General features: G+C 57.9%; 1 protein-coding gene across 1 annotated transcript; it reads right to left on the reverse strand.

Moving 5' to 3' along the window:
• Nucleotides 1-1,367: 1,367 nt before the first annotated feature.
• On the reverse strand, nucleotides 1,368-36,323 carry HTRA3 (HtrA serine peptidase 3). Its single transcript, XM_037829319.1, has 9 exons — nucleotides 35,817-36,323; nucleotides 23,684-23,783; nucleotides 20,885-21,107; nucleotides 17,726-17,920; nucleotides 17,068-17,100; nucleotides 15,405-15,519; nucleotides 6,111-6,159; nucleotides 4,168-4,263; nucleotides 1,368-2,447 (listed from the first exon to the last, which is right to left on the reverse strand). Exons 1-9 carry the CDS (start codon nucleotides 36,286-36,288, stop codon nucleotides 2,282-2,284), a joined length of 1,449 nt encoding a protein of 482 aa, XP_037685247.1. The 5' UTR covers nucleotides 36,289-36,323; the 3' UTR covers nucleotides 1,368-2,281.
• Nucleotides 36,324-66,779: the final 30,456 nt, after the last annotated feature.

Below are 66,779 nucleotides of genomic sequence, written 5' to 3' on the forward strand. Positions count from 1 at the left end.
GAGAGGCCTGGGAGGGGGACTAGGACTTCAGGGTTCTAGATTGGGGGGTGGACAGAGAAGAGGAGGGGTCAGGATGGTGCCAGGCCCCCTCAGGATGGGACTGGGCTGTGTGAGGCAGGCTGGGAGGAGGGTCGGGCCTGAGCCTGAGGCACGGACAAGCCAGCAGGCCCTGGGCCTGGCTCTTCTTTATCCGGAAGGTGAGGGCAGCCAGTTGGGGCTCTAGGCTGGAGGTGACACTGTTGGCGGACAGATGAGGGTGGATGGGGGGCAGCAGTGTGGATGCCAGGACCGTGCCTGGGACAGGACGCACCATGAAGGGGCACCACTGGGCCCCGGCCCACCCCGCCCCAGCAGGAGGCAGGTGCAGCCTGGTTTCGGGGAGCTGCTCAATGCACATGGGGACTTGAGCCTCCAGATTGCAAAACTCAGAATGGGGAATCAGCTCCTAGAATTCTTGTGAAAAAGCTGGCAACTGTTTTGCATCCTTTCCTGGGTGCAGGCACTGGGTGTGCTTCCGTTTGATTCTACCCACCCAGCCGGCTGCAGCACACCCAGCAGCCACCTCCCAGCACCACCACGCTCCTGTGCCCTTTCCTCCCAGCCCCAGTCTGTCCGCTGCTGCAGCCTGTGTGGCCATCTCCTAAAATTAACCCCACTGCAGGGTCGTTTTAAATCTGGCCCTGTGGAGCCGTGGGCTCTCAGAGCTGGGAAGGACTAGAAGCCCTGCAGGCCCCCTCTCCTGTGGGGGGAGCAGGAGGCCTGTGCCACACAGCTTCCCCGTGGGGCGTGGGGGCAGACCCTGCCCCTCTGGGAGGGATGGGCTGGACAGAGGCTGGGAGATTCTGCACAGACTTGGGTCAACAGCCCTGAGCTCCTGCCTCGCCCTGGGCCCCTGGGCAACCTGCTCTACCTCTTTCTGCCTCAGTTTCCCCATCGCTGGGCAGGGGGCAGTGAGGGCAGACAGGACTGATGGAGGGGAGCTTTCTAGCTGGGACTTAGTGGGAGTGCACTAGCCAGGCCCCCCAAGTGCAGGACAAGTGAGAACCCAGCATCTGCTATAACACCGGGTACGGGTGGGTCGGGGGGCACCTCACTGATCCTCTGGGACAAAGATGCCAAGGCAGCAACGGGGTGCGCCTCTGGCCCAAGACCGCTCAGCTGGGGTGCAGGTATGGGCCCGGGACTCCCCGGTGGCCTGGGGACAGGGCCTGTGCTCCCCGCCACCCCCACCATCCTCAGCTGTCTGGGGGAAGGCACATGAAAAGGCCGTTCTTAGCTCGTGAGTAAAGTGTAGGGTGTGGACCCCCAGGAAAAGCTGCCCCGTCAGCGGCTGCCCACAAGGCCCCTGCTGGCCCAGGGGATCAGAATCATTTGCTTCAAAACTTTAATTTCCATACAGTAGAGAAACATACAGTACAAGCAACACGGTGAATGGACTTTACAGCAAAGCTCACAAACAGACCTCCAGACACCCACGTCCCCCCACCGGAGAGAGCAGGTGCCTCCCCAGGAACCTCCCGAGGCTCCTGGGGGCCGCTGAGAGAATGGGGTGCTCCATCCCAGACCTGTGCAGGGTGTGGGTGGGGGTGAAGCCGGCTCAGTCCTTGCAGCCCCTGCAGGTCCAGCTTCCTTGGCGCTGGCCCCAGGCTCGTGTCTAGGAGGGACCTGCTCCCCTCTCTTCAGCCTCGTTCCCTCGGGGAGGGGGGGGACCGGCAGAACTCGGGGGTCCCTGGGGCCATTCACTGGCACCAAAGAGGAGTCGGGAAGGGCTCCCCTGTCTGGAGACTCCAGTTGGGTAGGGCGGACAGCCCTGGTCACACAACGGGGTCATGGGGACCAGGACAGCTATTCAGGGGTTCAGGGGGCTCCCAGAGGGCGAAACTTGGGACCTGAGGCCCAGGTGGTGAGGCGGGCTGTGGGGAGGGTGGGGCACGGGCAGGGGCATCTCTGAGGGACATATCAACAGGGGCAAAGGCAGGAAGATGGGGGAGGATGGCTTTCCGGGAGCCCCAGAAGGAGTTTCCAGGCATCCGTGCCCTGACAGGCAACCCTTGGGATGGGTTATACAAGGGGACATCGTGCCCCGCGGGGGCCCCGATCTCGGGACTCGCCACCAGCCCAGGCTAGGGTCGGGCCCCCTGGGCCGCCCCGGAGGGCGCTGCCGGGTCTGCTGAGGACCGACGCGGTCCCGCGTCCTGGCCCCGGCCCGGAGGGAGACGCGCGGCTGCGCCCGGAGGCCCCGGGGTGCTCCCTGCGCGCTCCGGCTGGGCGCGGCCCCGCGTCACACGACCACCTCAGGCGCGATGCTGAAGAGCAGGTCGTCGTTGCCGCGCCGCACCTCCAGCAGCAGAGGGGACTCGGTGAGCACCGCCTCCTGCAGCTCGCTCGAGTCGGCCAGGGCGCGCCCGTTGACCTTGACGATGACGTCGCCGTCCTGGATGCCGCCTCTGCCGGGGGAGACCGGGTCACCGCGCGCGTCCGGGGACGCTCGGCCCAGCAGTTGACAAAAAAAAAAGCCACAACAAGAAGTGCCCCTACTGCAAAGGTGTCACTCCGGACGCGCGCCCACAGCAAATGACGGGCACGCGCCTCTGCCACCCACTTCCTCCAGGCCTCGGGAGGGCCGAGCATGCATTCCGGCTGCAGCCTTCCTAACTGGGGGCATCTGCCCCGTGGGCCCCCATTTCCGCCTCTGCAATCCTATCTGGGAAAGCACTTTGCAGATTTCAGCGCACTCCTGAGTGCTGGTTTTGATGCTTCTACATCTTCCAAAAACTTTGGGGACCAAGGGGGTGCTTGCTGGGCCCCCACATTTCTGCCTGAGACCCTGCTGTGGCCTCCCCTCCCCGGGGCCTCTGCTCACCTGAAGGCAGGCAGCAGAGTGGTGTTTAAATATGTGGGTGCTTGCCTCAGGCCACCTGGGCTCTAAGTCCTCGCCCCGCCAGTGCCAGCGGTGAGACCTCAGAGAAGTCACCTCGCTGAGCCTCAGTCTCCCCCTCTGTACAACTGGGTGAGAGCTGCAGCCGGCACTGCCCTGGGCTACAGTGGGGACTTGCTGAGACGATGCTGCCTGGCTCATAATGGAGACTCTGGCAGGGCCAGCCACCATCCCCCTGCACCCCATCTGTCCCAGTGCTTGGGGAGGCACCTGCTCAGCAACTATGGCCCACTCAAACCAGCCGTGCTCAGCAGCCCAGCCTAAAAACAGGCCTGAGTTTGGGTGGTGCTCCTTTGGCTTCATGGACCCAGCTTGCAGCTCTGTTTGCTGGAGATCCGCTGCGTGCTGGGCACCCGTGCTACCCACGTTCACCCCGAAGGCCCTGGGGCTCGGGTTGAGGTCCCCATCACCGAACACAGCCTCTCAAAGCTGCACCGAATATTAAACAGAAAAACAGGGCCCTGGGCTGGTTGGAGAGGCTGTGGGGGGGCTGCAGTCTGGCCTGCCTTGCTCATCTCCAGCTCACATCCTGCCGTTGCCCCCATAGCAGCCTCCAGGCCCTCTGTGCATAAGCCCAGCTCGTGGAAGCTCAGTTTAAAACCACAGATGTGATCCATCCCACCCACTGCACATATGGGTAGAACGAGGCCAGAGCAGGGGGAGGGATTTGTTCAAAGTTTTTCTTAAGGAACGGCCCAGCCCCAGCAGTGTGTGTAACCCTGCCAGTGTGTGTAACGGCCCAGCCCTGTCTCCCTTGGCTTACGAGGCTGCAAAGTTAGCATTTCTTTAGTGCTGGAAGGGTTAAGGCAAACAATGCCTCATCTCGCTGGATCTTGACAAAGTCTCCCAGGGGTAGGAAAACTAGCCATTTCACAGATGAAGAAACTGAGGCCCAGAAAGGCCCAGGCTGGCTGCTGGGTGGGTGAAAGAGTCAGGTTAGGAGCCAGGGTTCTTGGAGAGGATGGGCATGGCCAACGCTTTAAGGGACAGCTCATCTCCACAGCCTACCCCGGCTGAGAAGGCAGGTCAGGGCCCCACCTGCCCTTCCCCTCGCGCCACTCCACCGGGAAGCTCAAGGCCAGCTACAGAGACAGCCACAGGCACAGGAGATCAGGGAGGCAGGCCCGGCCAGGCCCCAGCCCAGCCCACCCCCTCCCCACCACCCCCTCCCCACCAGGGGGTCTGACCACCCCCCATCTGGCCTCCTACCTCCTCTGAGTGGAGCCTACCTCTCAGAAGGGGAATTTGGAACAACGTCTTGCACATAAATTCCACTGCTGACAGCCGGGAAGTCTGGGTTGCTGGCCTTTAGCTCTTCCACCAAACTGGAAAGAGGTCAGCTGTGAAGGCTTTCATCCGAGCCTTTAAACCGCCTCCTTGCTGCGGAGCTGCTCCCTCCCTCCCTCTGCCCAGCAGACAGGGAGAATCCGCTGAGCCCCACCCCCACCCTGTCCTGCTGCCGACCACTCTGTTTCCCCACTAGACAAGGGCTCCTCAAAAACCTTAGTGAGTGAGTAAAATGGAAGGATCTTCCCTGACTACTACCACCTCTGCCTCCACAGAGTGGGGTGCCTGCTGCCTGCCGGGTTCTCTCAGCTCTGTCCCAATGTGATTACAGGCCACTGTCAAGGGATGTTTGTCTGTGTCCCCCACTACACTGTGAGCCCACGGAGTCACTTACCAGCACTTAATCCAGCCCGAGGCTGGATGGGTGGATGGAAGGGGGTGAGGGGAGTAGGAAGGATGAAAGATTACAAAATAGGGAGGAAAGGTGGATGGATGGATGATGAAATGGATGGATGGGTGGAAGGAAGGATGGATCAATGGACAGATGCAAGGACAGATACACAATGGGTGAATGATGGAATGGATACATAGAAGGCTGGACAGATGGTGTCATGGATGGATGGATGGATGGATGGATGGATGGATGGATGGATGGGTGGATGGGTGGTGGGTGGATGGGTTTGTGGACGGATGGATGGACGGATGGAAGGACGGGTGGATGGGTGGGTGGGTGGACAGATTGGTGGATGGGTAGATGGATGGATGGGTGGATGGGTAGATGGATGGATGGATTGGTGGATGGGTGGATGGGTAGATGGGTGGATGGGTGGGTGGATGGATTGGTGGACAGATGGATGGACAGATGGATGGGTGGGTGGATGGGTGGGTGGGTGGATGAGTGGGTGGGTGGATGGATTGGTGGATGGGTAGACGGGTGGATGGGTGGATGGGTGGATGGGTGGATGGGTGGATGGGTGGATGGATGGATTGGTGGACAGATGGATGGACGGATGGATGGGTGGGTGGATGGGTGGGTGGATGGATGGGTGGTTGGGTGGATGGATTGGTGGATGGGTAGACGGATGGATGGGTGGATGCATGGATGGATTGGCGGATGGATGGATGGGTGGGTCAGTGGATGGATGGATGACGGATGGGTGGATGGGTGATGGATGAAAGAAGGAAGAACACTGCTATGTTAAAAAGATAAATCGGTCTATTGGTCTTGCATATAAATAGCTTTCTAATTTAATCCCTAGATTAAAAGTTGCTGAAATAGGAAGAATGATCATTTTCAGGACAGTGTGAGTTTGAGGTTCAGTCAATTGACTGTGCCTTCGTTCCTCCCCCTGCTCCCGAGTGAGGTCACTACATGTGACCAAGGATTCAAATCCTTGGATTGACTTTGCATTTTCCTCCTGTCTCCCTCCCTCTCCTTCCTCCTCCATGCCTCTTCCTTCCTTCCTTCCCTCCTTCCTTTTCCTTCCTTCCCTCCTTCCTTTCTTCAGCACTTCCTAGCACCCGTTCTGTTGCAGACCAGGTATTAGGGGTAAAACAGAGAGGGGCAGGGCACGGTCCTCGCTCCCAAGGAGCTCTCAGGTGGCACAAAGGGGAATCCCAGTGCTGTGGGACCAGGACAGAGACTGGGAGGGAAGCCAGGGCTGCAGGAGCGCAGAGGAGGCACCTCCTCCCGCCTGGGGGGACAGGGAGGCTTCCTGGAGGAGAGGGTACCTGCAAGGAGTCCTGAAGGCACAAAGGAATCCCTCAGGCAAAGCAGGGGGAGAGGCGTTCCCAGCCGAGGGAAGGGCCCGGGTGAGTCAGGCCCGTGGGGGGCCCTGGGGAAGTCGGGCAGCTGGGCCAGGGTCTGGGAGGAGGCGACACTAACCTCGGGGTGATGGTCCGCATCCGGATGCCGATGAAGCGCTTCTTCCAGTCTGGAAATGAAACACGACGGGGCTGGGTTAGAGCCGTGAAAAGCCGGGAATCCCCCTGCAGCACCAGGGAGCGCAGGCGCCATCTTGTTTGGCCCAGCCCACCCGAGGGGTCACCCCCCCTAGGGTTGGGAGAGACCCCAGCTCTAGTCTGGCTTTCCCCTGGGGTGGCCTCATGCCACCCCCATAAGCACATGAACCCCAACACCTGCTTTCCCAGCTGAGCACCAGGCCCAGCCCCAGCGGCCAGCTGGACTCCCACCTCGAGCCCCCGCCACGGGCTCCCCAGACTTGCCCTGCTCAGAAGTGAGCTGGTCTCCTCCCCGCCTTCCCATAAATGCTCTTAGTGGCTGCTAATGTCCACTGAGCTGTCCCCACATCTAGGCCCCGCAGGAGCTTCACACATGCAACTTGCAGAGGTGGCTCCTGCATCACCAGCTGCCCCTGCCCACAACTAGCAGGAGCCTTAGACCCTTCTTCCCCTTTCCCTCCAAAGCAAGCACCAGGCCAGGGGCAGCTCCTCTTCAATTATTCCCAAATCCACCCTGCTGTCCCTGTCAGCCCTCATCTCCCAAGTGGACAATGGCTCTGGCCTCCTGCCCAGCCCCCTGAGTGGGGGATCCTTCCTCTAAAGGCCAAGCTGACCGACTCCTCCCCCTAAGCCCCAGCCCCCTTACTCTGTGCCGAGCCTTGGAGGCCCAGAAAAGAATCAGAAGGTGAAGCAGGAACCTGTCCGGCCCCAGCATGAGGTCCTGGGTGGGGCACGAAGACGGTGGTGAGGGTGCCGGGAGGGAGAGGGAACCAGCCAGCACCTCGCAGGGTCTGAGCTGGGTGTTGAAGGATGAGTAGGAGTTTGCCTGGGGACAGGGCTAGAGGAACGGCTCTCCCAGCAGAGGAAACAGTGAGGTGTAAAGGCCTGGAGGGGTGAGAGATCTGGGAAGTGGAGAGAGTTCAGGGGGGCTGGAGCAGGAGGTAGAGGGCTGTGACTCGATTGTAGAGTGTGCACGGGGCAGGAAGGGGGCCAGTGCTTACCGACCACCTCTACTTAGATTTTCCTGCTTCCGCTCCACAGAACTTGTGAGGCAGGTTCTCACTCTGTCCCTTTTAGAGATGAAGAAGATGAGGCTGGGAGTGCCCTATCCCTGTCCCCCAGTAAACTCCTATTCAGCCTTCAAAACCCAGCTCAGACCCTGGGAGGTGTTATCTGATTTCCTCTGCCTCTGAGCATTATCAAGAGCTGCTTAAATCAGAGTATTCAATGATAAATAGGTGTAACAACTCTGGGTGAAATAAGTTTCTCTAATTAGCCTGTTCAAGGCCCCTCCCTAGTAGGAGGCGCACTGTCTTGGGGTCAGGCACTTTGACCCCACAGCCAGCTTTGGGGTTTCTCTCTGGCCTGCCCATGCAGGCCAAGCCCCTGGCTTTCCCAGGAATGTCCCACAAAGCCTTGCTCTCTGGAAAGTTGCCCAAATCCTGACCCCCGTCCAGGGAGGTACATGGGGGCCCTTATCCTCCCAGAGAGCAGAGGCTGCACCTGAGACCTTTCCAAGAGCCTGACTTCTGTTTCTGACCAAGAGGGGTAACAGGGACCGAATTTATCCTCCTGCCCCAAACAGAAAAACCTGATAAAATATATGAAATCACAATTCCCAAGACACTGGGCAGCAGGCAGCACTGGCAGATGGACCTGAGAGATGGGAAACAAACCAGGTGAGCTCTCTGAGTGCCCCAGCTCGAGGCCTGGAGGAAGTTTCCAGGCTGCGGCTCAGGGAGGGGAAACCCTGCCAGGCAGAGCCCAGGGACTCCCTGAACTGAAGAGAGGTCCGGGGAGGCTGAGGCACCTGAGACGGCTAGGGATTGGTGGCCGAGGGCCAGGGAAGAGGGGGCTGCACAGAGAACCCCAGAGCTCCTCAGCGGGGCCCCTGCAAGGACCCAGCTCAGTACCGACTGCTCAACACAGGCCCGGAAAGAGACCAGCCAAGGCCAAGGAAAGAACCCCCCGGACATCAGAGGGAGCACTCCCTGGGCCAGGACTGGTGCCCTTTACTACCAGCCAGGGTGGGAAACCTCACAATTCCCGGAGCAAGTCAAGTTCCCAGAAGAGTTTTGCCTGAATTGAGGCCAAAATTGGCCCTGCATTAAGCGCTACTCCGGTCCACTGACCAAGGCTTACAAGCAAGATACAAAAGGCTCAGATTGTTTCCAAGTAACTCAACCAGGTTCCAGAACAGAGCACAAGGAAGTTTATGGAGATACAAAATATCCCACACTCACAAGGTACAATTTCTAATGTATGGCATCCAACTGAAAACCCTAAGCGTATAAAAAGAGGCAGGAAAACTTGGCCCTTTTAAAGAAGAAAACTCAATTAAAACTGACCCAGAAATGACATTTACATATTCCAGACACAATATATTTTTAAATTTTCATGTCATACAAGATATATTCTCTGATTAAAATAGAAATGAGCTAAAAATAACTCATTAGTAGAAAGGCGTCTAGACAATTCCAAAATATTTGGAAACTACATAACACGTTTGAATAACCCATCCTCAGAGAAGAATTCAAAAGGGAAATTAGAAAGTATTTTGAATCAAATAGAATGAAAATGCAGCATATTGAAATGCAGAGGACACATAAAGCAGTACTTAAAGGTAAAGTAATAGCAGTAAAGCACTGAAATGCCTGTTAGAAAAGAAGAAAGTTCTCAAAGCAGCCAACTTCACTATCACCTTCAGCACTGGAAGGTCAGATGAAATTCAAAGTCAGCAGGAGAAGGTAACAATAATCCAGTGAAACAGGAAACAGAAACATGACAGAGAACATAAAAGAAGCCAAAACCTGATTCTTTGAAACCAATAAAATTGAAAGATCTTTAGCCAGAGTTATCAGGACAAAAAATAGAGATGACATACTTCTCTATAGCAGCAATGAGAGGCCACACCACTACAGATCCTAGAGATGTTAAAAAAGAAAATAAGAGCATATCAGGGACAACTTTATGCCAATAAATTTGACAATTTAGATAAAATGGACAAATCTCTTGAAATATGCAAACCACCAAAGCCCACTCAAGAAGAAGTAGGTAATCTGAGTAGCCCTATATACACCAAAGAAATTGAATTTGTAGTTAAAAATCTTCCCACAAAGAAAACTCCAAGTTCTGATGGCCAAGCAGAAAAGGAAGAGGTAATACCAAATTTACACAAACTCCTCCAGAAAAGTGAGTCACTATCCTGATACCCAAACCAAACAAAGACATTATAAGAAAAGAAAACGATAGACCAATATCCCTTGTGAAGATAGCCACAAAGGCACATTAAAATTTTTCAGCATATCACATCTGACAATATTTAAAAAGGATAATACATCATGACTAATCAGGGTTTAACATTCAAAAATCAATCTGTGCAGTTTCCCATATTAGCAGACCAGAAAGGGAAACCATATGATCATCTCAAAAGATGCAGAGAGAGTATTTGATAAATCCAAAATCCATTCCTGATAAAATCTAGAAAAACGAAGGAATTTCTTTAACCTGATATACGGCATCTATAAAGAAATGTATACTTAATAGTAAGTGACTGAACAAAATGTTTTCTCTCTAAGATCAGGGACAAGGCAAGGATGTCTGCTCTCATCAATTCTATTCAAGACTGAACTGAAGGTTCTAGCCCAGCAAGAAATAAAAGGCATTCTGATTGAAAAGGAAGAGGTAAAATTATCTTTATTCACAGAATGTATAATAGTCTATGTAGAAAATCTGATGGAATCTACAAAAAAACTACTAGAACTAATAAGGGAGTTTAGCAAGGTTGTAGGATGCAAAATCAATACACAATAATATTTTTCATTTGCATATTCTAGTAATGGAAAGCTGGAAATTGAAATTAAGGGAAGATACCATTTGCTATGGTATAAAATTATGAAATAGGAATAAACCTAACAAAAGACGTATAAGACCTGTACACTGAAAACTATAAAACACTGACAAACCCACGAAGCCCTAAATAAATGGAGAGCTATTATATGTTCATGAGCTGGAAGATCCAATACTGTTAAAATGCCAATTCTCCCCAAATCAATCTATAGAGTCAATGCAATCCCAAACAAAATATCAGCAGGTTTTTGTAAAAATTGACAAACTGACTCCGAAATTCACACGGAAATGCCAAGCTCCTATCTGAGCCAAAATAACATAAGAAGGAACAAAGCTGGAGAGCTTATCCTACCCCACTTCAGGACTTAGGATAAAGGTACAGTAATCAAGTTAGACAAGTGGTACAGCATATGGTCATTTCATTTTCCAACAAAGCTGTACAGGCAATTCAGTGGAGAAAAGAGATTTTTCAACAAACGGTGTTAGAACAATTGAATATCCAGATGCAAAACAAACTAAAAACTTTCAATCCATACCTTGCACCGTATAGAAAAATGAATCCAAAGTGCCTCATAGGCCTAAATAGAAAACCTAAAAATGAAAACCTTCCAGAAGAATACAGAAGAAATCTTTATGATCTCGGTTTAGCAAAGATTTCTTAGACATGACACCAATATCGTGATCCATAAAAGAAGACACTGATAGGTTCATCAAAATTGAGAACTTTTGTTCTTTAAAAGGCACTGTTAGGAGAATGAAAAGACAAGTCAGAGACGGGGGGAGAAAATATTTGCAAGTCTCATTTCTGATAAAGGGCTTATATTCAGAATATATGAAGAACTCTTAAAACTCAGTGATAAAAACAAAAAATGTTATTTTTTTTAAAAAGTGGACACAATCTTTAAGCAGACATGTCACCAGAGAAGACACATGGATGGCAAATAAGCACATGAAAGACGCTCAACATCATTAGTCGTTAGGGAAATGTAAGTGAAAGCCTCCGCGAGATCCCTACGCAGCTAACAGAGCAGCCAAGGTCAAGAGCAGCCCAAGTGTTGGCGAGGTTGGTGGAGACGTACAGGGCACAGCCACTCTGGAAGGCAGAGCAACGGTTTCTTAAAAAGTTAAACACCTACTCTACATTTCAGCCACCCCGTTCCCCGGTGTTTATTGTACACTCAAGGCTGTACAAACAACTTTATTTATAACAGGAAAAAGGCAGGGAAGAACAGATGCCTGGATAAACAAGCTGAGCCGCCCCCACACTGTTCCACGGTCAAAGGAATGAACTGTGGACACACACGCAACACGGACAAATCTGAAAGTGTCGATGCTGAGGGAAAGAGGCCAGTCAGAAGGGAACACACAGTGTGATCCCACTTATATAAAACACTAGAAAATGCGAACTGACTTACAGCGACAGAAAGCAGACCGGTGGGTGTCTGGAGGGAGGGGTGGGCAGGGAAGGGCAGCGGGGAGGGATTTGCAAGGGGCGTGGAGACGCTGGGACATCGTGGATATGTTCACCTCTAACCCATGGGGACGGTTTCGCAGGTGTACGCATATGTCAGAAGTTATCGAATGAATGCTAAGCTTTGAAGATGAACAGGTTATTGTATGTCAATGATACCTCAATAAAGCTCCTAAATAGATATAGATATAGAGAGAATAGACAAAGATACAGATACAGACAGTCATGGATCTCTCTTTCCAAGGGGAGAAAGCCCCCAGTGAGGGAATTCGGGGCACTATGACCCGACCCCTGCAGACTATGGAAGCCAGGATCCCGGACCTAAGCCGACACCCGTGAGAGCAGAATTTGGGAACCTGCTGGAAGGAACGTTGTTCACCCTTAACATCGACATAGCTCCTGGGAATTAACCCTGACCGTGGCCCGAGTGGCGACGGTGCCCTGGGAGGAGGCCCAGAGGGGAGGATGCAGCACCTAGAGGGTGGACAGACCCGGGCCACGGCCGCATTTGACCCGCCTCTGCTGTGTGACTCTGGACAAATGACTTAACCTCTCTGGGCCTGGGTTCCCTCTTCTGAGAGAGGCAGCTCATGAGGCCCGCGGCAGGCAGGGCTGAGCTTTCATGAGCTCTGGGCTCGTGCAGCTGCTCGAGAAACATTCAGTATCCTCGCTGTATGGCCAAGGGCACACGGTTCTTGTCTCTCAGGGTAGAAATGGGGCAGAGGAGAAGAGGCTCAATAGCTTGATGTGTTCTAGGGAATGCCACAGCCAGTGTGGGCCAAGGGCCGGGGGAGGGGGGTGGGAGGGGGAAGGTCAGAGATGGGGCTGAGGCCCGGCCCGCGGGGGGTTGGTCGCTGGGAGGCTTTGGTTTATGCCCCGAGCGAGTGTCTCACACAGATGTGAGGGGACCTGCCTTAGGACTGGGAAGGACCCCTCCAGCCCCCCTGCTGGGGATGGCAGGCGGGGGCAGGGAGAGCAGTGAGGCGGGGCTACAGCCCCCAGGCGAGCGACATGGGGGCCTGTGCAGGGCGGTGGCGGTGCCAGGAGGGCCAGTTTTGGGGTCTACACCACAGGGAGAGCAGAGGGCTCTGCAGATGGGGAGGCTGGGAGTGGGGGAGCCGCCCTTAACTGCTATGGGGAGTGGGGAGGGGGAGGGCAACGGGGCCTGCAGGAGCAGGGGTCTGGCCGTGCCCACAGGAGTGGGGGCTGACGATACGACACCCCCAGAGATGTCATGCAAGCAGTTCTACAACCGAGTCTAATGTTCAGTTCAGAGGGCCAGGCAGGAGATGACAATCTGGGGACACTCTCTGGATGACATTTGCATCCATGAGACTCGACAGGCCCCCCTATCTGCTCCTCATGGGGAGCCACAAGAGGGAGAAGGGTGCTGGGCCTGCTCGGTGCCCCTGCAGCTCCCTGCCCCTCCCTCCTCTCCTGCCCTGGGACCCCGCAGCCACTGGGAAGCTTCCTCCTCCTGCCCCCTCACTTATCTGGGAGGAGACCAGGACCCCGCAGCCTGCCTGCTCTCCCCCGCCCCGGCCCCCCCCGCCTCCCTGCAGCTGCCCCTCGGCTGTGGCCCACAGAGGCCCCTGGACATGGGGTGGATGAGGCTGCCCACCCTCAGGCCAGAAGTGGCTGCAGGAGCCGTCTCCCATGGTTCACAGAGGGGCTGACACCCACAAACCTCCCGGGCCAACTGACCCCAGTATCCCCCTGCTGGGCACACTCTGGCCCTAGGGCTGGCCGAACCCCAATCCCCCGGGGGGCTCTAGGCCAAGGTGATGTGTCAGCTCCCCCAGGCCAGCATGGTGGCTACTGCTGCCCCTGAAGGTACCCCCAGGCTTCTGTACCCCAACCCTGAGAGCTGAGAATAAGAAGGGCCCCTTAATGTCTCCTTGATTTAATAAATAGATGGTTTTTCAAAGAACTTTAGATTTGGGGGTTTGGATTGTTTGAGATTTTTATTAAAGGAAAAAAAAAAAGGTAGAAACAAACACCAGTCAACCTTGGGAGGATTTTTACCTCACAGATCGGGTCCTTCAACTAAGATTGATCGAGCTGTTCTGCTACCTGCCATGTCCCTTGTGGAGGTAACAGGGTCCCTGTGACACAGGGGTGAGCCCGGACCAAGATGGGCTCTTGTCTGAGAGAGGAGAGGAAGCAAGATGGGAGAGGGTGCTGCCTGACCCACTGCCAAGGACGTGCAACCCTCCAGACTCCACCTGGGCAAAGCACAGCTCCACCGATTTCCAGGAAGGTGGCTGGAGACCGAGACACCCACAGAGCAGAGGAAAACGAAATGCAGACGGCTCCGTCGCCAGGAGAGGAAGGTGCAGGAGAGCTCACCGGCACCCAGCCGTGGCGGTTTGAAGGTGTAGCCCCGAGTCTGGGTCTGAGCTTCCTAGCGGCCAAGGCAAAAAGAGCTCAAAAGGCTCTACAGTCACCCCCATCCAAGGAAGGAAGCCTCTGGCTTTTCAGGGAAGAAAAGCCCCGGCTCCAGCTCGCTTCCACATAAGAGACACCGGTGCCCAGAATGGAGGGTCCTCAGTCACTCTCCACATGCCCGGTTCTCAGGGCCTGGGCCTGTGACACTGGGGTCCGGGGGCAGGACTGGCAGGGTCGTGGAGGAGGGGGAGAGTTGGAGGAAGCCCCTCTCTCAATGAACTGCTGGGGAGGGGGCTCATGGGGACAGGGAGGTGATCTGAAGGTGGGAGTAGCAGGGCAGGAGAGAGAGACTGTGCTGGAAGTGAGATGCCCATTTGGGTAAAAGGGCTGGAAAGAGAAGGCAGAGGGCAGCACTGCCGGGACAGGCCCTGGGGTCACAAGCCGCTTGACCCTCCTCTGGAAATTGCCAGAGGAGGCAGTGGCGCTGGCAGAAGAGTGATTGCCAGTGCCCTCCCTCGGGGTCACCTCTGCCTCGCCAAGGCCTCTGCCAGACCTTCCCCTGGGAGCTCACCACGCCCAGGAGCGGACGGGACAGGTGGGCATTCCTGTTTGGATGGAGGTGAGAAGAAGGGGACTGAGAAGAGGGCGATTCAGGCTCTCACATGGGCCCATTTGCATAAACCATAGAGTGAGCACTGAGGGGTGGGCTACGGGTGGGTGAGGGTGTGGATGGACAGATGGATGGAAAGAACAATGGAAGGAAGGGTGGGTGGATGGGGGATGGATGGATGGACAGAAGGATGGGTAAATGGGTGGATGGGTAGATAGAAGGATGGATGATGGATGGGCAGAGATGGGTGGGTAGATGGATGAACAGACTGGCAGAGAGACAGATGGGTGGATGGATGGATGGGTGGGCGAGTGGGAAGAAGGATGGATAGATGGATGAATGGATGGATAGACGGACAGATGGATGGAAGGATGGATGTATGTATGCATGTATGGGTGGATGGGTGATGGGATGGGTGACTGGGATGGATAATGGATGGTTACATGGGTGAGTGGGTGGACAGATGGATGGGTGATGGATGGGCGGGTGGATGGATGGATGGATGGATGGAAGGATGGATGGGTGGACAGAAGGATGGTTGGATGGATGGTAGGTGGATAGGGGGAGGAAGGAAGCACAAGGTTCTGATCACTGAGAGGCAGCCGAGGGAGGGGCCCGGAGGAGCCTGTGCCCGAGCAGCTGACGGAGCCAGTTGTGGCTGGAGAGTCCCAGCCACGGGCGGGCAGCCTGGAGGGGCAGGGGGTGCACGTGGCCATGAAGTGAGCAAGGGTGTGGGGGGAAGGGCCCCGTCTGGGATTGAGGCCCACAGGGCACCCGAGGGTGACAGGTGACCAGGCCCAGCTGCGCCTCCACCCTCTGCTCCCACGGCAGCCCCGGAGCGGCCATGGAGGAGCCCCCAGCCCAGGAGAGTCCCCCAGACCCTGTGGGGTGCTCTTTACCTTTGACCTGCTTGTCCTGGAACTCGGTGAGGAAGCGGGCGATGCGGTCGGCGGGGATGGCGAAGGAGATGCCCGCCGCCACCTTGAGCGTGTTGATGCCGATGACCTCTCCATCCTGGGCAGGGCGGCCGGAGGGGCGGTCACTCGGGGCCAGTGAGCCGCCACCCTGGACCCCGAAACCCTGCCTCTGCCCCGTTTCCCCGGAGCCGACCCTCGCCGCCAGCTCCCCTGCTCTTGGGGCTGCATCGGGGTCCCTACCCCTGCCTCGGGGCTCCGCCAGGCTCCGGCTGCTCTGGCCTGAGAAGCAGTGCCCACTACCCAGGGCCACCTCCTGGCATGCTCTGGGCGAAGAGCGTGGGGACCAGGGCCCCACTTGTCCCTTTCTTCCGGAAGCTGGAGGAGCGAGTGGGGACGGGCCATCCCCGCGGCATCCCCGTCTCCCTCTGTCCCTTTGGGGGCTCTCCTCGCTCTGCAGCCTCATCCTGCACCCACACACGAGGCTGGTTCAGCCAAAGGGGCTGAGATCATGGGGGCCTCACACCCGGCCGTGGGGGTGAGCTTAGCCAGGTCCACCCACAGACCACCTTCCGGTAAGATCTGTCCGCACCTCCAGGCTGGACTAAGAAGGCGCTGGCAGGGCTGGCCAGCTCACCAGGGACCCCTTTGGGGTCCAGGACAGAGCTTTGGATCGAGTGACCCCTGGTCCCCTGAGCGCATGTCCCCACCTGGTCCCTGGAAGCTCATGAGTGGGAGGAAGGAGGCAGCCAAGTGAGCATCTGGGGGCGCAGGCCCCGTGTCCACCTTGTCCTCTGATTTGCCCAGCCCCACCACCTGGACGCCCCCAGCTGAAACCCCACCCGCACGAGCTTGCCCTCCTGCCATGGAGCTCCTGGGGAATGTGGGGGGCCCTGAGGCCCGCAGGATGTGGCCCACCAGCCTCCTCTCCCATCTGCTCCCTCCACCCAGGTCTCCCAGCACCGGGGCCTGGACCAGCTTCTCCAATCACACAGGAGCCTCCACCCTGCGTCCTGCTGTGCCTCCTTCCAGAGTGTGTCCTCCGTGTCCCTTCCACCCCAACTCTCCCATCCCTACAGCCCGGGGAAATGCTCCCTCCTCCAGGAAGTCCTCCCTGATGCATGTCGGCTGGCAATCCTCCCTGCACCAGGCCATCTCAGCTCTCCTGACACTGCCCTTGGGTCTGTGCCCATCTGAGCCCCTGACGGAGGGGAGCTTGCTGAGGCAGTGACCGCGTCCCCCTGTTTCTGGTGCTCAGGGCCCAGGACCTGTGAAAGGAGCTCCCTGACTTATCCTGGGCACAGCTGGGAGCCCTCCTGTGGTGCCCAGAGCAGGGCAGGAGGGTGAACTGAGGGGCGATGACACATGAGGGTGGGGTGGCCGGGTGAGGGGCCCTGCCCCAGCTCCCCCAGCAAGGGGCTGTTCCCTGCGTCTCCCTCCCTGGCTCTGCTCTTGGGGACCCCTCATTCCTCTGATGGACACCAATGTCCCCCAGGGGGCCCAGGCAGCACTGCCTCGGGGTTGAGCCTTTCTTCCCTGCTGTCAGGCAAGAAGGTGTGAGCACTGCACCCTGGGGCCCCCCAACTCCTCAAGGCTGTGCCACCCCAGAGCCCCAGAAGAGCAGAGACCCCCCTCCTGCTGCACTTACCAGGTTCACCAGGGGTCCCCCGGAGTTCCCGTACTGCAAGGGGGAAGGGAACACGGTGTGAGCTGAGCCTGAGCTCTTGTCTCTCCCCCACGTTCCACCCAGTGCAGACACTCGGGTCAGGTTTAAACCCTGGCAGCCTCAAAAGGCCTCACAACTGCCCCATTTCACCCCATTTCACGGATGGGAAAGCTGAGGCCCTAGGACCAAGTGGGTCTGTCCCGGGCCCACTGTCCCTGCACTCGCCGTGGCCGGGACCCTGGTGGACGCAGGAGGGGACCTACATCTTGTCCTGCCTCACGGAGCCTCTGCAGGGGCCACCGTTTCCAGCGGACCACATCCAGCCAGAGGCGTGTGCTAGGGCATGGGGGCAAAGGGCTCCATGAGGACCTAGGCTGCCCAGATGTATGCCTTTGATGGTGAGGAGGGGAAGGTGACTGGAAATGGTGCCCGGGGTATGTTTTTTGTAAAGTGACATCTCTGAAAGGCTGTCCTGGGTCCAGTGACAGCCTGTGACCCCCAGGGCAGACCTGGGACCCCTGAGGGGAACCCCAGGGAGCAAGAGCTCCACGTGACATAAAGCAAGGCCTTTCTAACAGGCGACGCACAGGCCCCGGGGAGGCCGCCGGAAAGACCCTGGCACAGCGGGTGGTGGACTCACGTTGATGATGGCGTCCGTTTGGATGAAGTCCATGTCCGAGTCGCGCAGGCCCAGCTCCTTGCCGTCCCGCTGGGCCGTGCTGACGATGCCGGTGGTGACCGTGTTCTGCAGGGCGAAGGGGCTGCCGATGGCCACCACGAACTCCCCGGGCCTCAGGTCAGCCGAGTGGCCCAGCAGCAGTGCGGGGAGCTTCCTCTGGGGGAGGGAGGGAGGGCAGGGGCAGGCTCAGCGGCAGCCTTAGTCGGGCCCGGAGCGAGATCACGGCCTGGCCCCTGGGGGCGACGTCCCAGGGAAGGCAGGGGCAGCTTTACAAAGCACCAAGAGAGACCTGGCCCAGGGCTGGGGTCCACGGAGAGGAGGCTCAGCACTACTGGGGACTGAAGGCCTGGTTTCAGGGCATGGAGGACACACACCAAGCCCAGCAGTTTTTAACAGCTTTGGCCACAGGCTCCTCTGAGAATCTGATAAAAGCTATGAGGCCTTCCCTGCAAAAATGCACCTGCACGCAAGCTGATCTGTACAAGTGAGAGATTCATGGGTGCTTGGAACCCAACTAAGAATACTGGGAGCCCCAGTTTTGCAGCCCTTGATCCAGCTCAACCTGATCTTCCAGCATAGACACACGGGAGGCCCAGAGGTGTAAAGTGACATAGCCAGGCTTTGCCGTTTGTGCCCTGCAGACTGATACACACACACATGCCACTCCTAATAGTGCAGGGTGCCACTGGGGCCTGTCTGTCTGTCTGACTCACTCTGCAGCCACACTGGGAGCTCTGGAGCACATTCAGAGGAGTGCTCACGAGTGTTTGCTGGAAGGTGCTGGAACATACACCCGTGTGCATGTAAAAACAGTGAAATCTGAAAAAGCTCTGCGAATTGCACCATCGATTTCTTGATTTTGTGCCATTGTCTTGGAAGAAGCTCCCGCTGGGGAGGCTGGGGAAGGGTATGGGGCCTCTCTGGGCTACTTTTACATTTCAAAATTTCTGAAATTGTCAAAGACTCTGCAGGCACCAAACAAGAACCCTTTCTGGGAACCTGTGATCTTTCTAGGCTCTCTGAACTACATTTGCAACTTCCCGTGCATCTCTAATTATTTCAACATAACAAGTTTCTTCAAAAGGCCCTGGAGAGAGCCCACGACCAGACCCCACGGACCTGGATTGGACCTGAGGGTCTGCAGGGCCCCTGTGGGGGCCCAGTTCAGTCCTGCCTGAGGCTGCTTCTTACCAGTTCAGTTTCTTTCCTTTTATTTCATGCCACCATGTCAATTAAGCGGGTATTTCTCATAACAGTGATCGATACAGGAAGAGAGATGAAAGGTCGGTGAAGGGTTGGAACGTGGAGCCCCCATGTGAGACTGAAGGATGGGGCGCAGGCGGGCAGTGGGGTGGGGAGCAGTCATGGGGGGACAGTCATGAGTGTCTCTGCACCATCTCCTGGGAGGCCCAGGACCCAGAGGGACGGATGTTTGGATTCTCTGCTGATTGACTGGAACATGAGAAATAAAAACACGGGGATCCCCTCCTCGAGCCCCCAGGACGCACTGGGCTGAGCAGGGTTTGGGCGACCTGTCTGGGTTTGGTTCAGCCCCTCTACACCGTGTCTGTACGGGCCGTGTGTCGGGAACTTCTTCCCACAACTCAATTCAAAGCCCCAGAAGGTTGAGGGGCTCAGAGCGAGCTTCCCCCGCCCTCAGCAAGGAGCAGCAGGTGCTGTCCCAGGTATGGCAGGTGCATTGCAGCCCCCGCACACCTGGGGCGCCCAGCCTGCCGATGACTGGCCTCCGCTGGCGGCAGGAGCCACAGCTGGCCCCCCGATTCCACCCCAGTGGCCGGAAGTGGGGAGACCAGAGGCAGCCCCCCAGGAGCTGGTCGGCCCCGGCCTCTCCCTATGGGCCTAGAGAAGGGGTCAGCAAATGGGGGCCCACAGGTCAGGTCTTACCCCCACCCCTGCACATTTCTGTAACTAAAGTTCTATCAGGACACGGCCACCCTGTCTGTGTTATCTGGGGCGGCTCTGATGCCACGGCAGAGAGGGGGTGGCGACGGAGACAGAGGCCCATCAAGCCGAAAACATTTAGTCCCTGGTCCTGCTCTGGAAAAGTGGCCCTCGCTGGTTCTTGAGCTCGCCCTTGGGCTCCGCAGCCTCGGGCTCCTCCTCTTTAAAATGGAGGGGCACCCCAGACTTGAAAGGGACTGTGAAGGGGCTCAAAAGTGTGTGGTGGCCCACGGTGGGTAATTCCTTCAAATCATCAAATCTCTCCCTCGGCCCGGCAAGAGGAAGCTCCTTGGAAAGATTCGCCGTCGCACGTGCTGTGAGCTCTCACTCAGAATGAGTGGCAGCCAGATTCAAGTGCACCCCAGTGGGCCGTGCCAGAACCCAGGGGAAACTCCAGGCCCAGACACCAGAGAGGGCAGAGGGGCGCAGACCGCGGCCTCGCCACACTCACCTCCTAACGGGGTGGGCCGCGGTTCCCCCTCAGCGGCCCTCGTGGAGAAATGCAGATAAAACACCGGGCACAACCAGGAACAAGATCGGGGAGGGCTGGGGACTCTGCCCAGCGGGCCTGGGGCCGTCTGGCAGACCTGGCCCTGCTCCCGTCAGACAGGCTGCTGGGCACATCACCCAACCTCCCCCAGAGCCTCAGTTTCCCCAGGTGAAATACCAGGATAACGATGGCCCTTTCCTGCCAGGGCCATGGGGACACTCAGAAGTGCATGCAAGGCTGGGCCCAGAGGAGCCCTTCTAGAAATGGCTGATGGAGGTGGGGGGATGGGGGAGAGGGCACATGTCCCAAACACACCCATCGGCCTCCATCGCCTCCATGGGGAGCGGCATCAGGAGTGGGGAAGGGGGTGGCCATGCCTGGAAGCACCTCCGTGGGGAGTGGCATGGGCCAAGGTCCTGCCCACGGTGGGCTGCACAGGTCCTGGATGACAGATGGCAGCCGGGCTCTGCCCTGCTCTGGCAGCTGGGGAACCGCAGGGCGGGGGTGAGCCCAGACAGCTGGGTCTGTCTTACTCGGTCCGTGCCTGGTCCCCTCCTGGCTTCAGTTTCTCCAGTGTCCCATGGGAAGGCTGGATGGCTGGCTCCCCTCTGAGGCTGGGGTCTGGGTCGCCCCGAGGTTCCCTGCCTGCACCCCACCAGGCGTCTCACCTTGGGGTGGATCTTGATGGTGGCGATGTCGGATTTCTTGTCGATGTCTTGGATGGCGGCCTCGTAGGTGTCCCCATTCTGCAGCTGCACCTTGAGCTGCTGCCGGCCTGAGACGGTGTTGGTGCTGGACACCACGTGGGCGTTGGTGACGATCAAGCCAGACTCCGACATGATGAAGCCCGAGCCGCTGGACAGGGGCACGTTGCGGCCAAACAGTGGGTGTCTGCGGGGGCGAGGGGGAAGGTCAGAGGGTGTCTGCAAAGGTCAGGGCAGGGTGGCTCGCGGTGGGGGAGTTGGCCACGTGTGTGGGGTCCACCAAGGGTGGCAGGACAGTGAGCCCCCTGCCCAGGGCGGGCAGGGTGTGGACCCAGAGAGCCTGCACCCCGAGCCTGGCCCCTGGCCACTCCCGGCCCCCAATAGGCCTCTGGGAGCCCCCAGGGCCTGCTCCAGCCCAGTGCAGCTCAGGCAGGGCCCCAGGCAGTCCAGACCTGAACATCTCTGGGATGCTGCCCGCCACGGTCCCCTCCCCAGCCTGCTGGGAGCGTCACCCCCAAGGCCGAGGTGAAGCGCCTGCAGTTGGTAATTAGCTGGCTCGGGGCAAGGCCAGGGATGTGCCACTTGGCGCTCCCCGGCTGTAATTTGCCCAATGACACATCTCAGGGGTTGGGGCTGTGGGAGGGGCAACGGGGGTGAGCGTGCTGCCGGGGAACGGGCCACGGAATCTTCCAGGCCTGCATTTCCTCGTCCAGAACCTGGGAAGGGCAACGCCTGCCTCTCGGGGGCAAAGGACGGAAAGGACACTGCTCTGATCATGACACCATTGGGGGCGCACGTAGGTCCTTGGGAGGGGTGAAGGGGTGAGGAGTGTTATTCTCACGGCTCATTCCACGGCTCCACGACCTCCCCTCTGGCACCTTCCATGGTGCACCTGTCGTGGGCCCTGCCCTCCAGGAGGGGAGGGGGAAGCGGTGGTGGCGCCAGGGGACCAGGGCACTATCTGGGGTAGGCTTGGAGCCGGGTGGGCAGGGAGCCCTGGGCTGGAGCTGGGAATCGGGGCGTGAGCCTGCTCTGTGCTCTCTCCAGGAGCCACCTGTCACCCCAGTGTCTCAGGATCAGGTATAACGACACGGGCCAGCCTCCATCCCTGACACGGGGCTGCAGGGAAAGCGCTGGGCAAACGAACCAGCCCCTGGAGTGCTCTCCAGAGGCCGCTGGTGACTGTCAGCCCGGCCGCGGGGCAGACGTGACTCACTTCCTCTGATACCCTGGATGGAATTGGGGGGTCACATCCCAGACTCCCGGGGCCTCCCCACAGCTGTGCAGACCCCCTCCCACATCTGCAGAGGTCAAAAGGTTAAGAAAGATGGGTGGAAGGAAGGCTCTGAACTTGAGAGAATTCTGTCAATCTCTTGTCTTTGGGGCGCGTGTGGATTTGGGAAGAGTCCCAGGATTTGACGTTAGCCAAGGAGCACTGTGCTCCATTTGCAGGGGGCAGTGCCCCGAGGGCCGGGCTTCCTGCGACTGGCTCAGACCACCCCATGGGACTGGGGGTCGGGGGGCCAGGGGAGGGCGTGTGGCGGGAACCAGGGCAGGCCCTGCCGGGGAGAGACAAAGGAGGCCCGGCGTGGGGGGCTGCAGGGAGGCACCCCTCTGGGAGGTGAGACCCCACATTCAGCCCGGCTTCCTCTATGAGGTTTCGGATACCCTGCTTTCCCGATGATTCATTCATTCACTCATGCATTCATTCATGCATCCATTCACCCACTCTCATTCACTCATTCACTCGCTCACTCACTGAGCGGCCACTCTGGGGCAGGCCTTGGGCTCTGAGGGTTCGAGGCCGGCTCGGCTCAGCGCCTGCCTGGAATTGGTCACTGTCTGGTGGGGAACAAGGACAACAGTCAGGTACTCGTCCTGTGTCATCAGGACCCCCGGCCCCAGCTGAGGTAAGTTACCCACCCAGGACTGGGGGCTCAGTGAGCGTGTGGGCCGAACCCCCCTTCTCTGAGCACAGCCTCCTTGTCTTTCAGCAGAGAAGGGGCCTCGGGACACCCAAGACCAGTCCGGCCGTGGAGGTCCAAAGTGGGCACAGGGTGGGAAGAGGGTGCCCAGGCCATCTGAATGCAGGGGTCAGAACATGGGGGCAGCGTGCGGAAGAGGGGAACAGTGTGGACAGGCCCTCCCCAGGCTGCCGATCCTGCCTCTGGGTGTCACACAAGCCGGAAAGTTCCAGGTAAGAGGCTGAGCCTGGAGCCACTCGGCTGCTGGGAACCCTCGCTCGCCCCTGGCCATCCGCTCAGCAACCCGGTCTTGCTGCCGCCCCTGGGACAGGGATGCCTCGGCCTCGGCTCAAGCAGGGCCGTCCTCCCCTCCCCGTCCACTCCCAAGTCCCCGGCACCCTCAGTCACCCTCCCCTGCTGCAGGCTTGTTTAGCACCTTCCAGCGGTTCACAGCCGAGCTGTTTCTAGATCCATTGCCCATGACTGGCCCTGCTGGCATACAAACACACAGCAGGTGCCCAGTAGAATTGCCTAAGCAAACGAATGAACCAGCTCCTGCTCCCTGCACATTCACTCAGCACCCAGGGCTCCATGGGGTGCAAGGTTGCTTTTCATTTCCCGCAGGCGAGAGACCAGGGTCAGGGAGGGGCACACAGCCAGCGAGGAGCCTGGAACACCACCGGCCTGGCCCAAGCCCGCTCTGGTCCCCAGGCCCCAGGCCGCCCCAGCAGGCGCAGAGGACGCCGGGAGGCAGGGGGCGAGCGGGGGCGAGCGGGGGTGAGCGCAGGGCTGCACGCACCTCAGGAAGAGCTCGATGTGGACCACGGCCGGCGCGATCTTCTCCACCACATCGGCGATGAAGTTGAACTTGAACCTCGGGCTGGTCAGCTGGTGGAGACCTGCACTGGCAGGAAGGACCAGGCGCATTAACGAGACATGGACCCCTGCCCGGGCCGGGGGTACAGGAAGAACCGAGATGCAGACACCCCGAATCCCAGGCCTGCCCATGCAGCCTGTGGATACAGGAAGAACAAGGTGTGCTGATGAGGTGCAGACACCCCTGTTCCCAGGACCCCCAACTGGGATGGGGGTGCAGGAAGCTCCATCAGAGACCTTGATCCCCTCGGGAGATCCCCAGACTCAGTGGGGACACCAACATTCTGGAGGGGTGCCTTGGTTTCCCTGAGAAGGGCAAACGAAGACTTCGTGTCCCAAGTGTCCTTGCATCGTGGCACTGACCTGTGGCCAGCCAGGGGCTCAGAGAGGTTCAGCACTTGCCCTGGACCACACAGTACTGATGCTGGGGCTGGACTTGAGTTGTCCCAGGGCTTTGTCCTTCCTCTCACCTGGCAGTAAGGCCCTTGCCTGAGAGATTGGTCCCCCTCCTTGCCAGCTCTGGCCAGGCCCACCAGGTCCAGGGACTGGCAAAGGACCACTCAAGGGACAGTGGGAGCCAGGGTTGCCCCTTCTGAGCTGCCCCCACCTGGCCCTGGCACAGCTCCCCCTGAACCAGGCTGGGCTGCCAATTTCTGAGTCCCCAGGGCCCCACGTCTTCATCGAACTTGGCCATGCCCCAGTGTGATCTGCCAGGCAGTTCATGAACTTCCCTGAAACCTCCACTGGCTCAGATTTCTGCTGCCGTCAGCAGTGAGGCTGCTGCCTGCCAGGACCGCGGGCCAAGGGCACGTGAGTGGCGGCCCTGCACGGGCATGTCTGGGGCCTCCCAGGTCCCCGCCACAGACTGGAGCTCTCTTCTCTGGAACCCACTCCGCCTGGCTTTCCTTACAAGTGGCTCCCAGCCCTGGAATGAGCACTGGGTTGGGAGGGACATGCAACCAGGGCTCATACAAGCTCTGCCACTCTGCTGCTGTGTGGCTTCAGGCAAATCACTTGCCCTCTCTGGGCCACGACACATCATGTGAAAATGGGACTGAAGATTCCCATACCCCATGGGGACTGGGTGTAAACTGTGACACTCTTGCCCCATGGGGAGCTCACCCCCTACCCTGTCACCCTGCAACGAGGGTGAGCAAAGAGGGCTTAGCCTGTGAAGTCCAGCTCCACAGCTGGCATTGCTCCTGATGATCGTTGGAAAGGGAGATACCAGGATCTAGTGGAAGTCAGGTTCCAAAACCCCAACACATTGGTCCTTCTTCTGGGTGCTCTCTCCTGTGCCCCATGACTCCCCAAGGTCCTCACCACCCATTGAGTTGGAGCCTCGAGGGCACAGAGAAGTTTGCTCCAGTCCCCTGTGTAAGGGGAGGGGCGGATCTGAATCTAGGGTCCAGAGACCCCACAACCCCCATGCTGGGGCACAGCCTGCTCTGTACCTGGGGCTCCACCACACCCTCACGCAGGAGCTGCTCCTCACAAATGATGGCTGATCCTTCTGCAAAATGCCAAGGAGGGCAGCTGGGCTCCACGAGGTGAGGCTCCCTGTGCAGCGCAGGTCTGGCTGTTCTACCTCATGGCCCCCAGAACCCCGGATTCATCTTCCAGCCCCCCAAGCAGAGAGAAAGGAAACCAGTCACATCCACTGCCTCCCTGGAGGCTCCGCTCTACAGCCAGGTGCCCCCAAAACCAAACCAGACCATCTCCCCCCGTCCCCCGGGAGACCCTGGGGGCCCTCTGCTGTCAGCAGGGAGAGGGTGTGACAGGCCTGGTGGCTCCCCCATGCGTCCCCAGGGCCGGCCTGACGGGGCTGAGCTGGTGTCTAAAGCCGCGCCGGGGAGAGGCAGGCTGGGGGCTGGCAGCAGGGGGACGCCCGCTCACCCCTGCCGGCCGTGTAGCCTCAGCCCCTCCGCCCACCCCGAGGCTCCACCCTGCACCTCCACCCCCGAGCACCAGCCCCCTCTCCCTACCCTGGCCGAGCTCCAGTCCTGCCCCCTTTGCAGTCCCCACCCCGGTTGGAAAGCCTCTCCCTGTCCCCCGGCCCATGACATGCGCTCTCTGTGGAGTTTATTCAGTGCCTTCTATGGGCCAACCCAGTGCCCAGTGCTGGGAGATGGAGAAAAGTCAGCCCAGCCTCCTCTCCACTGCTCAGCGGTCAGTCCGGGGGTGGGTGGCAGATGTGCGCCCCTGAGAACAGCATGCCCGGCAGGGAACAGCACACACAAAGGCCCGATGGCACGAAGCTGCACACAGAGCCAGCATCAGCCTTCACGTGCCTCTGGATATTCTGGTTTGGCAGGCGCTGGACCGGGCCCAGGGTGGATAAAACCCTGCAGAAATGATTAGAAATGACTGCGTGCTTGTGCGACCCAATCCTGCATCTTAGAGATGCTCACATCAGGAGCCAGGAGACCCCTGAGGCCCCATCCTGATCACCCCCTGGTTCCCGACATTGTCCAGTGACCTGGCCCCAGTCCCCAGCAGGTGGGCAGCAGGGCCACTGTACCTCCTCGCGCCCCAATGCGGCTCAGGCCTCGCTGAGGTTTGAATCCCACTGCCTGGAAATCTGGGCAGGCAGGGCCAGCCATTGCTCGAGCCTCTCGTTTCAGATGCAGGCTCCCCAGAAAACATGTAAAATACGTGACAGTAATTTTTATTCATGATGATTAAAAAAACCCACACCAAAAACCTCTGTAAGATATTCCTAAATAAAGGCCTGGCAGGAAAAGCATCAAAATATTACGTGGTGGTTACTTGAGGGGCAGGGAGCTGCAGTTATGAGTGAATGTGTTTCCTTTCCTAAACTGGATGAATTTTCTACCATAGGCAATATCCATCTGCAGACAGATCCGAGAAAACTAAGAAGGGGCAGGGAGCAAGGCCTGAGCCGGAAGGTTCCTGGGGATGGGCTGGGGGTGGGGAAAAGCGGACGGCAGGGGCCTGTGTGTGCCAGACAACAGACCCTCCACGAAAGAAACCCACGCACACCCCACATGCAGGGCACCAGCTCCTGCAGGACAGGGGTGCAGCTGCTCACCCCCAGGCCCCCAGCAGTAGCCAGCACAGGGCAAGGCCCATGGCAGGCTCTGAAAACACTTTGCTGAATGAATCAATGAATGAAGGACAAGGATGCTTGACTGGCTGTCTCTGACCCAGCACCCAGCACCCAGCACCCAGTAGGTCTACATCTACCACAAACGTTCATTGCTCCTTTTATGGCCCAGGAAACTGAAGCTTGGCCAGGAAGCTGCTTGTCCAGGTCACTCAGCTGGGGACGGCAGGCCTGCCCCTGGTCCCTAGGGCTGGTCCAGGGGCCTCAGAGCCTGGGCCTTCCCTGACCCCCGGCCTGGGGCACCCCAGCAGGGCAGGGCTGGCCAATGGCTCCTGAGTTGGCCGATTGGGGACACCAACCCTGCTGGGTCCTGTCACTTTAAATCGGTCGTGGTGGGTGGTGGGCTGGGGGCAGGGGCCTCTTTCTCTGTCCTCCCCACCGCAGATGAATCACCCATGATTCAGTGGGAAGGCAGGACGTGGTTCCCACTGTCTCTTTCCACATGAAAACCGTGGGCCCCCTGGCTGGGAAGCAGACTCTGTTTATTTGTGTTTTTTTTGACAACCCCCACCTCCACCCAGTCCTCGAGCCAAAGCTCTGAAGTCAACAGCTCAACCAGACTCAGCTGTTAGCCTTTTTTCCTTTTCGATGTGAAAATACACCAGGATCCTGAAAGGCCCAGGAAGTTTCCCTTGGAGCTTCCTGAGGCAGAGCAAACAGCCAAGGCCAGGTGTCAGGAGAGGAGGGGAGTTGGGGGAGGAGCTGGCGGGGACCGAGGAGCTCAGGGCTCCACTCCCAGCTTTCCTGGAGGGCTGGGGACTGCCCATGTGAGGCCTCTGGGCAGTCAGAAGTGCCGTGGAACAGACAGGGAAACTGAGGCCCAGAGTGGGAACGTGACTGGTCCAGATATCCCACAGGACTACCTCATACAGCTGCACAGGTTGTGCACTGCACAGTCCAGGACACAATATTTACAAGGTGTGGCTGGCTCCTCCCGGAGTTGTGCAGTGTACAACCTGCCCAACTGTATGCGTCAGCCCTTCCAGCAGAGCCAGGCAGAGACCCAGTCTGTTTCCCCAACTCTGAGGGCACTGCCCCTTTTCTTGATACCTGGAGTCAACAGACCCCTCTGTCACCCAGGGGTGAGCTGTGAGCCGAGGAGGGGGCCATCAGGGGAGGACCACAAGGTCCCATCTAAGATGCCAAGTTCAGCTAATGGCCTGTAGGCCAGACAGCAGCTCTGCAGCACATGTTAAGAACCCCGATGTCTGGGTCCCCATTATAGCTATGGCCTCATCTCCTGCTCTGCTCCCCTGTATACCTGGCTCAGCTCCTGAAGCCGACCAAGCTCCTCTGGGCCTCTGCACACGAAGCCTCCTCTGCCTCCTCCGGGGAGTCTGCCCTGACTGCAGGCTCGATGACCTCTCTCCCCTCTGGGCCCATGGCACCTTCCACCCCCTCCCAAGGCTGGTCCCCCTGGACTGTCCCTGAGGCCGGGGAGCCCGAGTCTGAGTCTGATTCACGTCTGTGGCCTGACCCTCGCCGTTAGCAGGGACAGAACGCGTGAAGGAGTGAAGGACTGAATGAATGTTCTCCTCCAGGGACAGAGGGGTGGTCCCGAGGGCCGCTCCAGGCTTCCGGCCCCCAGCCTTGGCCCCACCCGCCCGCCAGGGACAGGCTTGCAGCCCCAGGGGCCGCCTCCCGGGTTTGATGTGCTCCCGAGAGGGCTCCCTGTGTTTTCCTTTCTTCCCTGTCCCGGAATGAACCGTCTGTTCCCAGCCAAGAGCAATGGCCTCAGAGCCCGCCGCGGCTCCCGGGGGCGGATGCTGACGGCTGCCACCCTCGGGCCCCCCATCCATGAAGCCTGGGGCGGGGGCGAGGCTGCGCCCCTCGGGGCCACGCCCAGAACCGGCCAGGGTGGGCTCTGACGTCAGGACGGGCTCTGGGCACTGAAGATTTCATTTGTGCACAGTGGGAACGGCTGACCCATTTTACAGGGCTCAGTGGGGGCACAAGACCCGCCCAGGGTGGCACAGCCAGGCCCGGCGACTCCCGAGCACGAGCATGTCCCCCGCTCCGTGCTGGTCCTTGGCCAAGGCGACTGGCCGCCCGCCCCCGGGACGGCGCTGCCCGGGCCTGTGCTGGGCACGGGGCCAGCCTTTCGCGTCTCCCGCCCGGCCGGGCCGTGGGCCAGCCCGGTGCAGCAGCGGGAGAGCTGCCACCGGCTCGTCGGTGTTTGATGGTGAGAGGGTGCTGGGCCGCTCCCAAGAGGCAAAAGGTGGAGACAGCCCAAGTGTCCATCAACAGAGGAGCAGATAAACAAAGCGCGGTCTGGCCGCACAACGGATTATTGTTCAACCGTCAACAGAAATGGAGTTGTGATGCGTGCTATGACAGGGCTGAACCGAGAAACACCACACTAAGCACAAGAATCCAGACACAAAAGGCACAGATGCTGTGATTCCACTTGCATGAAATGCTTAGGACAGGCAAAGCCAGAGACAGAAAGCCGCTTCGTGGTTGCCAGGGGCTGGGGCACTTGGGGGAGTGACTGCCACCAAACCATGAGGTTAGAGGATCTTTTGGGGGTGATGAAAATATTTTAAAATTGATGGGGGTGACGGTTGCATGACCTTGCGAATAGACTAAATACTACAGACATGTTCACTTTACAGCTGTTAATTTTATGTTATGTGAATTTTACCTCAATAAAAAAAGAGGGGTGCTGGTCCCCTCACAGGGCCCTTCAGGCCAGGCAGGACTCAGAGCCACTGCCCAAGCCACACAGCCCAGGTGGGTCAGCCCTGGCTCTCCTCTTACAGGAAGCCCTCCCTGCTTTGGCTGGGCCCAGCCAGTAGCTCCCCAGCTGAGAACAGGGGACTAAGTGAGGCCAGGGCAGCTTTCCATCTCCTTCCCCTCTCTCAAGAACTCAGTTTATGCAAGAAAAGTCCAGAAAGAGCATCTGTGTACCTTCCGTGCAGGAAGCATTTTAATTCAACCTCTCACTGAGTGTCCAATGGCCCGACAAGGGGGTGCTGCCGTTAGCCCCACTTGACAGATGGGGAGAGGGAAGCACAGAGAGCTCAGGACGTTTGCAGGGTCTCGCCACGGGGTGTGGCAGAGCTGGGACCACCCCTTGCTCCTCTCCCAGAATCTACAGACTTGGGGCATCCCACGATCGCCCACCACACTGGGGGTTTGGTTGAGGTCCTGCATGCCTTCTGGCCACGTCTTCGCTATTCTGGGGCTTCATTCGATTTCTCACCTGCTTATTCCACCCTGGTCAGAACTAAACGTGGAGGCCATGTCCTCCGGCCGCTGGAGGCTCAAGGTGCATGGTGCGAGGCCAGCAGAGCAGGTGGCCCAGGCTCGGGCAGAGCCACCCCCAACCTCTTCCTAATAAAGGGACGTGAGGGCCCCGTGAGCCGGGAGCCCAAGCTGCCACCTCCACTCAAAGCACAGCCCTGAGGAGGCGCTCAGGCCCCGATGGGCTCCGCAGTGTGTACCCCATCCCGTGTTCATGGACCCCGGGCCTCATGGGAACTCACGTGGCCTGGCTGGTTCATGGCCAGCTGAGGGGCATGTGTCAGGACAGACAGGTGGACCCAGTGGCTCATGTCTGGGGTGCTGGGCTCCAGCTCACTGAGCAGGTGCTTGCCCTTGGACCCCACCCGGCAGCCGCACCTGCTGTGTACCCCCACAGGGCCCCCTGGGAAGGGGACGGGGATCTGGGCTCGAGGGGGTGGGGCCCCGTGGCCTCCGAGTGACCAGCCTGCCGTCCTGTCCAACACCTAGGCCCCAGCCTCCTGAGGACACACACACCAGCACAGATGCACGTTCAGTGCCCAGGAAGCATGGGCATGGCCCCTCCTCAGAATTGGGACCCTGGGGTCCCCAACTTCCCCACCCCCATTACCTCTCGCCTCCCACACCTGAGCCTCAAAAGGCCCCTCCCATCGCATTCGCCCATCAATCCTGCCCTCCCCTCAGCCTCACCCCCGCCCCCCAGCCCGGGGCAAGCTGGGCTCCCCGCACCCCACTCTGCACTCCCCCTACTTCTAAGCCTCCAAGGGCCCCTCACCGCCTGAACAGGCCACCCTCAGCTCCCCAGGCTGGCGGCAGCTCAGCTCCACAGCTTCCTGCCTCCCTCCTCTGCCCACACCCACCCCTCCACAGCTCTGTTTGGATGCCGCCTCTCCCAGGAAGCCCTCCCTGATCTACCCCCTCCCCATCCTGGAGGTGGTTCCTGCCCCCTCGGGGCTTCCACACATAGTCATCGATCCCTCACAAAATGGATTGGGGATTTAATGGGGGGCTTGCTGGGGGTGGTGAGGGTGGGCGGCAGGCAGAGGGCAGGTCACATGGAGTCCACGAGCTCTGGGAGTCTGGGCTCGGTCCTGGGCCTCTGGGCGGAGGTGAACAGGAAGGAGAGAAGCATGGGCAGGGGTCCCCCCGAGGGGGTGGCTGCGGGAACCCCAGCTGTGCCTCCTGGCGGGTAGACAGAGCAGCAGAGGGTGAGGGTGTATTTGTGCTTCCTGGGTCAGGCCCTGGCGGGGACCGGCCAGCTGCCCAGTGTCCTCTCTGGCTGGACTCCCGGCTCGCAGTGGCCTTGGCGGGGGCCCCTGGCGACCAGCCGAGCTCCAACCGCCAGCTGCTGTCAGCTCAGCTCTGCTGTCGTGGGTGGAGGGGGAGACGGGGAGAGGGGGACTGATCTCGCCAGATCAGTCCCAAGTGCTGAATTCCAAGACATGAGCGACCCCAGGAAGCTGCTAAGAGGATTAAGAATCAAAAAGCCACCGAAGCCCTTAAACAAATAAAACTGAGAGACGCTGTAAATGTGGCTCTGGGGTTGCACGATAAAAGCTGGTTATTAAATGCCACGTTGTAAACTGCTCAGGGCTCTAGATTCTGAATTAATTGCAGTAGAAGGCCTATTCGTCCATGAGGCAGGCGGACGGGGCTGTGAGGCCCAGCATTCTGGTTAAATGAAAAGGTTAGATGAGGAGGCCTCCCCTCTGAGACCCTCCGAAAACACACGTCTTTTTCAATTATCTCATTATTAAGTATTTATACGTGCCTGTGTAGTGGCTCTGCCTGAAAGTGGAGATGAGAATATGCTCCAAGGTGGCGAGCCTCCCATCACTGGAGGTATGCAACACGGAGCAGGGGGCTTAGAGGGGATTCACACACGCCCCCAGTGAGCCAGTCATGTCACATCAGCTGCTGTCTGCCTGGCTGGGCCGGGCCACCCTGAGGAAACAGAGTGGGTCCCAGGCGGCTCAGAGCCTGTGAAGACTGAGCTCAAGCCCTGGGTGCCATAAACAGCTCTGACAACAGGTGGTGCCCAGGGGTCTGGAGGAGACCCCAGGGTAAGGTCACCAAGCTAAAGAAGGGAAGTACCTAGCCTTGGTGGTCAGTGGAGGTGGCTGGGGGTGGGGGGCACAGCCTGGACACTGGGATGGGGACTCGGCCACATGACGGGGAGGAAAGAGGAATCAGCAGGGGCCGAGTGCGTGCAAAAGCCCTGAGGCGGAAAGAAGGCCGTGAGGCCAGAGCCCAGAGGATGGGTAGATGGCATGATACAGCATCAGAGGGTGGGCAGGGGTCAAGGTGAGTCTGGGACGCTGCCAGAGGGGTCCTGCCGGTGGGTCAGATTCTCAAGGACCTCCCCCCCACCGGCTGCCGGGTGCAAGGGGATCGGAGAGAGACTGTGTCAGTGAAAGGCCAGTGAGGCCGGGCTGGGGAGGTGCAGCGGCCGGCCGGGGACGCTTCAAGGTGGAGAGCTAAGAGGACCCGCTGGTGGACGGGACATGAGGGGTGGGGGGAAGTGGGGGACTGAGGGTGCCGCAGGCCTCCGGCCAAGACATCAGGAGGGCAGGCCTCTCGGCTGAGCTGGGGAGACTGAGGTGAGAGACCATGGCGGGTGATATGTACTCCAGCTCAGGAGAGGGATGGCCGAAAGGATCCCGAGTCACCAGCACCTGGAGGGCATTTGGAGGCGCAGCCTGGACCAGCCCACCTGTCAGGGGTAAAGGGGGAGGAGCTGAGGGAGAGGAGAAGGGAGGGGCCAGGAGACACAGGGGCTTCCACGTGGAAACTTCTGGAATGGGCAACACCGTGCAAGCTGGTGTTTGGGGACAGCCCCTAGTAACACCAGGCAGGCCCTCCAGAGGGAAGGAGGGTGGACGCTGCCCAGTAAACACCAGGAGGGCCCCGGCCTGACCCCCGCCTCCAGACCTCGGGGACTGTCCCCGCTGCCCCTGCTGAAGGTGGCCTGGGGCCTCTGAGTGCACAGACGCGCAGTCAGTTCCACTGCTCCCCCACTGCCTCCCCTTTCGGAGCCTCGGCTGACACCTCTGTGTGTGAGCAGGGCCCAGACTTTCAGTGGTGATGCCAGCGAGAGACCTCTGGGCCAAGCAAGCAGCCTGCAAGGCTCGGATTTCACCTGTGGACCCCGTGCTGCAGCCTGGGTGCCGAGTCTCTGTGCTCTGGGGGTGGGGGTGGGGACAATGGCCATGGAAGCCCAGGAGGCCCCGACAGCCCTGGACTTGGGCAGCAGCTCGAGGTGCCTGGGCCAAGGCAGCCAGGGGGCTGGTGTCAGCGTCAAGGTCACGGGGAGTCCCAGGTGGAGCCCGGGCCCGTCCAGGATTGCAAACCCTCCATCCCGTACCCAGGGCCTCCCCGCCCCCGGCTCCAGCCCCAGCTGCCACCCTCTCCCCTGCACCTTGCCTTCTGCCCATGCTGTCCCTCTTTGTGCCCAGAACGCCCTTCCCATGCTCTGCCTGGGAGTTCCAGCTTGCCTTTCACAGCTCGGCCCAGAAGCACCCCTTCTGGGGAGCCCCCTGATCTTGCCAGACAAAACAGAAATGCCAGTGGCAAATAATGGTGACACCGGTGCCTGAAATGAAGAATGGAGTTGCATGGCTCCTTAGGTGCCAGGAACGTGCTTTTTGGCTAATTAATCCCTGCAACAGCCCTCGGCTGTGGGGGTTGTTGTGTCCCCATTTTACAGACGAGGAAACCGAGGCTAATGAAGTGACTTGTCTAAGGTTGTGCTGTCAGGGGGACCCGATCCATGGCCACTTCCTGCCTCTTCTGAGTGACCCCTGCCTCTGTCTGGGCCCTTGGGCTCCCTGCCGTCTATCTCGGGCCTCCGTCTATCTCCCCCACAGTCTGGAGCTTCCCCAGGGCCCATGGCCTCGCCACCCAGAGCCCAGAGAAGAGGCTTCATCAACATGGGTGTTTCCAGTCCTCTTGACCACCTCCCCCTTCCCTGTTCCCCACATCCCCAGGCCCACAGCCCTACTCCCACAGTGTCCACCACGTGGGGGAGGCAGGGCTGGGGAAGGCACAGCGGGCAGGCACCAGGCCCGCCCTGTACCTCCCTGACCCACCGTCAAGGCCCAAGATGGGTGCACCGGCCCAAGGCCGCGTGCGGATTCAGGGGCACTCAGGGCATTAGCTGTCGGGAGGCACTGTCCTCTCCCTGCAGTCTGAACACGTGTCTGACCACATCACCCCCAGCCCCTTAAAGCCCTTCAGTGGCAGGCCCAGAGAATCCGTGGTGCTTCCCAAACTGAGCTCCCCGGAACCCCAGTATGTTCTGCCAGAAAAGAAATCTCTATCGGTACTTTAATGAGAAACCCTGGATTTTATGGTTTTGTTTCTTGTTTTTCTTAAAGCAGGCTTTTATAGAACCTCTGATCTAAACAAACATCATACGACTCCTTACCAGGGGGGTGGGGCAGGGCCCTTGGCTTCCCACCTCTTTGAACCATAGGACCCTTATTTTTTTAGGGCTGGCACATTGGGGAAGCACCGCCTTACAGCATAAGGTCCAATCTCTTTAGTGTGATGCCTACAGCCACTTGTCATTGGCCCCTGCCGACCCGCCAGCCCGAAGTGCCCCCACTGCCATCCCTGCAGCCCCCCAGATGCCAGCTGCTCTGAGCTGATCTTCCCAACGCATTCCCGGTGCACAGCTGGGCCTACACGTGTCCGTTCACACAGTTCCCTCTTCCTGCAATGCCTTTCCCAGCCCTACCCAGAAAACTTGTCCTCATCCTTCCGGTTGCAGCTTAAACCTCCACCCCCCTCCCCCATCCTGAAAGGCTTCCCAGGAGCCCAGGCCTTCGGTGCTCCCCCACCGTGCTCTCAGAGCACCTCGGAGATGGCCCTGGGCATGGCAGCGTCTCCCCTGCAGCAGACATAGGCTCTGGCTCACCTCCACGAGCCCGGGGCCGGCCCAGCCACCAGCCCAGACTGGGCTCCAGCCTGCACCTGTGCAGTGGGAGGCAGAACCTGCATTCCCGGAGGTGCCCAGGTGGGGAAAGGGGCAGCAGGTTGTCCATTTCCCTCCATTCACAGGGACAACCTGCAGGGCAAGAAGCAATCCAGAGCCACCTCCGGGCCAGGGGAGGCTGGCCCAGGGTTTTGGAGGACTGAGAAATGTCGCCCCAAACCCCCTCGCCAAGGGCAGGCCAAACCGTCCAGGGACCCCTCTAGCTCACCATTCCCAAACGGCCCACTGGAGATGTGCCTATTAACTGCATTAAAAAAGAAAGGAAGGAAACGCTGGGTGTCGCCCCAGAGGGCAGGCCCCCTGGAGATGTACCTTCAGGAAAGATTGCTTTTGACCCAACACCCCTGACAGAGCAGGGACGTGAGGACCCGGGGAATGGGGCACGAGACAGGTGAATTCTGGTGAGTCCAGAAGCTGGAGAAATACAGGGTGACAAGGCCCTGGGGGCAGGAGATTCCTGGGTTTCACTTTTGCCCCTGATAGACCCTGGGACATTGAGGACAGCAGTGTGCTTTTCCGGGCCTCGGTTTCCCCCATCTGGAAGACTGGAGGGCTAATCAGAGGATTTTTAAAATGTCTTTCACTTATGCCCAGGACCTCCAGGCTCAGTCCCTTCCCTGGAGCAGATTTCCCCTCCACCGCCCCCCATGGCAGGCGCGGTGCCCCCGACCCAGCCCGAGCGCTTACCCGACGGGCAGGCGCCCTTCTGTAGCTGGCGCACGGGCGTCCCGGAGAGCTGCAGCGCGCGGCGGCTGGCCGCCTGCAGCGCGCACACGTTGGCATAGGTGTGCCCGTCGGTGCCGCACACGGCGTGCGCCCAGCGGCAGCGGCACACGCCGCGCGTGCACTCCAGACTGTCCCCGCACGGCGAGTCGACCGGGCGGCCGCAGGGCTCGCCCTCGCTGGCGGCGCACACTAGGCAGCAGTTGCAGAGGTCGGGCACGTAGCCGCCGGGGCAGCGGGGACTCGGGCACCGAGAGACGTCGCAGCGCGCCGAGCACGACGTCGCCGGGGGCTCCCGGGCCAGCGCCAGCGCGGCCAGCGCGGCCAGGAGCAGCGCCCGCGCCTGCATGGCGCACGGGACGGCGGCGGGCGGCAGCGCGGGGGACCTGCCGGGGGCCGCCGGGCGCCTGCGCAGGGGTCCAGCGGGGGGCCGCATCAGCCAGCGGGCCGGGCCGGGGCTCAGGCGGGCGCGGCGCGGGCCGGGCGCGCGGGCATCCCCGGGGCGGAGACGGGCAGGGGCGGCCGCTCACTCCGGGTGACGGGCCGCGGGCGGCGAGCCGACCGCCTTTAAGACGCGGGGAGGAGGGCCCGCCCTCCTGGAAGGGGTGGCCGGGGCCCTGCGCTCGCCCCGCCCCGGCCCCAACAGACCTCCGCCCGCGGCTTTCCGGGCCTGCACCCACCCGGGCGGCGGGGACTCAGGCCTGCCTGGTTGGCGAAGCCCAGGGCGGGGGAGCTGCCGGGGCGCACGCCACGTCCGGGATCTTGAACCCCACCCACCACCAGTCCCCACGGAGATGAATAGACAGACCCTAAAACAGCTCAGTCCGGCTCCCCCTTACTCCGCTCAGCGTCCCGCAACCCTGCGCTGGGGGCCCTGCACAATCCCTATCAGCAGGGCGGGGCTTCTCCCTCCTAGTCCACCAGCTCTACCGGGAACCAACCTTCGGGAAACGCCCCTTTGTGCCCTGACTCCACTTCCCCATTCTCATACTTGTGGGATGCGCTCTCCTGGGCCCTGGAGAGGCAAGGGGGTGGGGGGATGTGCTCTGGTCCTTGGGAGAACCCAATGGAGAAATATATCTGTAAGCATGTGGTACCAGGCACACAGTCAGCCCACAGGGACTGGAAACTGTTTTGTTTTATCTGCTATAACATAATATAGTATAGCATAGTATAGTATAGTATAATGTAATGTAATATCATGTCATAATGTAACATGGCACAATAAAAATAACAAAGTGGCTCTGAAAGCCCATTCGGACCCCAAGCCCCACCTTGGGGTCTCCCAGTGGGATAATGGTCATGAGGGCTTGGGAGCCAGGGGAGGGAGCACAGCCGGTGAAGTGGAGCTTCAAGGGGCTCTCAGATTGGGATATGCAGCTCTGGGATTGGGGGACAACCCCAGGCCAAGGCTCGGGAACAAGTCTAGAGCACAGTGATCAGAGAGGGGAGGTGCTGGCTGGCGTGTGCAGGAAACTGGAGTGGGGGCCTCCACCCCGTTTGTGCCGTGAGCCCCCTTGGCTGGTCAGGTGAAGCCAGGACCCCATCTCAGAACGATGTTTCTAAATGCATCAAATAAACTGCACAGGATTGCAAAGGGGAACAATTGTATGAAGAGACAGTTAGTAAAATACATCGAACAACAAAGCTGTGATGGGTAAGACATGGATTTCTCCGAAGTGTGTTAAATATCTGGCCGAGGGTCTAACAACTGCTGTGATTTCCAAGTTGGGTCGAACATGGGGATATCTGGAGATCTGGCAGTGAGGTAGAGAAATCCCTGTGCCTTCTCTTGGTGACAGCTTCTGAGCTGCTGCTGGGGTTTGAGCTACTTTGTCATGGAAGGAAAGCCTGGCTTTCATTTGGAGGTGTTGATGAAAATGAAGATGTTTTGTTTTCCTCCACATTTTCAGGCTGGCTGGCCAGGTTAGGATCCTCTGATCCAGAGGAGGAGAGGGGTGTGGGGAAGTGGGGAGGAGGGCGCGTTGGATTCCCAAGAGCCCGGAAAGCCAGGGCACTGCCTGGGGTTATGCGGGGAGTGGGCCTGCCACACAGGGGTGTCTGCAGAAGTCGCCCAGGCCACAGGATGGGGATGGATCGGAGGGGGATGCCCACAGCCCTGGGCAGGCCTCCTGGTTCGTGTCTCCTGCAGGCTGGCTCCAGCCTGCCTGCCCACTCCTGGAGGGCAGTGCTTTCCCATCCCCAGCTCCTCCAGGGGACAGGAAATGGGAGACCTGGGAGGGCCAAAGAGCCCACTTCTTCTACATCTTTCGTTTGAAGGAAGGTCCCATGGCCTGCAGGTGCTGCTGACCAGAACTGGCACAGCCCTCGACAGTTTGCAGGCGATAACCACCGCTACTTCCTGGGCACCGAGGCTGCTCCAGAGGCTTTGCCCACATTACTTGAGTCAATATTCGTGGACGCCCTAGAGGGGGCACAGGTCCTTAGGGCGAGGTTCAGGGAGGTGGGGTGTCCCGGCACATGGCGGCTGGGACAGAGTCAGATGTGTCCGCAGGCCAAGGCCGTCCTCTCCCCTCCTAACCCCGAGGGTCACCTGGTTTGATGTGCAGGACCACCTTACACAGGGGATAGTTATTCCCCTTGTACGGGTGGGGAAACTGAGGCCTGGCGTGAAAGGACAGTGTGCAGTCTCCCTTCTCCCCTCCTGCCTCCCTGGGGTCGCCTGTGTTCCTCCCTGGAATGGGAAGGTCCGGCCACTGGAGCTCCCTGCGGCCAGAGCGCTGTCCTCTAAAAAGGGAAGCTGTTTCCCAGAGGCAGAGTCAGGGCGCAGCGGGCTAGACGGAGAGAGCAGTGCCCCCTGCTGCCCCCTCTGCGGAGTGCCTCGCCCTCGGCACCTCAGGGAGCCCCGGGGCCTCCCAGCGGGTCAGAGCCCCTTCCCCGGGGCTCAGGGACCCTCCCACCACCCCTGTCCTTCTGTGGGGGAGTGCTCCTTGAGGACCAGGCTCCCCGAGACGGCACTTTCAGGATGGCGGAGGCCCCTCCGGTTCTCCCGACCTGCAGGGGACGTGTGTGTCCCGTGTCCCAGGTTCCCGGTTTGGGTTCTGCCAGCCTGTCCCAGCCCCTCTCCTGTGTCAGGCGCTATGCCGGGCCCTCCTGTACGTCATTCCAGCCAATCCGTCGACAGATGCGGGAGCTGGCTTTTCTGATACCCATTCATTCAGTTATATTTCCTTTCTCTTGTGCCCCCAAATATTTACAGCTCTTTGCAAACAAGAACAGGATTTAAAAGGAAGGGAGATGGAACCCACATCAAGAGATGCAATCAGCATCTTCCAGTAAATGTTCACGGAGGCTAGAAAATTTACCTCCTTTCTTTTTGTCCTTTTCCAATCAGATGAATCAATCATAGTTTCTTCTATATGTATCTGTAAAAAAGTATTTTCGGTTAATTTTTTCCCCCACTTTGTCGTTAAAATCAAATGTGTATCTGGCTCACCACATAGTGCACTTTGATTTTTTTTTTTGGCTTTGAGCCTGCCAATTTCTAGAACGTGGGGGAGGAGGGAGACAGAGCTGACTTCTCCAACTGCTATGTTGTCTTCTCACCCAATTTCCTGGGCAGCTGATGGATTTCTGGGAGAAACACCACAAATCTTGCGGAAATGGACAACTTCTGTTGAAAGCAGAGTTGCTCCTCTCTGAGGCGTCCAGCCTGGATGGCGTGCCTTCACATTGTTTGACGTGCAGAGGGAGGGGCTCCTTTGTTTGCTGTTTATGTCCCTGTGGCAAGTCAACCCCCACGCTGCCCTTCTGTGTTGCTTTGCTCGAGATGGCCCTGCCAACCCGCAAGCCTGTCTGGAAATGGCCTCAATAAACATGGAAGAAAATCTAGCAGGCTCACTTTTGGAAGACGACAAATCGGTAAGACTTATTATCTATGGCACAATGCCAGAAGTGTTTATGCTTCTCTGGGTCACTTTCATTTTTGAAATGGCCTTTTGTTCACTGTATTGTGATCCTGTAACATTTTGTGTTAAATTGTTCGGCAGCCATTTCTGTTCTGAAGAGGTAGAAGATCTGAAACTTGCCGGGAGGGGACTTATTCTGTTCCACCCACATGCATCTCCTCCTCTATCTCTCCCTCTCTCAGGTTGTTTCTGCTATAGTATGATGTTGTGGGTTGTACATTTTGTTAAAAAGATTGAAGAATTATTGAGTTGTCTTGGGCAATTTTGACTTTATTTTTAATGTGTTAATTTCTTGGAATAAATGCATTAGTTTAAAAAAAATAGAAGGGAAAAAATTAGAGTAAAACAAAAAAGGGTGGTAGGAAAATAACAAGAAGCCAAAGGTGAGATTAACACACAAATTATTGTTGTGAGAAGCTATTTTTTAGTGCATGTGTCTGAATTTGTCTCTGAGCTTCCTGGTAGCCAGGGCAAAGAAGGAAACATGATGTCCGTGTGATAAAAGCACATCTGTTGCTCTAAAGCAGCCTAACTACTCTCCCTTTCTAGAGAAGTGTTTCCTAGGGAGTGTCAGAAATAAGATGCTGAAGAATGTTCTGACAACACCCTTTGCAGTGAGTCCATGTGGCTCCCTCGGTGAAGCCAGGGCCAAGACAGCCTAGGAGTCCTGCAAGAGGCTCCATTAGTCACCAGGCGTGACTTGGATTGTCCCGAGCTGGGGGAGAAGTGCTCTGCAGTGATGGCCAACCTTGGCAGAAGGCGCTGGAGCTGACTCAGGAGCAGTGACCGGAAGACGTAGAATTTACGTGAACTCGCCTGCTCACTCACTCCCTTGCTCACTCACTCGTGAGGGCGTCTTCTCCCCACCAGCCTCCCACCCTGGGCTGTGGAGGCTGCAGATACGACCACAGTAAAGGGCTTCATAAGTCCTTGCTGAATGAATGGATTGGGCCAGCACATGTGACATGTGGTAACATGGCAGGGCAAGAAGGTTCTAGAACAGTGGGAGAAGGCTGTGAGGCCTGAAGGCAGTCAGACCATGTCGATGAGCACCCCTGACACTCTGCTTTGGGACCCTCTAACTAAACATAGTCCAGTAGGGACTGAGGTGTTCTCCCCAACCCACGAGGGCTCCGGGGCTGCCCAGGCCATCCCCACTGGCCCCGGGGGGACGGGGCGTCCCAGCAACAAGCAGAGCAGCAGTGGGGCCCTGCAGGCAGTCGCGGCCCCTGTGGACTCATCCTTTGTGAGTTCCTAAGAAACAGCCGCACTTGGGGGTCAGAGGGGATATTCTACCTGTGACAGTGGGTTGGATGTCTGCCCTCTGAGAGTGGGACCGTGTTTCCCCGGGGCCAGCACTCACTCAGCGGTGGCCCCTGCTACTTAAAGAGTGGGATGGGACTGACTCCAATTTGGCTGGGCCTGCTAGGCCAGGGTCTGCCTCCCCCAGGGAACCCTCACCCCACACCCAGAACCCCAGGGGCCCTGTTGGGGATTGAATCATGTCCCCCATAGAAGGTAGGGGGTGTATGTGCAAACCCATTTCTGTAAATAGGCACTTCAAAGATGTTATTAGTTAAGGCGTCTCCAAACTGAATGGGGGTGGCCTTACTCCAGCAGGGATGAATGCCTTATAAGCAAAGGAAATTGGGCACGGAGAGAGAAGCCACTGGGAGCATCCAGAAGGTGGAAGTCAACAGAACCCAGAGGAGAAAGGAGAAGACGCCGCCATGTGCCTTGCCGGGATGAAAAAGCCAAGGACCGAGGATCGCCGGCAGCTGGCCCCAGAACGCCATGGTCTTTGAAGAGAAAGCATCGCCTGGCTTTCTTTGGATGTTAGAGGATGTTAGACTTCCTCCAGCCTCAAAATCGTGAGCCAATAAATCCCCGTTGTTGAGCCAACCCATTGTGCGGTATCTGTTTTAGCAGCCGGGAAACTAAAACAGCCGCCATCCCATCCCTGCCCCCCCTGCACGGGACTGGAAGCTGTGCTGTGCCCTGGCCCTCTGGTTGAGCTCCCCAAACTCTGGGCCAGCCTGACCCTTGCCCTGGATGAGGTCAGAGATTACATCACTTTGGGGACCTCGCAGACCACCCTGGTCACCCTTGGCCAGCGATGACTCACCAGCCCACGTTGCTGGGTAACTCATCCTTTGGGGTCAGCCCCTGGGCTCAGGATGGGGGTGGGGAGAGCCCCCAGGCCCCCACTTGCTTGCTACCCCCTGCTTGGCCGGGCCTCTGTGCTCCAGCATTCTCCTCAGTCCCCTTTTAAGACTGCAAATATCTTAGGTTGGTCCGCAAATTGTTTCTTCTCTGTTAGCTCACAGAGTGACCTTGGTTTTAAGTTTTCTATCAAGAAACTGAGAATATTTCCTCCTGGGGTTCCTAAGTACCAAAGGAGGTGGAGGCTCCCAAGCTTCCTGCCTTCCAGTTTGCACGCCCTGTACAATCCCTGCCCCTTGAGTGTGGGTGGGCCTGACCTAATCAGATGAGCTCCTTAAAGGGACTGGGCCCTTCCCAAAGGGAGGGATTCAAGAGTGAGAGAGATTGGAAGTGTGAGAGGGTCAATGGAGGGGATGCTGAAGCAAGGACCCAAAGGCGGCCTTGTGAGCTGGAAGTGATCGTTGGTCAACAGCCTGTGAGACAGTGGGGACCTCAGTCCTACATCAGCAAGGAAACAAAGCCTGCCAGAAACCTGGGGGGCTCAGAAGCAGATCCTTCCATAGTCAAGCTCCCAGGTGGGGCAGAGCCGGCCGACCCCTTGGTATCCATCTGGGGAGCCCCTCAGCAGAGGACCCAGCTAGCTGTGCTGGACCCTGGACCCATGGGGGCAGCCAGCAGGTGGGAGCGAGGCCTAAAGGGCAGGCAGGCTGGGGCCAGGCCTGGGGAGGGGCCGAGGCCCGGCAGGGTGGGCCGGAGATAAACCACTCTTGAGGCTCGGCCCCACCTGGCACCCTCTCTGTCCCCTTCTTGGGATGTTTCTTTAAATTCTGGGCACACTGTGAGGGAGGCCCCAGTTGTACCTTCATGCATGCAGAGAACGGGGCCAGGGGAGTGTGAATGACTTGCCCAAGGCCCCTGTGCATGGGTGATGGAACCAGGATTAGAAACGGTTTGCCTGACCCCAGGGTCATACTCATTCCCTGACACCACGCAGCAATTCCAAATGCCATTTCACAGAAGGGAGAACTGAGGCCCAAGGAGGGGAAGGGGCTGCTGAGGCCACCGGGCTTACTGATCATCGTGGGACACAGGCGCAGCTGTAGGTGTCCAGTCCCTCACAGCAGCCCTTGGAGGGAGGTGCTATTATTAATGTGTGCATCTCACGGGCGAAGAAACCGAGGCCCAGAGAGGTTCAATAACCTGCCAAGGTCACACAGCTAGTGAGCAGACCCTCTGGGATTGGCCTCTTGCACAGACATTGGGTTGGAGCCAGCAGATGCCAATGCTCAGGCGAGGGAAGCTGACTCAAGGGGAGGTAGGAAGGAGGGGAGTGGGGAGAGGGCTGGAGGGTCCCCAGGATGCGCCCTGGCTGAAGGCAGTGGTGAGTGGGGGCCGTGCTGCCCACAGGAGCAGGGGCTTTCCTTCTTTACACGACAATGGAGCTTTGGCCGCCTGCAGCCACAGCCCTTTCTGGACCTCCCTGCTCCACCGCGTCCTCCTCGGGGACCCTAGAGGCATGTCCTGACCAGCAGGGTGGCCCTCCTGGACAGCTAGCCCCACGCAGCCGGCTGACCGGGCACTTGCCCCGGAGACCGCTCGGCTTCTGTGCCTGTGTGTGGAGCTGCACGACCCTTCGGTGTCCACCTCCCTTCTCCTGTGCTCTGGGCGGGAGGGTCCTGGAACCACTGCCCCGGCCACCCAGGCAGTCTGGAATGGGGACGCTCGTCAGGAGTGATGGTGATGTCTGGGCAGCACGTGTTGGGAGCATCTGGTTGGCACCGGCTTCTGTGCCAGAGGCCCGGCCATGGCAAATGCCTTATGCTTTGGGAGGGAGGGAGCACATGGCACGGGCTCTGCTGTGCACCGGGCCCTGAGCCAGGGCAGCACAGCCCTGCCAGCTACTGACTGCCAGCTCCAAACCCCATGGGTTGCAGGCACTGTGCAGGACCCTGTCGGTGTCACTTCACCACTCTGACCCTCGGTCTCCTCCTCAAAACGGGCACACGTGGCTGCTGCCTGGAAACTGGCTGACCAGGAGGCACAGGACCAGGGCTCAGCCCTGGATGCCACTCTCCTCTAAGACCCCCTCAGGACCATGTGTACCCCACACCCCGCATCCCGCGGACAGTGCTCTCTATCTAATACACAAGACCCTCTCCCCATCTGTTACCTCCTTACTCTCATCCACTCCCCCGACACCACCCTCACCGTGTCCCCGCTCCCAGGCCCCGGCCGTCAGCCCCGCCCCCATCTTAGTGACTCCCCACGGACAGCGTATCCGGTGTCCCGGCCTCCGTGTTCCCAGGGCTCCTGGCCACAGCGACTTCCTCCTCTGTTCCCCCCGCTCCTGACTCCCACACCCCAGCTGGGGCATCCCCAGAAGCTGCTTCCTGTTTGAAATCCAGATGCAAGCCCCATCCCTTGATTTGTGTGCATGTGTGTGCACGGGTGTGTGTGTTCCGTTGCCTGTCAGGTGGGGCTGTCCCCTCTGGACCACCATGGGGAGTCCCTGCCTTGGAACCTCTGATGGGCACACTGGACCGAGGGGGACCCACTGGTTTGGTTTCTGTGAGGCTGTAGGAAACACACCCCCTAAGCCGGCCATGGCACATAGTATGTCCTCAGTGAGCGCTGGTTTCCTTCCTCTTCTCTAATGCCAGCGACACAGAGCTCCCCAAAGCCAGGGTCCTGCCCGACCACCTCCGGGGTGCAGGCATGCGGCCGTGGCCTGGGCCCATTTTAGGCTCAGTTAAAGGGGGGTACAGCCCCCCGTTCCCACAGCTCTCCCAAGTGGCTTGTTAGTGTGCAGAGTAACCCTCAGAAGGGAATCAAAGAAAGCCTGACACACAGCGGCAGGAAAGATCCAAGTGTTTCCATGTTGCCCATGAGGGTGACCCGTTTGTCCCGTCCTGGTTTGCCCTGGACTGTCCCGGGTTTGGCGCTGAAAATCCTGTCTTTGGTGACCCTTTGGTCCCGGGCAAACCGCGGCAGTTGGTCACCCTCCCCTGCCAGGCCGTGGGCTGGGAGGCAGGTATGCTCCTGGCCCCTCCCCTGCACCTCATCGGGGTGCTCTGTCCTGTAGGTGGCAGGACACCTGAGGGAGTGGTCAGCAGAGGCCACTATGAGCCCATCACGGGCGAGGAGCCGCGGTGCAGGAAGATGGCGTCACCTGCTGAAGGTCACGGCCGGTCAGTGGCGGGGCAGGGCTGATGCCCACCCAGCCCTCCCGCTCAGGCCCCAGCGCTTGTGGCCCTGGGCCATGCTGCCCTGGGCCTGGTCACACATCCAAGAGTGGGCTTTGCTTCCAGAGCCCAGCCCCGGGTCCCTGCTGGTGTTGTTGAACCACCCCTCCTGCCAGCGCTGTCCAAGAGTGTCCTGAACGTCCCCCTCCATGGGAGAGGGGGCGGGACATGCCAGGAGGGAGGGGGCTTGGATTGCCCGAGGGTGGCCCTTAGTGGCTGGAGTGTGGGCAGGGGTGGGGCTGGAGGGGTGGCGGGGCTGGGCTGGTGGGGGGCCTGGACAGATAGGTGGGGGCAGAGGTGCTGGTCATGGGGAGGAGGTGGCCTGTGAGTCCCAGCGTGATGGGGGCTGCTGGTGGCTTTGCACAGGAGCATGACTTGACGTGTGTCCTTCAAGAGTCATGTTGGTGTGGGCAGGACTTAGGGTGCAAGCAGGGAGCTCCCACCAGGACTCTGCCCCCAGCCATGCCAGTACTGGGCTTGGCATTTTTGTAGCACTTTGAGAACCCATAGATTTACTCAGACACTAGAAAACCCGGCTGGGCCATAACCGATGGAGGCAGTGGAGGAATGCATGAGAGAGCACGGGTGGGTGGGTACAGGAGCCTCCTGGGCAGATGCCAAGGCTGCAGGCAGCTGCATGTGCTCCCATCCGGCCTGCAGGAAGGACCCTGTAATTTTCTTGCACGATGGGCAGGAGGCTTGGGCAGTGCTCCCCTGAGGCCTCCCTCCCGCCTGCCCGCTGGGCTCTGGCTCTACTGGGCTGACCCCCTTGTGCAGACACAGCACTTCTGGCCCTGCTGTGGCCGCAGCCAGGCTGCAACTTCCCCCCAGGGCATGCCCTCACCCACCGCCCCTTCCTGGCTGTCCTGCGCTGAGGTGTCCCAGCCTGACCCTCAGGGTGCTGTGGACTGGGCCTGGGAGCCCCCCCTCCCCTTCTCCCCAGCTGCCCCTACTTCCCAGTGTCACCATCCCCCACAGTGACAGCAATGGGCTGTCGATGCAGATGCTTTACCTCCACCTGCTACTGCGGCTCCTCTGGCGAAGTCTTCCCTGTGCCCCAGGGTTTCGATAGCACATCCACTTTCAAGGCACGGAGAAGGAAGGAAAGGGGTAGGCCCACGCCAGGTGTGCCAGTTCCTGTTTACAAGGAAAGAAAATGCTTTTTTAGAAACATCCCCTGCCAGTGCCCTGCTGGTGTTTCATTGGCCAGAAACATTGACACAGATTTCCCAGAAGAAGGGAAGGTTGTGATGGCTCGTGGGGGGTCCTTAGAACCAGTTGGCTGGGGAGGAAGCCCAGTTGGGCCCAGTGACAGAGGTTTCTGCACGGCAGGCTGGCACCATGACCAGCTTCACAGGCCACTCGAGGGTGCACCGTGAGGATGGTGGTGGAGGGAAATCCTTCCATGGGGGAGAACTTCGAGGGGCCCATGAGGGTGTCCACTTCATCCGGATGAGAGCTGATTAGAGGTTTGGGTCTACACTAAATTACAGGCAGTTCCGAGGGTTTGGCCGGATGGTCAGGGACATGAAAACGACCGGGCTGGGAGACAGTGAGAAGACGGTGCCTGGGAGAGAACCACGGGTGACCTGCCTGAACGGGCGCAGGGTGGCAAGTTCTCCGTGTCCCTTGCGAGCACTCACCAAGGGGCAGCCCTGCAGAGGGGTCTCTCCACAACGAGGTTGGCGGAACGACACGCTCTGGACGTCGTTGACCCCTCCTCGCCCAGGGGGCCCATGATGGCAGGAATGGAGGCTGGGCATGGTCCTCACTCAGGACCCCCTCACCAAGGTGGCCTGGCTACCGCGGCCACCACAGCCTGACCTGCTGGAGACGGAGGCCAGACTCCCAAGGGGGCATCGCTTCCCAGGCGACAAAGCTGCCTCCATCGTGATCTCTGGCTGCTGAGAGCTGCCCGGCTGCACCCCTCCTCCTTCCCCTTTTGCCCACCTCTGGACAAAACAGTAAGAAAGTGCTGGGGGGCAGGGGGTGCTCAAGCCACACGAGCCCCAGCCCGACCACGATCAAAACCAAGGCCACCTGCCCCTCCCTTGCTCAGGTTGTTCCGGATGGCTTGGGGGCCTGCCCTTTCCTCCCCCAAAAGTCTCCTTCCGTGAGAAGCAACCTGTTCAGAGCCTCTTGGTGCATGTGTGGCATCATCAGTCTTAACATCCAAACCAAACTCAGGGTAGAAGGATTGGTCCTGCTCTCTGTTGGGCAACCGCAAAACACAGGGGCCCTATCTGGTCTTAGCACAAACCCCGTCATCCAGAAGCAGCTGGGGTAATTGAAAGGTGGAGGGGCTCACTATAAACCCAGGTGTGGTGCCAGAAGAGAGATGGCACCTGCCACGACGGGCACGTCCTTCGGGAGCAGTCTGTGCCTTGAATCAAGGGCCAACACACAGTGCAGCGTCCCACGGCCGGCAGCCACGGGCCTGGGAATCGGGGTGCGGGATGGAACGGGCTCCCCTGCCGTTACAAGTCCTAACTCACTTGCGGAACATTTGCTTCTCGTCCCCACAGCGTAGTGCTCTGTGGAAACACGGTTCCCAAGGCGGGAAAGCTGCCACCAGGGGACACAAAAATTAAAGCGGAGGATGAGACTGCTGAGGGGGCATTTGTGGTTTTTCATCAAGAGGGCCACCTTAGGGTGATTGTTCCTGATTACGAAGGAGGAACTGGGTGTCTGCCATGCACTGAGGGCAGGGAGGAGGAGTTGGGAGCCCGGGGATTGTCCGTGGAGCCTCTTCATGCATATACGAGCTTTCACAAGTAAAGGTTAAGGATAGCATAGAGTAACTAAAAGAGGAGGAGGCAGGACTGTTGAAGGTGCGGAACCTTCAGGAATAAATCTTGAGTCACTCCACTAGCTAAAGAACCCCAATCAGCTGAGGTTCTGGTTGAGGGCAAGGAAATTTGGGATGGGTGTAGAGATGGGAGCAGGAACGAAAGCTACAGTCTCGTGGGCAGCCGCCGAAGTCACGCACGCACCCGGTCACGTCCTCCTGGTGTGTGTCTGGCCAGGTGGAAGCAGAGTTGTGTTGTTGTACGAAGTTCAAAGGCGCTTGGATGCCGAGCAGTCGAGGGTAGTTAGGGCATCGCCTCCATGCTCCCAAACACCCTTCTAGATCTGCAGACCCTGGGGCCGGGGCTCTGCAGTCCACAGTGCCGGAAACGCAGAGAATTAGACATCAGAGGGACACTGTTGGAGGGGGTGGGGATTTTGCGTGAAAAGCATCACCTCCCCGAAGAATTTCATTTCCGGTCAAGTTTCTTTTAGTTTGTGAAGGAAGCACAGAGGCCACACTGGGTCCTGCAAGCTCAGAACACACAGCCGCTCCTCTCCCTGTGCAAGATTACTGGGCGAGGAGCTCCTGCTGCCTGGGAGATGATTCAGAGTATTTGTTTAAAAATGGGGAGCTTGTGGCGAGCTTTGAAGGCAGTTAAACAGAGTTACGTCTAAATGATTAGAAATTCCATTATAAAACAATGATTATCAAAAATTATCCTTAAAGGAGAAGATGCGTCATTCATTCATTCATTCATTCATTCAGTAAATAAATATTTATACACCTACAGTTGGCAGTTGCAGGTGCTGGGGATACAGCAATAAACAGAGCAAAGCCTCTGGAGACCTCAAGTGGGGGAAGGCAGAGTGTGAACAAGTAAATAGGAAACCAATGGTGGTTGATGCTGCGGAGAACACAAAGCCAGGTGGGGAGTGGGAATAGGAGGTGTGTTGGGGGTTTTTCAGTTACTGGGGTGGCCAGAAGTCCTCACTGATAAGGTGCATTTGAGCCCCGATTAGAGACATGGGGGAGAGGGAGCCGTGCAAAGGCCCCGAGGCAGGAGCCTGCTTGGCCGGTGTGGCTGGAGCCCAGAGAGCAAGGGTGAGTGGCGGGAAGGGGAAGGGAGAGGCAGTGGTCAGGCCATGGGGGTCTTCGCAGTCCACTGTTCCAACTTCAGCTTTGACTCTGAGAGAGTTGGAAGCTGCTGGGGGGCTTTGAGCATGACGTGATTGGACCTGTGTTCTAGAAGGATCCCTCTGGCTTCTGTGCAAGGGGGATGAGGGCAGAAGCTGGGAGACCAGTGACAAAGCGATTATGGGAACATAGCTGAGGGGCAATGGGGCCCTGGACCTGGATGGAGGCAGCGGACAGCGTGGCAGGTGGGCAGGTTCTGGACCTCACCTGCTGGGATGGACCCTGGGCTGTGGGATGGAGAGAATGACCATCCAGAAGTGACCGCAAGGTTTTGCATCCGTACCCCTGGAAGAGCAGAGCGCTTTACTGAGGTGAGAAGTTGCAGGAGGAGCTGGTTGCATGGGGCGGTCGGGGTGTTAGGGAGTTTAGTCTGGGGGATGTCAAGTTTGAGAAGCCTCTTGAAATCCCGGGGCCACACCGAGCGCCACAGATGGGTACGAGGGTGTTGGGGGGAGACGAGCTGTCGGGGTGGGGCTCAGTTTCCTGTGGCTTCCAACATCCTCTCACTGCTCTGGAGGCTGCAGTCCAAGGAAGGGACGTCTGAGGGGTGCATCTGGGGCTTCCGATGCCCAGAGCAGGAGATGGAGACAGGGGCCCGGGGTGGGCTTCCAAAAGTGGAACGAGGAGCATGTGGCCTGCGGAGGGGGTGGCCAGCCGTGCTGAGGGCCCCTGGGTCACGGTCAGGGGTGGCAGAGCTGTGTCACGTGGCACTGGGGTGACAGCCTGACTCGGGGGACCCTGGAGAGACAGGGCGGGAGGATGTAAGAGACAAATCTTCCCAGCAGCCTTGCTACAGAGGGAAGTGGGGGAAATGTAAAAATAGTAAACAAAAAGTTCAGCTCAGCCTAAAGCCTCAGATTATATTAAGAGACAAAGCAGGCAGCATAAATGTAAGCTCACCACCAAGGGGACATCAGAGGAAGCCTCTGAGGTCACTGAGCCCACCAGCACCCCCCTGGGAACAGCTTCAAGTTTCTCACGAGGACAGCGCCCCTGGGTGTCCTCACAGGCTCTGCACAAATGGTGTCAGGGTGCACTGTCCATGTGACAGCAGCTCAAACCAGCACGGGCTGTTACGCTGCCATTTTTGTCAACATTTAAAAGGATACATGCCCATATATCCTCCAAACGAAATCTGGAAGGAAATCCCCCAAATGTGCATGTGGTGGTGGGATTCTGGGTGATTGTTTTATTTATTGCTGCCTTCTATATTGACACATAACAAGGGCATAACTTTTAAGTTATTTTAAAGCGATGTGTGTGTGATGTGTGTGGGGTGGTGTGTATGTGTGTTCATAAGTGTGTGCATTTGTACCTGTGTGTGGCTTTTCTGGCTGTGTCAGTGTCCCCCAGGCAGACCGTCCTGTCCCCGGGGCCCGTTCCCAGAGCCAGGAGGAGGGTTCCTCCCAGACCCGCTGTTGAGGGGCTCTTTCTGGAGGGAGATGGGGGTCCCGGGAGTCCCAGCCGGGTCCTGGCAAGGGGTCCCAAGACACTGAGAGCTCAGGCTGACCCCCGGCTCCCGGAAGGAAGGAGCAACTTTCTTTCCACTTGTCATCACTCATCAGAGAGGAAACGCTCAGCTCCTCTGTTCAGGGGGAAACCGAGGCCCAGGGAGGAGCAGAGACATATGTGCCCCAAATCCCAGAGCAAGGGAGCAGCACGGTGGGGCAGGGCCTTGGGGCTCAGAGCGCCGACCCCCACGAGCACACCCCCATCCCCGGCCCCTTCAGGAATCCCCGGGGGGTCCCTCCTCAGGACAGGGCACTGGTGACGCAGGGGCAGATCAGACAGGAGACCCCCTTGAGGGGACAGGGTCCAGGGTCCCCCCTTTCCCCAGGAGACACTCAGGACGGACAAAGCAAAGTGGCTCTGCATGCAGCAGCATCTGCTCAGATAGCGCCCCGCCCAGTCCCACGACAGCCCCGCCCCTCACTGGCCCCGCCCCTCACCAGCCACACCCTCGCTGGCTCCACCCCTCCCCTGCCCTGCCCCTCCCCTGCCCCTCCCCTCAACAGCCACATCCTTGCTGGCTCCGCCCCTCTAGCCCCCCTCACTGGCTCCGCCCCTGGCTGGCTCCACCCCCTCCGGCCCCACCCCTTGCTGGCTGTGCATCTGAGCTGGCCCCTGTCCCTGAAGTGGGGGTGCGGGCTGTGCTGTGCATTGACCTGCTCAAGTTCTCACCCCAGTGCCAATAACTGTGACCTTATCTGGAACTAGGGTCATCACAGACGAATTAGTTATGCTGAGATGGGGTCATCCTGGTGTCGGGCGGGCCTGAAATCAGTGACCCGTCCTTACAAGAAGAGGGAGAGGTGGACACAGGGTCACAGGTGCACACAGAGGGACGTCGGCCGCGTGGTGCTGGAGGCAGAGGCTGGGGCGCTCAACCGCAGCCCCGGGGACCACCAGAATCCAGACACAGCACGGGAGGACCCTCCCCGGGGATCAGAGGGTGCCTCTGGGTGTGGATTTCTGGTCCTCTGCTGAGTGTGTGGGATGGAGTTGGGATGGCCCCTAGAAACTGGGACATGGACCACGCTGACCTCACCCTGGGGGGCACCAGCAGCATGACCCTCAGCTCAGCGTTGGGCCACACAAGTCCCCGTAAATAGCGGCCATGTCCTCCTGTCTGCTGACCCCAGCCCAGCCATCTCCGGCCCTGGGCCCCATCCCCCGCAAGTTCAGGGTGTGCCTGTGGGGTGACATTACCCCACGTTGCTCTCTCAGGCAGTGTCCAGCCTGGGGCGGAAAGGGGGCAGTGGGTAGAGGCGGCTTCGGGGAGGTGGACGCAGTTCTGCAGACCCAGCCGGAATCCAGCCCCATCTCCCTCCGTCACTTATCATCTGTCCCTCCCTTTCCCTGTCTTTCTGTCTCTCTCTCAAGTTAGGAAAAATTATTACTTTTATGCAACTTATTTATTATTATTATCATCATCACTGGTTGCTTCTGGTAATAAAACCTGTGCATTCCCATGGTGGATGATTTGGAAAGTAGCAAAAAGAGCATGCAGAAGGAAAAAAAAAGTCAACCCCTGTTGGGGAACAAATCGTGTGCCCTGTGAAAGAATGGCCGGGCCCCAAGTTCCAGGCCTGCGGGGTGACCCGCCTGTGCAGGGCCTCTGGAGGCGGGATCCTTAGTGAAGGCGTGGGCTCGGGTGTGAGCAGGAGTTTTGACGATGCTATTAGGATGAGGCCATGTTGAATCCGGGTGGGCCTGAGTCTACCCGATGGGAGGCCTTGGAGAAGAGGAAATTCGGATGCGGCTGAGCAGAAGGCGGCAGCGTGGGACGGAGGCGGCTCGCAGCCCACCATCTGTCTGAGTCCCAGGTACTCTGCCCCGGGTTCGAGGGTCAGTGTGTGCACGTTTGTGTGTGCATGTGTGCATGTATGCACATTGCGTGTCCACGTGTGTGTGCACATTCGTGTGTGTGCATCGTCTGTGTACACGTGTGCATGTGTGTGCATGTGTATGTTATGTAGTTAAGATGATGCTGCAAACATGGTGGTAGCTTCATTTTTAAAATAATTATTTCATGAGAATTTTCTCACTTTAGTCAATATTTTTACAGCATTTATTGTTTTTTCCTGATGACAAAATACATGTTTATTTCCCAAAATTTGGAAAATACAAAAATACACACATAATGACTAAAAATTATCTTCAATTCTACCAACCAGAGATAATTATCCTTTTTGTAATTTTCTTCTCTATGTCTGCATCGGCTGAAATCCTGTCAGGGAAGGTAAAAATGCTGTAGCTGCTCTAAAAAACAGTTTGGCAGTTTCTTAAAAGCAAACAACTGACTCACTCATTCACTCAACAGAAATTCCCAAGTGCCTGCTGCAGGTCGAGCCTCTCATCCTGGGGACGCCTGGGCCGGAGCTCGGGCCTGAGAGTGTGGTTAGGGGAACACCGGAGGCTCACGTGTGTAGGAAGGCCCAGGGAACCACCACCTCCTCCGTGAAGCCTCACTCAATCCCTGGGCTGGATTTCCAGCCTCCCTTCTCTGTACTCCCAGCCCCCTTTGCTGCCTGCCCTGTTTGATGGCTCGTGGTGAGTACGTCCATCTCTAAGGGCTGGCACCGTAGTGTGTTACTCATCTCGGCGTCTCCGAGCCTCCCCCAGACCCAGCACCCAGTCGGGCCTTGTAAACTGGGTGGTGGAACCGGTTCCCACCATGTTGCTGATGTGACACACGTCTGTCGCTCTGTGGTGCCCTAGCTGGGTCCAGCCCACTTCCTGAGCACTCGAACACGCCCCCCCGTTCTCTTCACCCCCATTTTATAGATGAGAAGCCCAAGGGTCAGAGAGGGCAAGCCTCTTGCCCCCCGTCGCATGCCAGCAGGGGTCCCATAGACCTGGAGGGAGGTGATGCTGAGAGCCGGTTCCCCACCGGAGCCCACCCCAGACTGGGATCCTGGGCAGGGCAGCCCTGGGCTAGACATCCTCTCGCACCTCGCGAGAGCAGAGGGTCCCGGCCTGAGGAAGGTAATCAGACGTGAGGCCAGAATCGACGTGCAAAGACGGGCATGGCAGTGCTGTTTATAATCAACAGTCAGCAAGAACCAGGCGTCCCAAAGGTGGATTATAAAATTAAATGGTGGCGTTCTCACGCAGTGGAGCACTGTGGAGTCATTGAAAAGAAAGTAAGAAAAGAAACGCAGCTGGACACACAGAGGTGTGAAGAGGCCCAGAGAGTTCCGAACAGGGGCAGGTGTGTGATGACGTCCGCCAGTGGCCATGCGCTCCCGCCGCGTCTCTCCCTCCCTCCCTCTCTCTCTCTCCCCTCCACTGGCGATGACAGTCCTTTCACTTCCACAGCCTTTCCTCTGTCAGCACCACAAAGTTTGAGTCTAAGATTTTACTTTCAGAATCTGAAGCTTCTTCTGGATCTCGACTAATTTGCAGACTTGGGGAGTCTTACCCTTCCCCATGGCCCAGCTTACTGGGCACCCCAAGCCCCAGGGTTTAATCCCCAAGGGCCTGAGAGAGGGGGCAAGATCTTCTTTCTAAGGGGCGGGGGTCTCTGCACCCAGGTCCCTGTCGGGTGGGCAGGGGGCCTCAGGCCCTGCCGGGGGCTTGCTCTGAACAAGAAAGCTGGCTCTGAGGGCAGAGAAGCCTGTGTTCCCTCCACTGTCACCATCACCTCCCAGAGGACAGGCGGGTCCTCCTGCTCAGGAGAGAGGGAGGGAGGGAGGGAGGGAGGGAGGGAGGGAGAGCCCCTGCCACCTGCTGTGGTCCACCCTGCAAAGCTGGGCCGGCTTGGCAGCCACTGCCAGGGGATTGAGCCCCTCCTAACTTTGTGACCTTGGGAAAGTTACTCGGCTTCACTGAGCCTCGACTTCCTCATCTGCAAAGGGGGACAATTATGTGAGCACATAGAGTCCTGGCCAGGGCGAAAAGAGATGCATTTGTGTCAAAACTCTGTGGGGTCTGCCAGGTAGGGGCCCTCGAGCCATATTTAGGCACAGCTAACTCCACCTGCTGCAGAGAGAGAAGGCTTTACAGAAAAGGGCACATTTGAGCTGGGCTTTGGAGGGTGAGTAGGAGTTTGCCACAGAGCTGCTCCAACAGTATTTGGTGTACCTCTCTTCTGACTGCATGATATTTTCCTCTTATCTGGACCTGTAGGTCAATGCTCAGGGAATGGACAAGAGACAAGGACTCTGGGTCCATAGAGCTGACCTACCAGCTCCAGAGTACGCCCCAGCCCGTCACTCCAGCACCCCCCGCCCCATCAGTGCTCAGGGTTGGGGGAGGTACCGCCCTGAGTTCATGGTCTTGAACCAGTTCCTGGGATTGTGAAACAGCCCTAAATTATGATAGCACATTCCAGAGCTTTCCGCAGCTTTGGGGGATGTTCCTGGAAGCATCGAGGAGACCCTCCCCTTGGCCTTCCTGGCAAGAGCTGGAGGTACGAGAGGAGCCAGGTACACAGGCCTGTGCTGGGTCCGGGGCTGCTGGGATGCGTCGGGATGGTCTCTGGCATAAAACGCCGTCCCCAGGGCTTTCTCCTTTTCACCAAGTGTTCCCAGTCCTGGGGACATGTTCTCAATCAGTCATGCAAAGGAGGGGAAAACACAAGGATCGATGCTGCGCTTTCCTAGAGGGACAGCCTGGAGATGGCCGGGAATTGCCCTTGGTGTGTGTGGTGGGGTGGGGGGCACCCGGGGACCAGACCACACGTGGGTGGGATTGTGGGAGGCTTATCAGGGACCCTGACTGTAAACTGTTATCACGGAGGAGGCTGGAGGTGAGGAGCCAGGAGGGCGGAGCTGGGAGGGGAGAGACTCAGAAACCAGGAGGTGGGGGAGCGGCACAGCCCCCCCCCCCCCGCCCCCTGCCAGTGGTTCACGGCCAAGGGCGTGGGCGTCTTGGCCTGGGGGCAGCAGGACAGGCCGAGCCCCGACTGTGGCAGAAACTCTACGTGCTGCAGGCCCGCTGGGGGCTGAGGTTGGGGCTGAGGTTGGGGTTGGGGTTGGGTGCTGGGGCTGGGGCCGGGGCTGGACAGCCCTGGTCTCATCTGATCCCCAGAACCCTCTATGATGTGGGCCCTGATAGGATTCCCATATTACAGATGAGGACACAGAGCCCAGGCCACCTCACACGGGGCTGGGAGAGGAACCCGGGGTGTCTGCCTCTGATGAGCTTGATCTTTTCACTAAACTCTAACCTCTCTGAGCTTTGACATGTTAGAAGGAAACGGTGGGACGTGGAGGACAGCTGGGAAAGCACATGGAGAGAGAGAGCCCCTAAGTCCGCTCGGGTCCCGGCTGTCTCAAATACAGCCCCGAGGCATCTGGATGCTCGGGGTCTGAGGTGGGACTGCTAATTACCCCGTGATGCATCTGCTATCGGGAAATCGGCCGAACCCGTTTCAGCCCATCCCCATGCCCTCCAAGCCTGTAACCTCCTACAAGAGGCACCTCCAAGCCCGCAGTTTCCCCAGGGCCCCAAGTGACCCCTGAAGGGCAGGCCTGACCCCCGTGGTCCCCCACAGCCCTCAGGGCCTCAGGATGAAATTGCAGCCCTCACCCCAGAACACCAGCTCCTCCACTCTGGGGCCCCAGCTCCCCTCTCCAGCCTCACCTCCCACCCCCTGCTCCCCACGTCCCTTCCTGGCTCCCTCAATTCACCACACACTTTCAATCCTCTGGCTCGCTGTCGGAAAGCGGGGTTCAGGGCTCGGGTCTGTCTCCGTTTCCTCATCTGTAAAAGGGGCCTTGTGGTCAGCTGAGAAATGGCCCCCAAGGGGAGCAGCTCCCAACCTGGGGACCCGTGGGCGTGACCTTCCCTGGCAATGAGGTGTTTGCGGGGGAGCTGAAGTGGAGGACCTGAGATGGGGGGCCCTGGAACCACCTATAAAAGGGAGGTGGGGGGTGTTGACCTGTTGGGGGAGGATTCGGCAAAGAGAGCACAGAGCGGACGGTGACATGGTCACTGGCCATGAGACACCAGTGGCCACCGGAAGCCGGGACGGGGGAGGAGGGGGTGTCCCTCTAGCCCAGAGGGGGCACAGCCCTGCAGACACCTTGCTTCCAGCCCGGGAACTGTGTGAGAATAAATGCGGGGAGGTCCAGCCCCCAGCTGTGGGCATTTTTGCAGCAGCCACAGGAGACCGACCGGGCCCAGCCTTGTGGGGGCTGCGTGGTGGGCGGGGGGCAGGGGGAGCACCCACACACGCCAGCACCCCGTCACACTCCTGCATGCGGATGGTCCCTTCCACCGGGCTGGAACCTAAACTGAGCCTCAGAGGAGGGAAGTGCCCCCTGGGGTCTGTATAGTGGACCATGTCTGTGGAGGAGCTGTGGGGCTGGCGGACGCAGTGGGCGTGAAAGGCTCTTTTATAAAAACACCTTTTGCCAAAGCACAACATGCCCCAGAAAAAGGCACTTGTCCTGAGTGTATGGTGGGTGCTTCTCCAGTGGGCCCACCCAGACCAGCCCCTGGGGGCCCCGTGCCCCTCCCAGTGAGGGCAACCCCCTCCCTACTTCTAATGGCCAAGCCCTTTCTATAAAGGGTGGCAGCAACTCCCAAAACTACCCAGGGGTAAAATAAATAAATAAAAACTGTCCAGGATCCCAGCCGCTGCACCCATCTGAGTGCCAAGAAGCCCTGGGTGTGAGTTCTGGGGGTCCGTCGAGAAGGCCCCCTGCCCGGGCCAGCTGTGAGTCCAACCCCAAGGACAGTCAGGTGTAACTTCCTCTCCCACCCGCCTGGCCCTGCCTCCACCTAGAGGTTTAGGTGGACGGGATTTGGCTCCAGTCCTCGGAGCCTTCCTACTCCCAGAGCCCAGAGCGCACCTGAATGGCTGGGTTCCGGTTTGCTAATGCTGTGGAATGCAAAACACCAGAGACGGATTGGCTTTTATTAAAGAGGGTTTATTTGGTTACACAGTTACAGTCTTAAGGCCTTAAAGTGTCCAAGGTAACACATCAGCAATCGGGTACGTTCACTGGAGGATGGCAAACGGTGTCCGGAAAACCTCTGTTAGCCGGGAAGGCACGTGGTTGGCGTCTGCTCCAAAGTTCTGGTTTCAAAATGGCTTTCTCCCAGGACGTTCCTCTCTAGGCTGCAGTTCCTCAAAAATGTTACTCTTAGTTGCTCTTGGGGTGTTTGTCCTCTCTTAGCTTCTCCAGAGCTTTCAATGGCCATCTTCAAACTGTCTCTCATCTGCAGCTACTCTCTCAGCTTCTCTCAGCATTCTTCAAAGTGTCCCTCTTGGCTGTAGCAAGCTCGCTCCTTCTGTCTGAGCTTATATAGTGCTCCAGTAAACTAATCAAGGCCCACGCTGAAACGGCGGAGCCACACCTCCATGGAAATTATCCAGTCAGAGTTATCACCTACAGTTGGGTGGGGCACATCTCCATGGGAACACTCAAAGGATTCCAACCTTATCAGCACTAAAACATCCCCACAAGATTGCGTCAAAGAATATGGCTTTTCCTGGGGGACATACATTCAAACCAGCACAGCCTGGCTGCAGGCATAGACACCTGCCACTGATTGTTGACCCCGAATCACGGTGCCATTTTCACTCCACCTGTGACAGACCACAGCAGGGAAGGAAATCAACCATGAGGTGTCCACACGGACACAGGAGACAAAGGGGGCATCTGTGGCCCACAGCAGACCCCGGCTGGAACACGCCCAGGCTCCCCGACCTGCGGACACCCCAGGTGGCCACGGAAATGCCCCCGGGGCCAGGACAGGAGCAGGGAGGGCACAGGGTCTGGCTCTGCACTTACCCTCTCTGGGCCTCCACCAGGGGATGGGGACAGTGGCCTTCGTCCCTAAAATGCCCACCAGGAGGTAGCTCAGAGCAGGAATTTGGAAGTGACAAAAAGCAGTGACAAAAGCACTCCGGCAAATTTTTCCACAACAGAAAATCCAGCAGATAGAAGCTTGGCCCGTCCTCAGCGGAAAATCTATATGACAATCCCTCATCATGAAAAATACGGCCTAAGACAGAGGAGCTTAAGGGATTTCTGAGATGAAGAAGAGATCATTCTTTTCAGTGCAGACTTCCTCCACGTCTTGCCTTCATCGGACATCTTCTCCCATGTGGGTTCAAAGCCCTTTCCTGACACACAGGACCCACCTCACAGAAGGCATCTGTCCCAGGATGCTAAGACCCTCTTCCCGAAAGCCCAGCAGCCTCCATCTGCTTCTGGATCATCCCTACAGCAAGCTTTATCCCCTCAGAACCAGCCTTCATTGGGAGTTCCTGCATTCATGCCTTTGGTCATTTATTCATTCAACAAACACTTGCTGAGTTTCTTCCCAGTCAGGCCCTGGGCTGGGTGGAAACACAGGGTCAGACCCACCCCAGCCCTCCAGGGCTTGGAGCCAGGCAGGTAAACAGGTGGTGACAAACTGGTGTGGTGAGTGCCACACAGAGGGGTGAAAAGAGCAAGGCAGGTGTCCCCATTATGCAAAATCCCAGAAATGGATTGGCTTTTATAAGGGAGGTTTATTTGGTTACAAAGTTACAGTCTTAAGGCCACAAAGTGTCCAAGGTAACACATTGACAATTGGGTACCTTCATTGGAGGATGGCCAATGGCATCTGGAAAACCTCTGTTAGCTGGGAAGACATATGGCTGGAGTCTACTTGCTCTCAGGTTGTGTTTCAAAATGACGTTCTCCAAAATGTTTCTATCAGCCTCCAATGACCCTCTTCAAAATGTCTGTTTTAGCTACAGCTCACTGCCAGCTCCTGTCTGAGCTTTTATAAAGCTCCAGTGACCCAATCAAGGCCCACGCTGAATGGGTGGGGCCACGCCTGCAAGGAAATTATCCAATCAGAGTCATCACCTACAGTCGGGTGGGTCACATCTCCATGGACACAACCTAATCCAAAGTTTCTAACTTAATCAACACTAATATGTCTGCCCCTACAAGAATGCATTAAAGAATAAGGCTTCTTCTGGGGAACATTATCTATACAAACTGGCAGAGCAGGAACCTGGCCAAGAGACAGGGCAGCAGGGGAAGCTTTAGAGGAGGGGCTATTCGCATGGGGTCCTGAAGGGTGAGTAGGAGCCCAACAGGCAGTGGCGCATGCTTGGCATGTGTAGAGGGGGCCCAGTGAGTAAAGATGATCACCCGGTGGATGGGAGACCCCCAGCAAGGCTTTACCCAGGGAGAAAGTCAATAATGAGGGTAAGAGGGACTTGTGCTCGCAGGCGCTCACCCTGGTTCCCACAGCATAGGTAAAGACACTGAGGCTCCAGGGGCTGTGGCTGAGCCTTGGGCCCGCTGGCTTGTGGCCTTGTGCATGTCCCACCAGCACCCTCGGCTCCCCCCACAGTCCAAGTCAACGAGCACTGGACGAGCTAGAGGGACACTGGCCATGCCGCCCACCCCGATGCCCTCGAACCGCTCCCCTCTGCACTTTAAGCAAGTCTCGCTGTCTCCCCTGACCCCTGCCGAGGACTCCAGACTGCAGGGATTGGGGGGGACCAACACTCAAGTCCTCTGGTGCCTCGGAGACACGGTGGCAGTGGGGGCTACAGCACAGCCCCCCCTCTTTAAAATTGCCCCCGTTCTCCTGGCTTTGCCTGCTCACCTTTCCCCCCAGTGCCACTCTCCTGGAACATGCCTCCAGCATCCCCGGGACCTTTCCTTGCTGTCTGTCTCCCCTGTGGGACCCGGGCCCATGGGGCAGGGGGCTCCACATCTCCAGCTCTGGGTGCAGCTCAGCCTGCTGAGCGGGATACGCTGTAAATATTTCTTTAGGGAACAGAGAAGTGACGAGCAGCCTTTTGCTGGGAGAAGTGCAGCACCTTCTCTGGGCTCAGATGGCCGCGGCAGCTTTACCTGGGGGGTGCGTTGCCTTGGCCAGGCCTTGGTTTGGTGTCTTCTCCTCAGGGGGCCCCCTGACCTTACAGCCCCCTGCCGCCTGCGTCCCCCACAGACCCCAGGTTCCGGCTGTCAGGGCCCTGGCCAATGTGCTGTGCAATTGAGTGTCTGACTCCCATCCCACAGGGGCTCCTGGAGGGGGACACCGGGTGGCTCCCCCACCCCCAGGTCCCCAGTCCCGGCCCCAGGCCAGGACGGGGCTCACTCCCCAGAGTGGACACAGGACGGAGGAGGGAATGTGTGAGGGGGTCCCTGCCAGGGGCTTGCTTTCCCACCTGCTCCTCAGCCCCAGGGGCTACCCGGGGAGGGGGCAGCCATAGCATAAGCCCCCACCCCACTCCCTTCCTCCACGGGGTGGGGAGAGGACAGAGGACTGCAGAGGACAGAGGGGACGAGCAGTGAGGCCTGAGTCACCCGTGACAGGCGCCAGAGCAGAGGAACGGCCCGAGGATGCCCACACTGCTGCCCTGGCCGAGGCCCCTGGCTGACGGCGTCCAGCTCGCTAACCACGGGCCTCAGCCTGGGGGCACTCGGGAGCACCCGGCCAGGCCTGTGTGACCACAAGTTCCTCGAATGCAAAAAAGCCAAGGAGCTGGAGGGATTTGAAGTGTGGCAGGGACTCGAGCCCCCACTGCCAGCTTGAAGACGGAGGAAGGGGATGTCCGGGACGAATTGTGTCCCTAGCACCCTTATTTGTAAAGAGCGTCTTTGCAGATGTAACTGGTGAAGCTGAGGTCACCCTGGGGTGGGGTGGCCCTATGCCCAAAAGTGGGCGTCCTTGTCGGAGGAGGGGACGTGGCGTGGGCACGGGGAGAAGGCCGTGTGAAGACGGAAGCCACAGCCGGAGGGGCCCAGGTGCCAGCCAAGGAGCACCCAGGAGGGCAGCAACGTCCAAAGCGAGATGAGGGCAAGGGGGTCCCGCCCACCTGAGAGACGTCCGAGGGAGCGAGGCCCAGCTGACGCCTTGGTTTCAGACTCGTGGGTTCCAGAACGGTGAGAGAATACGCCTCTGGTGTTTGGAACCACCCCGTGTGTGATCATTTGTGATGGCGGCCCACGGAAACAAAGACGGGGCCCTGACAGGGGAGCGGTGGCTTCAAGAGGCTGGGAGGGGCCCCCGGTTGGCAGCCCACCAGGAAACGGGCCCCAGGAAGCGGGTTCTCCCCAGGAGCCTACGAAGGCAGGCAGCCAAGCCAGTGCCCCAGTTTCAGCCCAGCGGGGCCCGCCTTGGACTTCTGACCCCCAGAAGGGTGAGAACTGGATTCATGTGGGTTTGAGCCGCTAGGTCTGTGGTGCTTGGTTGTGGCAGAAAAAGGAAACAACACGTAGGCAACAACCACTTCCCTGTCCGGTAGCTCACTGACTACCTGGAGATCCCGTGCTGCCTGCGTTTGCTCTTAACGGCAACCCAACACAGGGGGTCTTCTCATCCCCAGGTCCCCCAGGAGGAAACCAAGGCAGAAAAGCCCAGCAGCTTGCCCTGGCCACACGGTGTGGCAGTGGCAGGACCGGGTTTTGTACGAGGGTCTGTTTGAGTTAAGAACTGGGCTTTCTTCCCCCTGAAGGCCTCCACCGAGCGGGGTGGGAGTGGGGGTGGGGGTGGGGTCACCTCGTTAGGAGAGGAAACTTTCACCGGCAGAGCCAACTGGAGAGGAAAGACAGTACCGCCTGTGAGGTGGTGAGCTCCCCGTCAGTGGAAGGATTCGAGGAGAGGCTGCCTCACCCCTTGGAGCTCCCAGCGGAAACCTGGGAAGCTCTCTGTGTGGGTGCAGCCCCGTGAAAGACCCTGAAAAGGATCATTTGAAAGGAACTTAACTGCCCAGAGGTAATAGTTGGAAGGGACGAGGAGAGGGCATTTCTGGGGTGCAGGTAGCATTTTATTCCTTCATCTGGGATTGGTCACTTGATACAGTGAATACATGAAAATCCAAATTGCTGCACACTCAGTGCTGTTTTCATCTTAGAACTCTTCTGCGTGCATCTTCTACTTGCATTAAAAGGTAAATAAACGATGGGCTCCTCTTCTGGAAAACCCTGCAGCCACCAGGTGGAATTCTATTCCCGCCCCCCCTCCACTGGGAGCCCACAGAACAGGAAGGGCTTTCTCCGGACGAACCTTGAAGACCTCCCGGGGAGCGGGTCGGCACTGGGAGAGCTGTGCAGGACGCGAGTGGGCAGGAGGGGCTGGGACACATCTCCGCGTCCTACGACACGCTGGCCCTTGTGCCAGCTGCTTCCCGAAGACCGGGGCTCCTGACACCGGCTGCTCATGGAGCCATCTGGGGGGCTTTTAAAAATGCTGATGTTGGGGTCCCCACCCTGGACCAGTGGAACAAGAACGCGGGGCCTGGAGATGCAGAAACAGGGTCCTCTCCCTTCACTGGGCCCTGGTCCCAGTTTTAAACATGGTCACCTTAGGGTCTGAATCAGCTGACGTGAGATGCTCCTCACCCTTTATCCCCATTCCCAGGGGCGTACAGAGGGCTCTGGTGTCGGGGGGTCCTGGGCTGGGAGACCACCCACCCAGTCCCAGCGTTCCAGTCACACCCACTGCTGTTGGCCTGGTCCTGCCATGTCTCAGTGATGAAATCCACCCACCTGTGCGTTCTTCAACATGGGGCAAAGCCCTCTCAACACCCCCAACCCCCAAAACCGTGGCTGGGGGCTGGGCCCACCCTCCTGGCCGCTGCCCCCAGCTGTGCCTCCTCGACCGCTGGGCGCCGTGTCGGACGAGATGCTTCCCTTGGCTGTGCGCCAACACCTCCCGAGTAAGTGTGGCAGTCCCAGGGCAGGAGGGACCTTCTCTAGCCGAAGCCCCTCCTGTTCGTCACCCACCCTCACCATGGGCTGTAATTTCAAGGACCAGGGCCCGGGGGGCCCTTCACAGGCTCCAGTCACCACCCTTCCCACCCCCAACCTTCAGTGGAACGCTCGCTGATTTTTAATAGGAAACTGCTTTTTGTGTACCATTCCTAATCTCCTAATCCAAGGTTTGTAATTGTAAAGCTGTGTGTCTTCAGCCTTTGAGGCTTTGGCTCCAAGTTGTCCACGCCAAGCCTTATTGGAATGAAAACAGAGCCCATTCCATCTTAAGGGCTGCCGGGGGTGGGGGCAGGGGTGCAGGCGCCGCAGAGAAGGGGTGGGAAGGTGCCAAGGTGGCTGGAGCCCACAGCAGTCACAGCTCTTCCCAGCTGTGCCGACAGTGATGCCACCTTGGTACCTTGAGATCAGCCAGGCTGGGAGGGCTTGCTCCACGGAAGTCTGCTTCTCAAGCAAACAAACTGTGTATCTGTGGTATAGGACCATAGTGAGCTTGCGCCGTGTGCTGTTTTCATTCACTTCGTGCTTGTGGGATTCTGCACTGCTTGGTGTGGTTCTAGCTCACCCTTCCGCTAGAGGACCAGATGCCACACACTGACATTCTCCCACGGATGGGTGTTTGTGATGTTTCCAGGTTTTTCCATGTATCTGTTAGCTTTTGCTGCATAACAAATTGCCCCAGCACTTAGCAGTTTAAAAAAAAAATTGTCGTAGTTCACACGTCCTGGGGACCCTGAGCAGCTCTGATTGGTCTGGCTGGCTGATGACTGCCAAGCTCTCTGGCGCCTCAGCCCCTGGCCAGTGGTTGGCTGGTGAGCAGCTGGTCCAGGATGGCCTCACTCCCAGTGCACCTGGGCCTCCTCGGAGCCTCCCATCCTCCAGGAGGCTTGGCTTGTTCACATGGGGGTTTGGGGTTCCCAGCAGAACAAGGGGGCAGCCCCAGTGCACAGCATCTTGCAAGCCTCTATTTGTCTCACATGTGCAAAGCCAGGCTCACAGCCACTTGGATTCAGAGGTGGAGGTGGGGGCTCCACCTCTAGAGGGGAAGGGAGAACTGGGCCTGTGTGTGCCTCATTTACTGTCACAGATGATGCTTCACCAACAATCCCGTACGTGGCTCCTGGTGCCTGTGGAGGGGGGAGTTCAGCAGGTGCCAGGAGGGGACAGTCTGGGCTGTAGGGGAAGTGACCCTTTACATTTTCTAGATAGTGCCATACTGGTCTCCAAAGTCGAAGTCCCAGTTTACACGCTCGGTGGCAGTGCGTGAAACCCCTGCTCTTCCACTTCCTTGCCAGCTCTTCATGTGCTTGCATATGAAATAACATCTCATCACGTTTAATTTGCATCTTCCTGGCTACTAGGGAGGTTGAGCATCTTTCCAAGAGCTCTTGGCCATTTGGCTTTCCTTTTCCATAATTTATGTTTCCATTTTTGTCCCTTTATTTAAATGTTTGGCTGTGTGCTTCACATATTCATATATGAACAGGTAAATAAATATATATTGGGTCATATATATATATATGTCTTAGTTTGCCAGAGCTGCTGTGACGAATACCGCCAATGGCTTGGCTTAAATGACGGGAATTTATGATTCTAGTTTGCAGGCAGAAATACCAATCGAGACGCGAGCCAGGCCACGCTCTCCCTGGAGTCGGAGTCGGCACGGGCCTCGGGCACCAGGTGATTGACTGTGCTTGGTCTCTGCCAGTGGCTTTCCCTGGCTGCTTCCTGTGGTTTTCTCTTTACAAAACCTCCCTAGCAGGATTGACGCCCACCCTGATTCAAATCGGCCTCATCTGGGTGACAACCTCACAAATGAGTCCCCACCTTAACTGATGATAACCTCTCCAAAGGTCCTGCCAACAAACAGGTTTGCACTCACAGGACCGGGCTTAGGATTTGAACCTGTCTTTTGCAGAGGACATGATTCAATCCCTAACGACATATACTTGGTTATATAAGTTTGGAGATTTTATACACACACACACACACACACACACACACCCATATATGTTTTTTTTCTTTTTTGGATACATGTTTTGCAAATATCCTCTCCAGGCTTGTGGCTTGCCTTTCCACTTTGTGCTATCTTTACACTCACCAGAGTTTATAATGTTAATTAGTCAAACTTGTATGTCTTTTCCTTTTGTGCTATGCGTAGCTTGTTGGAGAAATTCTTCCCTGCCCCAGCTCATGAAAACACGCTCATGCTTTTAAAATAAAAGTTAAACTTTTTTGCTGCCGGTATTCTGGGTTTCCATCAGCTGTCCTGGTGTGCGGTTGGGGTGCTGTTTCACAGGCGGGTACCAAATCATCAGCTTCTCACGCAGATCTGCCCTGCCTGACAAAAGGTATATTTGGGATTCAGTTCTGGGCTTTCCAGTTTTGTTTTTGTTTTCCCCCATAGAAATATTTATTTATTCCTGTGTTCAAACCACCCTGTATTAATGAAACCATCTTGTAATAAGTCAGGGGATCTGGCAGGACAAGCCTTCCCTCCCTGATATTCTCCTCTTCTTTAGGGTATTCAGCTCTTCCTGGCATTTTTTTTTCTTTTTTTTTTTTTTTTTCATTTTTATTGAGATTGTTCAGATACCATACAATTATCCAAAGATCCAAAGTGTACAATCACTTGCCCCTGGGTACCCTCATACAGCTGTGCATCCATCACACTTAATTTTTGTTCAATTTTTAGAAACTTTTCATTACTCCAGACAAGAAATAAAGTGAAAGATGAAAAAAGAAAAAAAGAAAAGGAAACTCTAATCCTCCCCTATCCCTAACCAACCCCCCTCAATTGTTGATTCGTAGTATTGATACAGTACATTTGTTACTGTTTATGAAAAAATGTTGAAATACTACTAACTGTAGTATATAGTTGTAATAGGTATATAGTTCTTCCCTATATGCCCCTCTATTATTAACTTCTAATTGTATTGTCATACATTTGTTCTAGTTCATGGAAGCGATTTCTAGTATTTGTACAGTTGATCATGGACATTGCCCACCATAGGATTCAGTTTTATACATTCCCATCTTTTGACCTCCAACTTTCCTTCTGGTGACAAAAATGACTCTGAGCTTCCCCTTTCCACCTGATTCACACACCATTCGGCACTGTTAGTTATTCTCACATCTTGCTACCAACACCCCTGTTCATTTCCAAACATTTAAGTTCATCCTAATTGAACATTGTGCTCATACTAAGCAACCGCTCCCTATTCTTAAGCCTCGTCCTATATCTTCGTACCTTATATTTCATGTCTATGAGTTTACATACTATAATTAGTTCCTATCAGTGAGACCCTGCAATAATTGTCCTAATGTGTCTGGCTTATTTCACTCAGTATATTGCCCTCGAGGTTTTGTCATCAACCCATTTTTTTTTTTAATATGGTTTTGTTCACTCACCATACATTCCATCC

Source organism: Choloepus didactylus, chromosome 3 (assembly GCF_015220235.1).
Source record: "Choloepus didactylus isolate mChoDid1 chromosome 3, mChoDid1.pri, whole genome shotgun sequence".
Taxonomy (NCBI): Eukaryota; Metazoa; Chordata; class Mammalia; order Pilosa; family Megalonychidae; genus Choloepus; species Choloepus didactylus.

Bases quoted from the DNA above. Each gene is read 5' to 3' on its own strand.
- HTRA3 (XM_037829319.1), bottom strand. From the start codon at position 36,288: ATGCGGCCCCCCGCTGGACCCCTGCGCAGGCGCCCGGCGGCCCCCGGC. The intron at 23,784-35,816 runs GTAAGCGCTCGG...CTGCCAGTGCAG, and splicing joins GAAGGGCGCCTGCCCGTCGG to GTCTCCACCAGCTGACCAGC. The intron at 6,160-15,404 runs GTAAAGAGCACC...TTTCATTTCCAG, and splicing joins CCAGGACAAGCAGGTCAAAG to ACTGGAAGAAGCGCTTCATC.